The sequence below is a fragment of the Nomascus leucogenys genome, chromosome 7b (genome assembly GCF_006542625.1).
Source record: "Nomascus leucogenys isolate Asia chromosome 7b, Asia_NLE_v1, whole genome shotgun sequence".
Taxonomy (NCBI): Eukaryota; Metazoa; Chordata; class Mammalia; order Primates; family Hylobatidae; genus Nomascus; species Nomascus leucogenys.
The window spans coordinates 103,669,087-103,740,646 of NC_044387.1; the positions used below are offsets into that span (position 1 = coordinate 103,669,087).

Here is a 71,560-nt window from a genome sequence, read left to right on the forward strand (position 1 = left end):
TACGAAAATTAGCCAGGCGTGGTGGCGGGTGCCTGTAATCCCAGCTATTTGGGAGGCTGAGGCAGGAGAATCGCTTGAATCCGGGAGGTGGAGGTTGCAGTGAGCTGAGACGGTGCCATTGCACTCTAGCCTGCCATTGCATGCTAGCTGGGCAACAAAAATGAAACTTTGTCTTAAAAAAAAAAAACAAAATTCAATGAGAGAAATATATGTTTAAACATTGGAAAGAAGGTAAAATCATTGTTATTTAGATATAATTATATACTAGAATTCCCACCCCTAATCAATTTAAAAATCTAAATAAATAAATAAGTGAATTCGGTCAAGTACTTGGGTATGAAATTAATGCCAAATACCAGTACAAATCTGGTGCTTTAGAATATAAAAATAACCAACCAGAAGATATAATAGAGAAAACGTTATTTACAATAGCAACAGAAAATAAAATATTTAGTGATAAAGAGGCATTTAAAACCTACATGCAGAAAACCTTTAAATATTAAGGGACAAGAAGGAATTTTTCAACAAACAGGAAAACACATAAAGCTCTTAGATACAAAAATTAACTTCATAAGTGTAACAGTTATGTTTGTTTATCTATATTTTAACATGATCCCAAGAGAAAAATACCAAGAGGATTTTTATACTAGATAAGCTGATTCAAAAGTTTGTAGGAAAAAAATATAAGTAGTCAGGAAAAAAAAAGAATAATGAAGAGGTATTACCCCTACCTGATATTAAAACATAGTTTAATCCTATAAATAAAAACATATTTTAACCCTTGGAGTCATAAAAGTTAAAATTGTACAGTAGTGGAGCATAACAAGATAGGGGATAAATGGGAGAAAACAGAAAGTTAAGAAATAACCCAAATTTTCTAGGGAATATAAAATATGATAAAAGCAGCATTTTGACTAGTGGGAGAAAGATAGCTTAATCAATAACTAAATTAAGTAACAAATTGGAAATGAAATTAAGATCCATCTCTGCTTTTCGGATCACGAGGTCAGGAGATTGAGACCATGGTGAAACCCCGTCTCTACTAAAAATACAAAAAATTAGCTGGGCGTGGTGGCGGGCGCCTGTAGTCCCAGCTACTCGGAGAGGCTGAGGCAGGAGAATGGCGTGAACCCGGGAGGCGGAGCTTGCAGTGAGCCGAGATTGCGCCACTGCACTCCAGCCTGGGCGACAGAGCGAGACTCCATCTCAAAAAAAAAAAAAAGATCCATCTCTGCTTTCCAACTTACACCAAGATAAATTCAAAGACTTAAATATAAAGTGTAAAACTATGAAAGTACTAACATGAGCAAATTAATCTTGAAGTATGGTGTGGGGCAGGGGGTGGTGCTTTCTAACTTTGACACAAAATTCAGAAGCCATTGAAAGAAAATACCAATTAATATGCTGATATGTTTTGGTTGTGTCCCTACCCAGATCTCAATGTGAATTGTATCTCCCAGAATTCCCACATGTGAGAGGGACCCAGGGGGAGGTAACTGAATCATGCGGGCCCATCTTTCCCTTGCTATTCTTGTGATAGTGAATAAGTCTCATGAGATCTGGTGGGTTTATCAGGGGTTTCCGCTTTTGCTTCTTCCTCATTTTCTCTTGGCGCTGCCATGTAACAAGTGACTTTCACCTCCCCCCCATGATTCTGAGGCCTCCCCAGCCCACATGGAACTGTAAGTCCAATTAAACCTCTTTTTCTTCCCAGTCTGATATGTCTTTATCAGCAGTATGAAAACAGACTAATACAGTAAACTGGTACCATTAGAGTGGGGTGTTGCTGAAAAGATACCTGAAAATGTGGAAGCGACTTTGGAACTGGGTAACAGGCAGAGGTTGGAACAGTTTGGAGGGCTCACAAGAAGACAGGAAAATGTGGGAAAGTTTGGAACCTCCTAGAGACTTGTTGAATGGCTTTTCCCGAAATGCTGATAGTGATATGGACAATAAAATCCAGGCTGAGGTGGTCTCAGATGGAGATGAGGAACTTGTTGGGAACTGGAGCAAAGGTGACTCTTGTTATGTTTTAGCAAAGAGACTGACAGCATTTTGCCGCTGCCCTAGAGATTTGTGGAACTTTGAACTTGAGAAAGATGATTTAGGGTATCTGGAAGAAATTTCCAAGCAGCAAAGTATTCAAGAGGTGATTTGGGTACTGCTACAGGTATTCAGTTTTGTAAGGGAAGCAGAGCATAAAAGTTCAGAAAATTTGCAGCCTGACTATGCAATAGAAAAAAAATATTTTCTCGGGAGAAATTCAAGGCAGCTGCAGAAATTTGTGTAAGTAGCAAGGAGCCTAATATTAATCCTCAAGACCATGGGGAAAATGTCTCCAGGCCATGTCAGAGACCTTCATGGCAGCCCCTCCCATCACAGGTCCAGAGACCCTGGAGGAAAAAGTGGTTTTGTGGGCCAGAGCCAGGGTCCCTGTGCTGTGTGAAGCCTAGGGACTCAGTGCTGTGTGTCCCAGCCCCTCCAGCTGTGGCTGAAAGGGGCCAACATACAGCTCGGGCTGTGGCTTCAGAGGGTGGAAGCCCCAAGCCTTGGCAACTTCCACGTGGTGTTGAGCCTGCAAGTGCACAGAAGTCAAGAATTGTTTGGCAACCTCTGCCTAGATTTAAGAAGATATATGGAAATGCCCAGATGCCCAAGCAAAAGTTTGCTGCAGTGGTGGGGCCCTCGTGGAGAACCTCTGCTAGAGCAGTGCAGAAGGGCAATGTGAGGTCAGAGCCTCCACACAGACTCCCTACTGGGACACTGCCTAGCGAAGCTGTGAAAAGAGGGCCACTGTCCTCCAGAGCCCAGAATGGTAGATCCACTGACAACTTGCGCTGTGCACCTGGAAAAGCCACAGACACTCAATGCCAGCCCATGAAAGCAGCTGGGAGGGAGGATGTACCCTGCAAAGCCACAGGGGTGGAGCTGTCCAAGACCATGGGAATCCACCTCTTGCATCAGCGTGACCTGGATGCGAGACTTGGAGTCATAGGAGATCATTTTGGAGCTTCAAAATTAGACTGCCCTGCTGGATTACGGACTTGCATGGGCCCAGGAACCCCTTTGTTTTGACCCATCACTCCCATTTGGAATGACTCTATTTATCTGATACCTATACCCTCATTGTATCTAGAAAGTAACTAGCTTGCTTTTGATTTTACAGGCTCATAGGTGGAAGAGACTTGCCTTGTCTCAGATGAGACTTTGGACTGTGGACTTTTGGGTTAATGCTGAAATGAGTTAAGACTTTGGGGGGTTGTTGGGAGGGCATGATTGGTTTTGAAATGTAAGGACAGAAATTTGGAGGGGCCAGGGGCAGAATGATATGGTTTGGCTGTGTCCCCACCCAAATCTCAACTTGAATTGTATCTCCCAGAATTCCCACGTTGTGGGAGGGACCCAAGGGAAGGTAACTGAATCATGGGGGCTGGGGTTTCCCATGCTATTTTCATGATAGTGAATAAGTCTCATGAGATCTGATGGGTTTATCAGGGGTTTCTGCTTTTGCTTCTTCCTCATCTTCTCTTGCCGCCGCCATGTAAGAAGTGCCTTTTGCCTCCTGCCATAATTCTGAGGCCTCCCCAGCCATGTGGAACTGTAAGTCCAATTAAGCCACTTTTTCTTCCCAGTCTTGGGTATGTTTTTTCAGCAGTGTGAAAACAGACTAATACATCTGTTTACATAGAAAAAATTTGCAAGGCAAAATCCTTTGACAGAGTATCTGTCTTTGTGGAAAGAAAATTGTAGCATTTTAAAGGATCAAGTTTAGAATACACAAGTACACTAAGCGTTAAGTGTCTGTGAACAGGGATGATCTGCTTTTGCACATCACCAAACCTTATGTTCCAGTGTGGGGGGTGGACAATAAATGTTTGAAGTCTCTATGGGACAGAGGAGCTCCAGAATGCATGTGCCAAAGTAGGCTGAGACATCACCCTCTCCATACCAAATCACCTCAGTCCCCCAATCTCCTCTCGGATGTCATGACTGACAGCAGTAAATAAGCTCTCCTGGTTGGAATACTGGAGTGAAAGTTTCATTCTAAAAGAAGAATTTTAATGCACTGTGACTCAGCTGCCTATTCCTGTTGTTTTGCTGCTGTAAACATTGCAACACATGGATTGTGCAGGGTAGAAGTGCACTGTATTATTACTTTTTAACTTTTGCTTGCCATTCTTTTGTCTAATATTTACTATGCCCTCTGTTCATATTTGTTGGTGTTTTTTAGAGTCCGATGGTTAAATGTAGCAGTTTTTAAGGAAAATACACTAAATGGAAGAGCAGTATTCATAGGCTTATACCTGTGAATAATTCTGATTAAAGCTAATTACAACCTTCTGAGTCATTTCATGATTCAGCATTAATATGATTAAGGATGCACCAAAAAGTAACAGTCAAAGTTATTTGTCGATGAGTTTTAGGTGGTCTGGTAATTCAAGTTGTTGGCCTAGTCTGTTATATGTTGAGTATCATTTACAAATACAGCAGTGGCTCCAAAAAACTGGAAAAGAACCTACCCAGAAATCACAGCCATTTCATAGTAAAAGTGCTGATTTTTTTTTAAATGGCTATTGGAAATTCCAAACAGGGAAAGCTCTTGCAAGAAAAAGAAAGAAAGAAAGAATGAAAAGAAAAGATAATCACATTCAGTGGAAAGGCTTACAGCAATTTATTTACCAGCTGGACTAATTGCTCAAAAAAGGAAAAGTCACACCATTGGTGAGAATCTCATTAGGCCAGCATGTAAAATTACAGTGAGTAAAACGAGAAGATAAGATGCAGTATAAGAAGTTGACAACAGGCTGGGCGCGGTGGCTCACGCTTGTAATCCCAGCCCTTTGGGAGGCCGAGGCGGGTGGATCATGAGGTCAGGAGATCGAGACCACAGTGAAACCCTGTCTCTACTAAAAATACAAAAAATTAGCTGGGCGTGGTGGCGGGCGCCTGTAGTCCCAGCTACTCGGAGAGGCTGAGGCAGGAGAATGGCGTGAACCCGGGAGGCAGAGCTTGCAGTGAGCCAAGATTGCGCCACTGCACTCCAGCCTGGGTGACAGAGTGAGACTCCGTCTCAAAAAAAAAAAAAAAAAAAGAAGTTGACAAGGTTCCACTTTCGACAATATAGATCAACATAGTGATGACATGTCACATGATGTGGAAGAGGATTGGAATATGCTACCCCAAAATGTGCCACTTTGGCATTTGAATTATTTTGAGCCAAAGGCATTTGAGAATTAGCAGATGCAGAGAGAACCTTCCTGGGGCTTTCCCTATCTGACTAAAAGCAGAAATGCCTGAGAAATGAGAACTGCCATAAATCTCCTCTCCCAGGGACATTTTATGACCATGAAGAAAACAGATAGTTGGCACCAAGATGGACCTGCACAAACCAACCTTACTAAATTAACCCTTATCTTCCATTACTTTCCCCATATATCTATGATCCCAAAGAGTGCAGTCCCTAGAAGCTTAAAACCCTTTTCCTGCTGGTGTGGTGGCTATACCTGTAGTCACAGCTACTCAGGACTGAGGTGGGAGGACTGCTTGAGGCTAGGAGTTCCGGGCCAACCTGGGCAACATAGCAAGACCCCATCTCTCTTAAAAAAATGTCCTTTGTCTTGTCACTTTTCCACAATTTATTGCTCTTTGTTGAAGATGGTATATAAGCTCTCAGATCTATCTGCTTCTTAGGCTCTTCACTTCTTTTCCAGGAAGGCCCTTATATATAAAGATTAAGATCAAATAAAATTTGTATGTCTTTTCTCCTGTTAATCTGTCTTTCATCAGTCTAACCTTCAGGGCCCCAGACAATGAACCTAAAGGAGTAGAGGAAAAAGTTTATTTGTCTTTCCTGTGATGCTGAAGAATTTTGCGTAATGAACTGGAAAACAATAGCTTCCTTATTCAGGTTGATGAGTCAACAAACGTTACCAATAAATATCACTGGGTAGCACTGGGAAGATTTGTAAGTAATGATGATCTCAAGAAAGCTTCCTGCTGTAAAAATTCACCTCAAGGCCAAGATACATTTAATGTTCTGTCTTCCTACCTGGAAACAAAAGCTCTGTCTTGGAGGAACCATGCTCACAATCTGGACCATAGGGTCCCACGCATGGATGGTTCCATAAGAATTTTCACCTCTTGGCTGGATGTGGTGGCTCACATCTATAATCCTAGCACTTTGGGAGGCCAAGGCGGGCAGATCACCCGAAGTCAGGAGCTTGAAACCAGCCTGACCAACATGGTGAAACCCTGTCTTTACTAAAAATACAAAAATTAGCTGGGCCTGGCGGCGGGCGCCTGTAATCTCAGCAACTCTGGAGGCTGAGGAAGGAGAATCACTTGAACCTGGGAGGCAGAGGTTGCAGTGAGATGAGATTGCGCCACTGCACTCCAGCCTGGGCGACAGAGTGAGTGAGACTCCATCTCAAAAAAAAAAAAAAAGAATTTTCACCTCTTGTAAAGAAAGAACATTCTGAAAAAGTCACAACACACTACTTTCTTTATAGAAAGGTATTGAAGTAAAAAACTCTTGGAGGTGAAGTGACCAAAGTTCTGAGTGATTCTCAAACATGATAAATTACATTTTAAAAAGCCCAGTTCACTTGAGTATGCTTTAAAAACTAAGAAAACCTGGACAAAGGTACATGAAACTCCCAGTACAGAGAAACCAGGTGGCTTAACAAAGGAAGAGTTCTCAGAGTTTGAGCTGAAAGGTGACTTGCAGGAGGACTTTCAAGAAAATGGAAAGCCAGGTTTTTCTTAGTGCTTTGAAGATAAAGAATGTCAGCAGAAACTAGCCTACTTAGCAAATACTTTATCACATAAACTAGTTGAGCAAGTATCTTCCAGGCCCCAGGAGAAAATGTTTTGACTCCAAGTAATGAGATTCTTGGATTTAAAAGGAAACTGAATTTTTGAAAAAATCATGCTGAAAGAATCTTAAAATGCTTCCAATGTCGTTTGGCCCTATGAGCAAGGAAAGACATCAGTAAGTCTCACATCTTATTGAAAACCTCCTGGAAGAACTTCAGGACAAAATGAAAGGGGGTTTTCTCTCTGTTTCAACACCAATGACCGGCCGAGGGACCTTTTCTTTAAACCTACTCAGCTTGAGAACTTGACTTTGAGAGGAGAGAAAGAACTTTGTAAACTGCAATCTGATAGTACATTCAAGATGAGATTCACTGATCTCTCCCTAGGCAAGTTCTGGATTTCTGTGAAAGAAGAGTATCCTGCTATTCACATGCATAAAATGAAAATTTTGTTACAATGTTCAATTTCTTACTTATATAAGCAAACTTTTTCCAGTATAACAAGCATGAAGAACACAGACAGAAATTCTCATTTCAATTGAAAAGGAATTCTGTGGGTGCTTAGTCCAAATTCATGCCAGGATTCAGTATTTGTGCTACCAAAAATAAGCACAGGTATACACTTAAAGAGGCAAATTTTATTCTTTATTGTTAATTTCAAAAGTAATATTTTATGCCTAAACAGGCCTATAAAAAAGATCAAGAAAAAATAATTTTGTAATGGTTGGGCTTATATGTGGGTCTGATAATGTCACTCAATAGAAAATGTTTTTCAGGCTTGGCGCGGTGGCTCACGCCTGTAATCCCAGCACTTTGGGAGGCCAAGGCAGGCAGATCACGAGGTCAGGAAATCAAGACCATCCTGGCTAACACGGTGAAACCCCGTCTCTACTAAAAATACAAAAAATTAGCCAGGCGTGGTGGTGGGCGCCTGTAGTCCCAGCTACTTGGGAGGCTGAGACAGGAGACTGGCATGAACCTGGGAAGCGGAGCTTGCAGTGAGCCAAGATAGCACCACAAGATAGCACTCCAGCCTGGGTGATGACAGAACAAGACTCCATTTCAAAAAAAAAACAACAAAAAAAAAAGTTTTTCAAAGTAATATAAAATTGTGTTTTAGAATTGATTTTTATTAATATTGCTTTGACTTATGGTTTTAGTAGCTTTACTATTCAACATTGCCAATAAAAGTAATTTAAGTCAATTTACAACCTTAATTTATTTCCATCTACTGAGACTACCCTTAAAAAATTAAATCCTGGCTGGGCACGGTGGCTCATGCCTGTAATCCTAGCACTTTGGGAGGCCGAAGCGGGCGGATCACAAGGTCAGGAGATCGAGACCATCCTGGCTAATATGGTGAAACCCCATCTGTACTAAAAATACAAAAAAAAAAAAAAAAAAAATAGCTTGGTGTGGTGGCAGGCGCCTGTAGTCCCAGCTACTCAGGAGGCTGAGGCAGGAGAATGGTGTGAACCTGGGAGGCAGAGCTTGCAGTAAGCCGAGATCCCACCACCGCACTGCAGCCTGGGTGACAGAGCAAGAGTCCGTCTCAAAAAAATAAATAAATCCTGGCCGGGCGCGGTGGCTCACACCTGTAATCCCAGCACTTTGGGAGGCCAAGGTGGGTGGATCATGAGGTCAGGAGTTCAAGACTAGCCTGACCAACATGGTGAAACCCTGTCTGTGCTAAAAATACAAAATTAGCCGGGCATAGTGGCACATGCCTGTAATCCTAGCTGCTCGGGAGGCTGAGGCAGGAGAATTGCTTGAACCCAGGAGGCGGAGGTTGCAGTGAGCCGAGATTGTGCCACTGCACTCCAGCCTGGGAAACGAGCGAAACTCCGTCTCTAAATAAATAAATAAATAAATAAATAAAATAAAATAAAATAAAAAATTAAATCCCAATTTTGGCTTAAGCCAGTTACTTATTTTGTTTTAAAATTTTATGGAAAGGAAAGATTCATCTCAAGAAAGGAAAGCTAAATATAGCGGTTTTGTAAGTTTGGCTAAAAGGGAATTGTTTGTTTTAAATGGAAGGAGGAACTACTCTCGCACATGTCCATGTAACCCTTTTATTCGTAGGGATTTTTATTAAGACTTTCAGGCCCACTTGGATAAAGTTTTAAAAAATCAAATATAAAATTTAAAAGAAAGAAAAAACGTATTTCTCTTATCTATACCACTGATACTCTTTAACATCCTTAATATCCTTTGTGAGGAAGGGGAACGACACAGTCAAACAGAGCCACGGTTCCTAGCCCACAGCACTGCCAAGGAGGGTTTAGGCTCCCAATGAACGGATCCTTTAGCCACCAGGGGGCAGCACCAGGGCACTTATTTCTCAGGGAATAAACAAAAAGAAGGAAAAAGCTACCTTATTCAACAAATATGTATTGGATGTCGTATGTGCCAAACGCTTAACGAATTTACATTTACTGGGGCAATGGAATGGTGATAACGGGTATCAAAAGCAAAGTTGCCTACCTCCAATTTTATGAATACCTCATTAGCATTACCTCTTCCAAACACCCATGTTAGCCTTTCAACAAACATTTTTCACTTTTTTCTCATTTCTAGGCCCTCTTCCTTTTATGAATCCCACTTTTGGATGGATAATAGTTCAGGTGAGGCTCTGATCATTTCCTAAGTGGAACAAAAAATTGTCACTACTGGCCACTCCTTTCTCAAAATTATAGACACCATGTCAGACTTTTTTCCTACCAATGTCATGGAAATTTCATTTTTCCTTCTTTTTTTTCTCTTGGCCTGAAAAACCTAAATTATTTATCATCTGGGCCTTTACAGAAAAGGTTTGTCAACCCCTTGGTCTACCCCACCATCTTCTCTTCTTTGCACAAAAAAAGATTCCAGGCTGTGTGTCTGCTTCTTCAACCTCCTGGCCTCTTTTCTCTTCCTCAGTCTTTCTCTTCCTCAGGACTTTCATACTTGCTGCATCCTTTATCTGGAATGCCTTTAGAGGCTCATTCCCATCCCTTAAATCTCATCTCCAACACCACTATCTAGAGTAAATATCCCCCTCTCTAGTTACTATGTCATGAAATAGCCCCTTTATTTCCTTCATAATTATCTCACTTATTGTCTATTTCCTTCACCAGAATGGAAGCTCCATGAGCTCAGGCACCTCGCTGTCTTTTTCAACACTGACTAGCACATAACAGGTGCTCATTATTTTTGTAATTGTGGTAAAATATACATAACAAAAGTTACCATTTTAAGTATATAATTCAGCGGCGTTATGTACATTCAAATTGTTGTGCAACCATCGCCGCCATCCGTCTCCCGAACTTTTCATCTTCCCAAGCTAAGGCTCTTGGCCCATTAAACAATAACTTCTAATTGCATCCTTCCCTATCCACCCTGGCGACCATCATTCTGCACTCTATGAATTTGGCTACTTTATGTCCCTCAAATAAGTGAAATCATACAACAGGTGTCCTTTTGTGACTGGCTTATTTTCCTTAGCATAATATCTTCAAGGTTTATCCGTGTTATAGCATGTAACTGACTTTCTTTCCTCTTTTATTTACTTATTTTTTTTGAGATGGATCCTGGCTCTGTCGCCCAGGCTGGAGTGCAGTGGTGCGATCTCGGCTCACTGCAACCTCCACCTCCCCGGTTTAAGCGATTCTCCTGCCTGAGCCTCCCGAGTAACTGGGATTATAGGCGCCTGCCACCATGCCCACCTAATTTTTGTATTTTTAGTAGACACACGGTTTCACCATGTTGGCCAGGTTGGTCTTGAACACCTGACCTCAGCTGATCCACCTGCCTCGGCCTCCCAAAGTGCCTTCCTCTTTAAGACTGATTAATATTCCTTTTTATGTACATACCACATTTTGTTTATCCACTCATCTGTTGATGGACACTGTAAGATTTTCTTAGTATACACCTATAATCCCAGCTACTTGGGAGGCTGAGGCAGGAAAATCGCTTGAACCCGGAAGGCAGAGGTTGCAGTGAGCCGAGATCACACCACTGCACTCCAGCCCAGGCGACAGAGCAAGACTCCATCTCAAAAAATAATAATGATAAGAATAAGAATAATCTCAGGGCAGGATGCGGTGGCTCACGCCTGTAATCCCAGCACTTTGGGAGGCCAAGGTGGGTGGATCATTTGAGGTCAGGAGTTCAAGACCAGCCTGGCCAACATGGTGAAACTCTGTCTCTACTAAAAATGCAAAAATTAGCTGGGCATAGTGGCGCATGCCTGTAATCCCAGCTACTTGGGAAGCTGAGGCAGGATAATCACTTGAACCCGAAAGGTGGAGGTTGCAGTGAGCTGAGATCACACCACTGCACTCCAGCCTAGGCAATAGAGCGTGACTCTTGTCTCAAAAAAAAAAAAAAAAATCGTGGCCAGGTGCAGTGGCTCACACCTGTAATCTCACTTTGGGATTAGCACTTTGGGAGGCTGACCTAGGAGGCTTGTGTGAGCCCAGGAGTTTGAGACTAGCCTGGGCAACACAGTGGGACCCTATCTCTACAAAAAAAACCAAAAGCTTTTTTTAATTAGCTAGTGTTCTACGAGGGTGTACCAACAAGAATAAACAGAAAGTAAAGAATACATAAAATAAACAAATAAATAAATAAATAAATTAGCTGGGTGCAGTGGCACGTACCTGTGGTCTCAACTACTCGGAAGACTGAGGAGGGAGGATTGCCTGAGCCCAAGAGATGGAGGCTACAGTGAACCATGATGACACCACTGCACTCTGGCCTGGGCGAAGGAGTAAGACCCTGTTTCAAAATAATAATAACAACAAATATCTTATCAATTGTAAACATTCCCTGGGGCTTTTTAATGCCATTTGGCTTAACTGAGCTTTACAATTACAATCAATGTTCAGTTAGTATGTGCTTAATTTTCTATCCAAAATACCTACTAACTAGCAAAACAAAGGGAGTAAAAACAAATACCAGGTACATTACATATCTTAATGAGAGAGTCTTTAAAAGCATTTGGGTGGACAGCTTGTTTTTTTTAACTTTTAAATTATGGAGTATATCAAATATACATATATAATATAATACATCAAACCCCCATATAATCATCACCCAGCTTAACAACCGTCGGCTCATTGTGAAGCAAATCACATCATGTTGTCCGTATTTCAAATGTCTTCCTGACAGATTAGTAAATGGTTTGAATGTCTTAGCATTTTATGAAGATTTTTTCAGCTGAATTTGGTATCAGATTCATATCTGCAAATCTGTCATATAATATGGTAGAAAGCATTTCATTAATACAAATTTTAAATTGAGTATTTTAGAAGGATTTTTACATGTGTGATTATTTCAAGAATGCAAATTTTGAAGGAAAATATTTGTCAACAATTAGTCACTAACAAAGATAAAAATTGTTGGACTACAAGGTGACTATACTTCTTTCAGTAACTGGTGGGGGCTCAGAGACTACGTCCATGGTTCTCCACTTGGTGAAAGAGTCACAGGGAACTCAGTTTGCTTGTTTGTTTTTGAGACAGTGTCTCCTTCTGTCACCCAGGCTGGAGTGCAGCGGCTTTCTGGGCTCAAACGATTCTCCCACCTCAGCCTCCTGAGTAACTGGCACTACAGGTGCACACCACACATGGCTAATTTTTGGATTTCTTTTTGTAGAGACGGGGTTTCACCATGTTGCCTGGGCTGGTCTCGAACTCCTGGGCTTAAGCAATCTTCCTGCCTCAGCCTCCCAAAGTGCTGGGATTACAGGCATGAGCCACCATCCCAGGCCCGGAAAGAACTTGTTTAAAACGTAGGTTCCGGGGCCTCGTTTTTGGAGATTTCAGGTTAGGTCTGGGCTGATGTCCAGAAATATGCACTTCTAGTAAGTGCTAATGGTGATTCTGATGGAGGTGGTCAGAGACCCCATTAAGGGCAACACTGGCTGAAAACCCTTTTTCTAAGTTTGGCAATAATTTGCTCCCTGGCTTTGGCCATTTAACATTTTGCCTTTTAGTATTCTCTTCAGTGAAGATTTTCATGTACCAACCAGATAAATACACCATAACCCAGCACAGCCTTTCTTTTCATCCTCTGCTTTGAATGATGCACACTCTTCCCGCAGCTTTCATGATGATGTATTGTCTCACTTGTGAATATGATTCGTTTTCATGGTCTTTGTAAATTCTGATTTCTTTGTCGGTTTCCAGGAGCAACGAACGGTATCATTAAAATCAGATGGCTTTGGCCTGAGCAGTTTATAACACAGTGAATATTTCATACTACTGAGGATGAGGAAAAATGTAAGAAAAGATTATCCGTTTCGGTAATAGTCATTTCTTTTGCATCAGCTTGTTTACTGTTGGAACACAAAAACAATTTGCCTGAATCTTCTTAATTTAAAAACAGGTCGGGCACGGTGGCTCTCGCCTGTAATCCCAGCACTTTGGGAAGCCAAGGCAGGCGGATCATGAGGTCAGGAGATGGAGACCACCTGGCTAACACAGTGAAACCCTGTCTCTACTAAAAATACAAAAAATTAGCCGGGTGTGGTAGCCCGCACCTGTAATCCCAGCTGCTTAGGAGGCTGAGGCAGGAGAATCCCTTGAACCTGGGAGGTAGAGGTTGCAGTGAGCTGAGATTGTGCCACTGCACTCCAGCCTGGGTGACAGAGCAAGACTTCATCTCAAAACAAAAACAACAACAAAAAAAACCCAGAACCTAAATCAGCAATGCTTTTTATTAATTAACAGCAACTAATAGCAATCAACAGCAATCTTCTTAGGAAATTATTTTATGCTACCAATTAAAGTTCCAATTTCACAGCGATAGAGCTAAACCTAAAGGGAAAACCTCAAGAATAAGTGGCCTGAACATGAGGAAAATGTAATGGAAGAAAGCAAAGAATAAGAGGAAACTGGATCTGAGTTATTTATCAAAGCACATTAAAGAACAGCGATAGGCCGGACGCCGTGGCTTACACCTGTAGTCCCAACACTTCGAGAGGCCGAGGCAGGTGGATCACCTGAGGTCAGGAGTTCCAGACCTGCCTGGCCAACATGGCGAAATCCCGTCTCTACTAAAAATACAAAAGTTAGCCAGGCATGGTGACACGTGCCTATAGTCCCAGCTACTCAGCAGGCTGAGGCAGAAGAATCGCTTGAACCCAGGAGGCGGAGGTTGCAGTGAGCCGAGATCGTGGCATTGCACTCCAGCCTGGGTGACAAGAGAGAGACTCTGTCTCAAAAAAAAAAGAAAGCCATAAATTTAAGAAGCTCAGAATTGGCACCCCAAAATACGCCACTTTGCAAAAGCATTATTTTAAACTGAAGGCAACTGTGAAATAGCAGGTGCAGGAAATACTCTCTGTCCTCCCCTTTTCTACCTAAAAGCAGGGCACAAGTTTCCCTTTGTGAAAATATCTCCCACTCTTGTACCAGGAAGGGAAAAACAGCCTTTATCTCTGGAGATGGAGGTGTACCGAGATGCGGCTGTGTGAATTAACCTTATCTTCCCATGAGTTTCCCCCATATTTTACCTTCCCAGAATTTGCCACCCTAGAAGCTCCACTCCTCTCTCCTTGGTCTTATCACTTCTCTACGTTTTGTTGCCCTTTTTAAGATGGTATTTAAGTGCCCCGAGTTTAACCACTTCTTTGGGTCTTCACTTCGTATGAACGCTTTTAAGCACATAAAAAATAATTAAAATATTAACATCAAATAGGTTTGTATGCCTTTGTCTTTTGCCAGTTTAATTCACAGGCTCCAGTCACTGAACTTAAGAGAACACAGGAAAGTTTTTCCTCCCCAAAATATTATCTGGGAACTTAATCCACTGGGCATTTGCTCACAGCCTTCCCTTCCTCCCTCCCTTCCGTTCCGTTCCCTCCCTTCCTCCCTCCTTCCTTCCTTACCTCCCTCTTTTCCTTCTTTCCTTCCCTCCTTTCTTTTCCCTCTCGTCTCCTCTCCTCTACTTTTCTCTTCTCTTCTCTTTTCCTTTTCTTTTCTTTCCCAAGATCTTGCTGTGTCACCCAGGCTGCAGTGCAGTTCAATCATAGCTCACTGCAGCTTCAACCTCCCTGGTTTAAGCAATCCTTCTGCCTCAGCCTCCGGAGTAGCTGGGACTACACGTACATGTCACCATGCCTGGCTAATTTTTTTTTAATTTAATTTTTTGTAGAGATAGGGTCCCACTATGTTGCTCAGGCTGGTCTCAAACTCCTGAGCTCGGCTGGGCGCGGTGGCTCACGCTTGTAATCCCAGCACTTTGGGAGGCCGAGGCGGGCGGATCACGAGGTCAGGAGATCGAGACCACGGTGAAACCCCGTCTCTACTAAAAATACAAAAAAAAAATTAGCTGGGCGTAGTGGCGGGCGCCTGTAGTCCCAGCTACTCGGAGAGGCTGAGGCAGGAGAATGGCATGAACCCGGGAGGCGGAGCTTGCAGTGAGCCGAGATTGCGCCACTGCACTCCAGCCTGGGCGACAGAGCGAGACTCCGTCTCAAAAAAAAAAAAAAAAAAAAAAAAAAAACTCCTGAGCTCAAACAATCCTCTGGCCTCAGCCTCTCAAAAGTGCTGGGATTACAGACGTGAGCTATTGCCCCCGACCACAGTTTTCTTTTAACTATGAAGGGATACTGGCGTAGGAGAAAGAACTTTGAAGTTAGAAAAACCTGGATTGAAATCTCCAACCTATTAGTTAATGCAAGTTGTTTAAATCTGTGCCTCAATTTCTGCATCTATAAAACAAAGATGAGACCTATTTAATCTAACAGCTATTGAAGGTTCATTAAAATGAAACATGTAAAACACTTAGCACAAAGTAGAAGATTGGTAACATTTAGTCCCTGAATTCTGATGTGTATCTCTGTGGCTAAGATTGCTAGAAAGAGATGCATTTAGAAAGCTGGATGGATAAAATGTAAGTCTTGCGTTTTTCTCTTTTCCTTTAGGTGGGGCTGCCATAGCTATATCCAGGGGTCCCATCGTGCTAGCTGGCAGGCTTTGCACAAGATTTTGCAGCTGAAAGAGGAATTTGAGAAAAATATGAGATCCCAATGAGTATAAAATAAAAGCACAGAAGGACGCAATTACCATTGTGGATATTGCCAAATGATTCACAGGGCAAAAAGTGGGAAGGGAAGGAGCAGAATCTGCCCAATTCTTAATATGTAGCAAGAGCTTCTACCCAGTAATTCTGCTTTAAGGGGCCTCTGTTAAGGAAATAATCCTAAATACATAAAAACAAGCACATAGGTGGTCATGGGATATTATTTAGCCATTATAAATAATACAACTTAGTATATACATTATCAACTCAATTATGTTTTCTGAAAAGGATACAGATGAACAAAGACTAGAAAGAAATACAAAACAGTACTATAAGTACTTAATTTTTGTATGGTGAATTACGACTGTGGAATTTCAATATTCATTTTAGTTTCTATTTTGAAAATTTCTACCCTTAACAATGTCATTTTTATAATCTCTCTACCCCCAAAAAAACCCACAACAAAAAAATGATCACCATAACACAAAAGTTTTTCAAAAAATAAATGCATGGAAATTATCTCTATTGATTAAGAAGAGATCCGATCACTTCAGGTTTCAGATTTGTAGGTGGCGAGATGAAAATTTCTTTCTTTCTTTTTTTTTTTTTTTGAGGCAGAGTTTCGCTCTTGTCTCCCAGGCTGGAGAGCAGTGGCACGATCTTGGCTCACTGCAACCTCCACCTCCTGGGTTCAAGCAATTCTCCTGCCGCAGCCTCCCCAGTAGCTAGGATTACAGGCATACACCACCACGCCCCGCTAATTTTTGTATTTTTAGTACAGACGGGGTTTCACCATGTTGGCCAGGATGGTCTCGAACTCCTGACCTCAGGTAATCCACTCGCCTCGGCCTCCCAAAGTGCTGGGATTACAGGTGTGAGCTACCGCGCCTGGCCGGAAATTTCTTTATGCAAATTAAAGGGCCTGAAATTTGTGTTTCCTATAGGGTGGAAGGCCTCCATGGCTCCACATGGAATAAGACTGCAGAGGGATTGCAAAAGAGAGTCAACATCTTTTTTTTTTTTTTTTTTTTGAGACAGTCACTCTGTTGCCCAAGCTGGAGTGCAGTGGCATGATCTTGGCTCACTGCAACCTCCATCTCCTGGGTTCAAGTGATTCTCATACCTCAGCCTCCCCAGTAGCTGGGAATACAGGCATGTGCCACCGTGGCTGGCTAATTCTTGTATTTTTAGTACAGATGGGGTTTTCGCCATGTTGGCCAGGCTGATCTTGAACTCCTAGGCTCAAGGGATCCACCTTCCTTGGCCTCCCAAAGTACTGGGATTACCGGCGTGAGCCACCGCACCCAGCCATACTTCCAATAGTAGGTTTACATCTATTGTATTGAGCAAAAAAAGTTCTCAACTACAGCCTCAACATTTTGTACTTGACAGGTGTGGTGGCTCACACCTGTAATCCCAGCACTTTGGGAAGCTGAAGAGGGAGGATGGATTGAGGCCAGGAGTTTGAGACCCACCTGGGCAACATATTGAAGCCACCATCTCGACATAAAATTAAAAAATTATCCAGGTGTGGTGGCCTGTGCCTGTAGTCCTAGCTACTTGGAAGGCTAAGGCAAAAGACTGCTTGAGCCCAGGAGTTGGGGGCTGCAGTGAGCTATGATTGTGCCACTGCATTCCAGCCTGGGCATCAGAGACAGACCCTGTAACAAATAAAAATATAAAAATTCTGTACCTTACAGCATGGTAGAGAAAACCAAGGCTTGGACTTTGAGGACTATTGTTTGTTTTTTGAGACACAGCCTCACTCTGTCACCCAGACTAGAGTGCAGTGGCACACTCATGGCTCACTGTAGCCTCAACCTCCTGGGCTCAAATGATCTTCCCACCTCAACCTCCTGAGCAGGTGGGACTACAGGTGTGAGCTACTGTGTCCGGAATTGGTGGGTTCTTGGTCTCACTGACTTCGAGAATGAAGCTGCAGACCCTCGCAGTGAGTGTTACAGTTCTTAAAGGCGGCATGTCTGGAGTTCGTTCCTTCTGATGTTCAGGTGTGTTTGGAATTTCTTCCTTCTGGTGGGTTCGTGGTCTCGCTGGCTCAGGAGTGAAGCTGCAGACCTTCGCAGTGAGTGTTACAGCTCTTAAGGCGGCGTGTCTGGAGTTGTTCATTCCTCCAGGTGGGCTCGTGGTCTCGCTGGCTTCAGGAGTGAAGCTGCAGACCTTCGTGGTGAGTGTTACAGCTCATAAAAGCAGTGTGGACCTAAAGAGTGAGCAGTAGCAAGATTTACTGCAAAGAGTGAAAGAACAAAGCTCCCACAGTGTGGAAGGGGACCCGAGCGGGTTGCCACTGCTGGCTCGGGCAGCCTGCCTTTATTCTCTTATCTGGCCCCACCCACGTCCTGCTGATTGGTAGAGCCCAGTGGTCTGTTTTGACAGGGCGCTGATTGGTGCGTTTACAATCCCTGAGCTAGACACAAAGGTTCTCTGTGTCCCCACTAGATTGACTAGATACAGAGTGTCGACACAAAGGTTCTCCAAGGCCCCACCAGAGTAGCTAGATACAGAGTGTGGATTGGTGCATTCACAAACCCTGAGCTAGACACAGGGTGCTGATTGGTGTGTTTACAAACCTTGAGCTAGATACAGAGTGTTGATTGGTGTATTTACAATCCCTTAGCTAGACATAAAGGTTCTCCACGTCCCCACCAGACTCAGGAGCCCAGCTGGCTTCACCCAGTGGATACCGCACCGGGGCTGCAGGTGGAGCTGCCTGCCAGTCCCGGTGCCGTGCGCCCGCACTCCTCAGCCCTTGGGTGGTCGATGGGACTGGGCGCCGTGGAGCAGCGGGTGGCACTCGTCGGGGAGGCTTGGGCCGCACAGGAGCCCATGGAGGGGGTAGGAGGCTCAGGCATGGCAGGCTGCAGGTCCCGAGCCCTGCCCGGCAGGAAGGCAGCTAAGGCCCAGTGAGAAATCGAGTGCAGCGCTGGTGGGCTGGCACTGCTGGGGGACCCAGTACACCCTCCGCAGCCGCTGGCCCGGGTGCTAAGCCCTTCATTGCCTGAGGCCAGCAGGGCCAGCCGGCCGGCTCCTCCGAGTGCGGGTCCTGCCAAGCCCACGCCCACCCGGAACTCCAGCTGGCCTGCAAGCGCCATGGGCAGCCCCGGTTCTTGCTTGCGCCTCTCCCTCCACACCTTCCTGCAAGCTGCGGGAGCCGGCTCTGGCCTTGGCCAGCCCAGAAAGGGGCTCCCACAGTGCAGTGGTGGGCTGAAGGGCTCCTCAAGTGCCGCCAAAGTGGGAGCCCAGGCAGAGGAAGCGCCGAGAGTGAGCGAGGGCTGTGAAGACTGCCAGCACGCTGTCACCTCTCACTACCATTCCTGGCTAATTTTATTGTATTTTTTGTGGAAACAGAGTTTCACCATGTTGGTGAAACCAGACTGGTCTCGAACTCCTGGGCTCAAGCAGTGCCTGAGTCAGCCTCCTAAAGTGGTAGATTACAGTCATGAGCCACCACGTCTGGCCCTATTGTTACTAATACTCCACATTACCATAAAAAGACTTTGATATGACTATTAGAGAATGTTTGATTTTTAAACAGGACTATGTTCATATGATTGATCATTAGGGATTTAAATCTGAAAACTAAATAAAATGACTTCTCATTCCTTGGGCCTGGCAGGAGTTTAAAAGTGTTTCTTTCTATGGTAAATGCTTTTGTCCTTCAAAGGCCTCTACTAGGAATCTATGAGTGTATTTCCCATGACTGAGACAATGTATTTTCCTATTGGTGACATTTCCACTTATAGGATTTTTCCATGGCCCACTCCACAGGGACATTTTTCTCGTGGAGTTCCATTGCTCCTCTTGGTCAGGATTTTAAATGGCTCCCGACTCTGGGGCCTTCATGTCTGCAGGAAATACTCAAGCAACATTGTGCCTGACAAACTCAGGAATGTAGGCTGATACCAAAGTATCGACAACCCCTTCTTCATGCCTGCCTTTTCAGGAGCTAGTCATCTCTTCTTTGTCTTTTTTGATTACTAGGTGAGATTCGGTTAATGCACTGTGTCTCTTTAATTACAGGTGAACATATTAGACTTTCTGAGAGGTCCCACTAAGTCCTCCCTCCCAACCTGAGGTTTTTCCCACCCTCTTTCTCTGGAGGACTCCACAGCACAGCCATCTCTATAGTCATCTTCACTATCTATTTACCTTTTAAAATACTTAATGGAGACTAGGGGCTCAAGATGCATGTATTGGCCGGGCGCGGTGGCTCATGCCTGTAATCCCAGCACTTTAGGAGGCCGGAGTAGGCGGATAACTTGAGGTCAGGAGTTCAAGACCAGCCTGGCCAACATGGTGAAACCCCATCTCTACTAAAAATACAAAAAAATAGCGCCCCAGAAGAGCCTCGTCCTGGGCGGCAGTGGCGCGGTGGTCGCTGTGATGGTCACAGGGCTGGGCGGCTGACCGCTAGGCTAGGAGAGGGCCCAGCGCCCCAAATCTTGGTGGCCGCTGCTGGAGCACGGCCTGTGCCATGGCCACCTCCGCCGCCTCCTCGGAGCATTTCAAGAAGCTGCATGAAATATTCCGCGGCCTCCATGAAGACCTACAAGGGGTGCCCGAGTGGCTGCTGGGGACGGCGAAGACTGAAGAGAAGTTGATCAGGGATTTTGATGAAAAGCAACAGGAAGCAAATTAAATGCTGGCAGGGATGGAGGAGGAGCTATGTTATGTCTTTCCATAACCCCATGATGTCTAAGCTTCAAAACTACCGGAAGGACCTTGCCAAACTCCATCCAGAGGTGAGAAGCACGCCTTTGACAGCCACACCAGGAGGGCGAGGAGACGAAATATGGCATATATGCTGTAGAGAATGAGCATATGAATCGGCTACAGTCTCAAAGGGCAATGCTTCTGGAAGGCCCTGAAAGCCTGAACCGGGCCACCCGAAGTATTGAACGTTCTCATCAGATTGCCACGGAGACTGACCAGATTGGCTCAGAAACCACAGAAGAGCTGGGGGAAAAACGAGACCATTTAGAACGCACCAAGAGTAGATGGGTAAACACAACTGAAAACTTGAACAAAAGTTGAAAGATTCTCTGTTCAATATCCAGAAAAGTGACAACAAGCTGCTGCTTTCCATCATCATCTTACTGGAGCTCGCCATCCTGGGAGGCCTGGTTTACTACAGATTCTTTCGCAACCATTGAACTTACTGTAGGGAAAGGTTTGTGGACCAGAACTTTCACCTTATGAATCCATGATATTAGGGATGTGGATGTGTGTCCGGAATTTTTGGTCTCACTGACTTCAAGAATGAAGCCGTGGACCCTTGTGGTGAGTGTTATAGCTCTTAAGGTGGCGCGTCTGGAGTTTGTTCCTTCTGATGTTCGGAGTTTCTTACTTCTGGTGGGTTCGTGGTCTTGCTGGCTCAGGAGTGAAGCTGCGGACCTTCGCGGTGAGTGTTACAGCTCTTAAGGCGGCGAGTCTGGAGTTGTTCGTTCCTCCCAGTGGGTTCGTGGTCTTGCTGGCTTCATGAGTGAAATTGCAGTCCTTCACGGTGAGTGTTACAGCTCATAAAGGCAGTGTGGACCCAAAGAGTGAGCAGCAGCAAAATTTATTGCAAAAACCAAAAGAACAAAGCTTCCAAAGTGTGGAAGGGGACCAGAGCGAGTTGCCACTGCTGGCTAGGGCAGCCTGCTTTTATTCTCTTATCTGGCCCCACCCACATCCTGCTGATTGGTCCATTTTACAGAGAGCCGAGTGGTCTGTTTTGACAGGACGCTGATTGGTGCATTTACAATCCCTGAGCTAGACACAAAGGTTCTCCACATCCCCATCAGATTAGCTAGATACAGAGTGTCGATTGGTGCATTCACAAACCCTGAGCTAGACACAGGGTGCTGATTGGTGTGTTTACAAACCTTGAGCTAGATACAGAGTGTTGATTGGTGTATTTACAATCCCTTAGCTATACATAAAGGTTCTCCATGTCCCCACCAGACTCAGGAGCCCAGCTGGCTTCACCCAGTGTATACCACACCAGGGGCTGCAGGTGGAGCTGCCTGCCAGTCCTGCGCCGTGCACCCACACTCCTCAGCCCTTGGGTGGTCGATGGGACTGGGCGCTGAGGAGCAGGGGGTGGCGCTCCTGGGGGAGGCTCGGGCGGCACAGGAGCCCACGGAGGGGGAGGGGAGGCTCAGGCATGGCAGGCTGCAGGTCCCGAGCCCTGCCCCGCGGGAAGGCAGCTAAGGCTGGGCGAGAAATTGAGCACAGCAGCTGCTGGCCCAGGTGCTAAGCCCCTCACTGCTCGGAGCAGGTGGGGCTGGCCAGCTGCTCCGAGGGCGGGTCCGCCAAGCCCATGCCCACCCGGAACTCACGCTGGCCCTCAAGCACCACGTGCAGCCCTGGTTCCCGCCCGCGCCTCTCCCTCCACACCTCCCTGCAAGCTGAGGGAGTTGGCCCCGGCCTTGGCCAGCCCAGAAAGGGGCTCCCACAGTGCAGCGGCGGGCTGAAGGGCTCCTCAAGTGCCGCCAAAGTGGGAGCCCAGGCAAAGGAGGTGCCAAGAGCAAGCGAGGGCTGTGAGGACTGCCAGCATGCTGTCACCTCTCAGATGGAATAAGCATATTGCTGCTGTGGGCTAACAGTTCAGGCATGCACTGCGTAACCAGGCTGTGGCAGGAGGCAGGAAAGATGGAAAGCCACTTAAACGTGAAGGAGCAGCAATAAGACCAGTATGATATACCAAGGTAATAAATGCTGTTTATGACTTCTTTAAAAAAAAAAAACTAGCTGGGCAAGGTGGCACAGGCCTGTAAGCCCAACTACTTGGGAGGCTGAGGCAGGAGAATCACTTGAACCCAGGAGGTGGAGGTTGCAGTGAGCTGAGATCGCACCACTGCACTCCAGTCTGGGTGACGGAGCGAGTCTCTGTTTCAAAAAAAAAATTAAAAAAAAGACGCATTTATCTATGCTAAAGTTTTTGCATGATGGTTTATTTGGAATGTAACATATACAGACTCATTGCCTCTACTGAAATTTTGACAGGAAGGATCCCAGTTAGCATCCTATAACATCCATAAATGCCTGTATATGTGTAGCAAATCTCTGGCTTCTTTTGGGAAGAAACTGGCTCTTCCTCTGGGAAGAGAAGCTGCGGGGGCCGAGGTCAGGGGCAGAACTGTACTTATTTTATTGATATCCCTTTTTACTGTTTGCATGTACTATGTGCACGTACTACTTTAAAAAAATTCAAATAAAGAGAAAATATATAAACAAGGAGAAGATAACTTCTGCGTAAATGGATATTAATATCATGCTCTTGGTTGGGACAATTTGTCATTGTAGAATTGTTCAGTCCTCCAAAGTTAATCTATAAATGTGGTGCAATACTAATAAAAATCCTATCAAGATTTTTTGCAAGAATTTGACAAATAAATGCTAAAATATTTGTGAATAAACCAACCTCCACACACTAGCTAATATAATTGAAAAAGAATTATATTATTATATATATATAAGAATTATATAAAGAATTGAAAAAGAAAAGAGGAAAGAATTGCCTATCAATATAAAGTCACAGTATCCAGCCAACAAAATTTTAAATTTCTGTATTTGGGGTAGTGGGCATAGAGAAAGAGCAAGGGAATGGAAGAGAGTCAAGGCACAGAGCCAGGAATGGTAGAGAATGGAGTGTGGGCCAGGAGCGGTGGCTCACGCCTGTAATCCCAACACTTTGGGAGGCCAAGGCAGGAGGATCACTTGAGGTCAGGAGTTTGAGACCAGCCTTGCTAACATGGTGAAACCCTGTCTCTACTAAAAATACAAAAATTAACTGGGCATGGTGGCATGCACCTATAGTCTCAGCTGCTTAGGAAGCTGAGGCATGAAAATTGCTTAAACCTGGGAGGCGGAGATTGCAGTGAGCCGAGATCATGCCACTGCACTCCAGCCTGGGTGGCAGAGCAAGACTCTGAAAAAAAAAAAAAAAAAAAAAAGAACAGAGTATGCACGATAGCTGAATCACCTGGGGGTGGCATGACAAATCCTAGGGGAAATGGTCATTTAGTGAAAATGGAAAAATGGCTTGCTTCATGGAAGAGAAAATAAATTATGTCTCTACTATATACAACATAAAAAATAAACCTTAATTAGGTTAAAAGTGTGAAAGATAAAAACAATATATTTATTTATTATTTATATTTTTTTTGAGAGGGAGTCTTGCTCTGTCACCCAGGCTGGAGTGTGATGGTGCCATCTTGACTCACTGCAACCTCTGCCTCCCAGGCTCAAGCATTCTCATGAATCAGCCTCCTGAGTAGCTAGGATTACAGACACCCACCACCCCGCCCAGCTAATTTTTGTATTTTTAGTAGAGACAGGGTTTCACCATGTTGGCCAGGCTGGTCTCAAACTCCTGACCTCAAGTGATCTGCTAGCGAGGTTGAGAATCTCTTTATGAAAATTCCTACTCATAGCCTTTGACTAATCTTCCTTTAGGGTTTCCTGTTTTATCTTGCTGATTTTCAGAAGTTATTTTTTTTGAGACAGTCTCACTCTGTTGCCCAGGCTGGAGTGCAGTGGCACGATCTCGGTTCACTGCAACCTCTGCCTCCCTGGTTCAAGCGATTCTCGTGCATCAACCTCCTGAGTAGCTGGGATTACAGGTGCCCGCCACCATGCAGGGCTAATTTTTGTATTTTTAGTAGAGACAGGGTTTCACCATGTTGGCCAGGCTGCTCTCAAACTCCTGACCTCAGGTGATCCACCTGCCTCGGCCTCCCAAAGTGTTGGGATTACAGGCGTGAGCCACTGTGCCCGGCCTGCAGAAGTTCTTTGTAGCTATTTATCCCTTTATTGCTTTTATATATTGTATTTCTTTCCAGTCTGTTACCTATGTGTTAACATGGTCTATTCTTTCTTTGAACGAAACTATTTAATTTTGGTGTACTCATATTCATTTGTGAATTGAGGATCTTGTTTAAGAATCTTTTCCACTCTGATGTTTTAAAAATATTTTTCTTTTTTAAAAATTGGTTTTGGCTGGGCATAGTGGCTCACACCTGTAATCCCAAGCACTGTGGGAGGCCAGAGCAGAAGGATCACTTGAGCCCAGGAGTTTGAGACCAGCTTGGGCAACATAGTGAGACTTCATCTTTATTAAAAAAAAAAAAAATTGGCCAGGTGGGGTGGCTCATGTCTGTAATCCCAGCATTTTGGGAAGTCGAGACGGGTGGATCACCTGAGGTCAGGAGTTCAAAACCAGCCTAGCCAACGTGGTGAAACCCCGTCTCTACTAAAAATACAAAAGTTAGCTGGGCGTGGTGGTGGGTGCCTGTAATCTCAGCTACTTGGAAGGATGAGGCGTGAGAATCACCTGAACCTGGGAGGCAGAGGTTGTAGTGAGCCGAGATCATGCCATTGCACTCCAGCCTGGATGACAAGAGTGAAACTCCGTCTCAAAAAAAATAAAAATAAAAATAAAAGATCTTTTTAGGCCACACACAGTGGTTCATGCCTGTAATCCGAGCAATTTGGGAGGCTGAGGCAGGAGGATCACTGGAACCCAGGAGTTTGAGACCAGCCTGGGCAACATAGGGGGACATCATCTGTATCAAAAACAGAGGTTAGTCTAGTGTGGTGGCACACATCTGTGGTCCCAGCTACCCAGGAGGCTGAGGCAGGAAGATAGTTTGAGGCTGGGAGGTCAAGGCTGCAGTGAGCTGTGATCAGAATACTGCACTCCAGCCTGGGTGACAGAGTGAGACCCTGTCTCAGAAAAAAAAAAAAAAGATTCTTTTAATTTGTATAGGATAATGGAAGGACTTTTATTGGAAACCAGAAGACCTGGCTCCACTATTCAGTAGCTATCTGACCTCCATGTTAGAATCTAGCCTCTGTAAGCCTATTTCTTCATCTGTGAAAAGCTGCCTACCTCAGTGTCAGTGTAAAGAACAAACCAAAAATATTCAGTGAAATGTAAAGAGTTATAAACAAAAACCTAAGGATTTATTAAAACTCTTCTTTGATGTGAAATGGCAGCTCTCCTAATCATTTTCTTAAATGGATCTATAAAACTGAATTCACACATAACTTTAAAGGGAAACGTGCTATTTAAGAAAAAAAATCTATTTCTTGGTCAGTTACTTTCGAACCATGTAGGAGGTGGAATGTGTATATTAGAAGACTCTGGGGAATTTAAAGATATTAAGGAATGACAGTTGGCTATGAGCCAGCCTTTATTTGCTCTTTAGAATAAACTCAGTACTTCCCTCAGAGAGAAATGTTCATCATTTCAGGACAAGTGTTATTTATCACATTACAAAAAAACTCAAATATGTAAAATTGTTAATGTATGTTACATTATTTTAACCAGCAAAAAAAATGTATGGAAATCTAACTTTGCACATAAAAATGATTCAATTATCAAAAAACGACATCCTATTTCAAATTCACCATAAACATTTTTGGCTGGGTGCGGTAGCTCATGCCTGTAAACCCAGCACTTTGAGAGGCTGAAGCAAGCGGATCACGAGGTCAGGAGATAGAGACCATCCTGGCTAACGCAGTGAAACCCCGTCTCTAAAAATACAAAAAAATAAATAAATAAACAAAATTAGCCAGGTGTGGTGGTGGGCGCCTGTAGTCCCAGCTACTTGGGAGGCTGAGGCAGGAGAATGGCATGAACCCGGGAGGCGGAGCTTGCAGTGAGCTGAGATCACACCACTGCACTCCAACCTGGATGACAGAGCGAGACTCTATCTCAAAAAAAAAAAAAAAGTCCCTCTTTTTCCTGATAATTCTCTTTGTCTGGAAATCTACATTATGTGATAAATAGCCACTCCAACGTTCTTATGCTTATATTTTGTGCCTATTGTTTTTCATCCATTTACTTTCAACCTATCTGTTTTTATATTTAAATAGCATCATTGACAGACAGCATATAATTGCCCTACTTTTTAATGCATTCTGACAATCCTTGCATTTTAATTGGAGTTTTTAGTTTATTCAAATACAATGTAATTATTGCTATGGCCGAATTTAGCAAAACGGTCTTTGAGTTGCTTTTTTGTGGTTGCCCAAGAGATGACAATAAACAACCTTAACTTTTCATAGTGTTTTTAAAGTTAATATTGTGCCACATCAAGTAAAATACAAGCCCCTTGCACTCTACCTGTACTTTAATTAGTTGTCAAATGCATCACATTTCCATGTTACAAATTTCATTACAGGGTTTGTTACAACTTTTGCTTTGAACAGTCACGTATTTTAAAGAAATTATGAAGAAAAGGAGTCTTTTATATTTACCCACATATTTACCTTTCTGAGCCTCTTCCTTCCTTCCTGAACATTCAGGTTTCCATCTGGTATTATTTCCCTTCTGTCTAAAGAACTTCATTTAGCATTTCTTGTAGCACAGGTCTGCTAGTGACAGATTCTAAGTTTTAGGTAAAAATGTATTTAATTTGCCCTCATTATTGCATGATATTTTCATTTCATCTGTAAGATTATTTCCAGATAAAGGGTTGATGCTTTCCTTTTTTTCAGAACTTTAAATATGTCATTTCACTTGATTCTGATGAGAAGTCAATGGCATTTCAAATCTTTGTTCCCCTCATAAAATGTCATTTTCCTTTGGTTACTCTAAAGATATTCTTTTTATTTTTCCCTTTCAGTGGTTTGGCTGTGTTTTGTTTTTTGTTTTTGTTTCTGAGATGAAGTCTTGCTATGTTGTCCAGGCTGGTCTCAAACTTCTGGGCCCAAGTGATCCTCCCACCTCAGCTTCCTGAGTAGCTGGGACTACAGGTGCATGCCACTGTACCCAGCCTCATTTTTGAAATTTAAATACAAAAAGTGAGCACTGGCTTTTTAAAAACATGCACACAGGCCGGTCATGGTGGCTCACACCTGTAATCCCAGCACTTTGGGAGGCAGAGGTGGGTGCATCACCTGAGGCCAGGAGTTTGAAGCCAGCCTGGCCAACATGGCGAAACCCCATCTCTACTAAAAATACAAAAAATTAGCTGGGCATGGTGGTGGGTGCCTGTAATCCCAGTTACTTGGGAGTCTGAGGCAGGAGAACTGCTTGAACCTGGGAGATGGAGGTTGCAGTGAGCCGAGATCACACCACTGTACTCCAGCCTGGGCGAGAGAGACTCTTATCTCAAAAAACAAACAAATAAAACATACGTACAAGTCTAACAGCCAAAATGCACAGAGGAAATGATCTCCTACTCTGTCCTCCAAGGTTCCCATTCTGTGATTGAATTTGCTGCTGGCCTTCCTCCTTTACAACATACATAGAAATCCACAGCATCCACTTTATACTACAGCTGTAATGCATTTTGTCTGCTTCATGCCATGTGCATATCCTTCCTCATTCTGACTGATGGTCAAGGATACATCCCTCCACTAGCATCAGTTCCTGCCCTACAATGGGATAGTGAGAAGATCAGTTAGGAAAAATCTAGTAAAAGGGGTAGGGTGGCTGGAGATGGAGTAACCCTCTGCACTGATGTACTGTGGTATCTGAGTGAGGAGAGAAAAAATAGGGCAGAAAAGCATGGAGGACACAGTTGCAACTTGGGAGTCTCTCTGTGAAACGCTGTGAGGAGGATTCTCCTGACCTGATTTAGATAGATCAATGTGCCAAAGTAAAGAAAAAAATCCAAATCATCAGCAGTCTAGAGACTTGAATTTCAAACTTCTCCCACCAAGATGGCTCATATATGGCAGTAACAATCTAGATCTCTCCAGGAGTGAAGGGAGAGCCTGTGGTAGGCCCCGTGGTAGGCCCTAGAAAGTATCCACTGCTGCTTCTAGTTGCTGCTATTGTTCCACTTGTGACTTAGTCTCAAAGACAACAGAAGAGCCAGGAGCATAAAGAAAGTGGTTGCAATCCACAAGGCTGTTCTGGAAAATCTGTATGTCTTTTGAGCCATGAAGAGGGAGAGATCAGAAATGGATCCAGCTACAGACCAGAGCTCTTTGGGAGCATCTCCATTTGACGCCATTGTCATGATGGGACTCATTTAGCTCCTGTGGCTCCTATTCCACCCCCTCCTCAGTCTCCTCTATGTTGCCTTTTGGGCACAATTTGGGGACGGGGTACCCCCATGCCATGGCAGCAGCAAATAATGGGCATGCATTTTCTCTTTCCTTTCTGGAACCCTATACATGTTAGATCTTTTTGTATTGTCCTGTCTCTTAGGCACCGTTCCTTATTTTATTTTCCTTTCTGATCTTCAGATTGAATAATTTCTATTGCTTTACCTTCAAATTCACAGATACTTTCTTCTGATCTTTTTTTTTTTTTTTTTTTTTTTTTGAGACAGAGTTCCGCTCTTGTTGCCCAGGCTGGAGTGCAATGGTGTGATCTCTGCTCACTGCAACCTCCACCTCCTGGGCTCAAGCGATTCTCCTGCCTCAGCCTCCTGAGTGGCTGGGATTATAGGCATGCACCACCACACCCAGCTAATTTTGTATTTTTAGTAGAGATGGGGTTTCTCCATGTTGGTAAGGCTTGTCTCAAACTCCCAACCTCAGGTGATCCACCTGCCTCCGCCTCCCAAAGTGCTGGGATTACAGATGTGAGCCACCACACCTGGCCTCTATTCTGATCTTAAGGCTATCCAGCAAAAATTTCATTTTAAATATTATATTTTCAATGTTAGCATTAACCTTTGGTTCTTTTTTATGGTTTCTTTTTCTCTTCTGTGATTTCCTATCTTTTCATTCATTATGAGTATATTTTCCTCTAAATCCTTGGGCATAGTTTTGACAGCTGCTCTAAAATTTTTGTCTCTAATTCCAACATCTGGTTCATCCTGGGATAACTGATTGAGTCACATTTTCTTATTTTTTCGGATGCCTGGTAATTTTAGATTCTTTCCTGGACACTTGGATGAACTCAAACTTCTCAGTTCAGTTATTTAAGCCTTATATGGTCTGCTTGGAGTCTGCTGTGTACCTGTGTAGTTTAGGTTTGGCAAGAAATTTGGGCAGTTTCTATATAGTCTTTAAGGCTCCTCCTTTGTGAATCTCTCTTTTCTGTGATTTCTCCTCTACTTCCCATTGCTGTGTGTTTGCATCCCTCCTCCTCACCTCTTTGGTGAGGGAGGGATTTCTACTATAAGGTTATGGGAATAGGCTAAACACAACACTAGGCACTACACAGATGAGACTGACAGCAGTGTACTAGTCACATAAACTCACAGCCTAGCAGAGGAGAACACCCACTCCACACAGGGCCAGGTGGGGCCTGCACCTGGAAATAGAGAACAACCACGGGTACAGGGTTTGTACTATCAAGAGGATGAGGTCGCTCCTCGTTCCCGAGGGAGGATGTGACTGGTGTGGATGAATAATTCCATAAGCTGTCAGGGAACTAAAACCTGTGACTCAGGAATAAGCAGGAAATGTGCCTGATCCTTGAGCTAAGGAGCGGAGTGTGGACAGGAACTTGTAGTTAGGCCATTCAAGGGCCTCCTGATTTTACCAGATATCAAGGCAATACATGGTATTAACTTTAGACCATACACCACCCTGTGGTTGTCCTGGACTCCAGCCTCTGGCTCTTCAAGCCAGTAAGTCTGCAAGTTTGAAAGTTATAGTCATTCTACATGATACTGATGAGGACCTGCCCCAAGGCTAAATGACATTCTTACATAATGAAACTCATGAACTGCTGTTTCCTTCTTCCAAGTGTGGACTCCTGTCCAGAATTTGCCGTCTTTTTCTTGCTCTCCACTGCCTTTTGGTAGATTTTAAAATTCTGTTCAGAATGTATAGCTGTTATTTGCTGGAACACTGATCTGACAGGAGCTATCTGGCCATTACAGGAAGCAGAACCTTCAAAGTTCCTTCTTAATCCGGGCTGCTTAGAGTCTGCCCTGCACATGTGTAGTTCAGGTAAACTGCTTTGGACACAAGCAGCTTAACCACACAACTGAAGGAATTATCAGGTGTGACTAATTATAATAGGAATTGGCATGGAGTCTCTGGGATAATAACACATGAGAACATTATCCCACAGCTGAAATCCGTAAAAAATTTTTGCATAAAACACTTAAATTTTGATTTAGTACAAATTTAGATTCCATACAAATAATTCATCAAACTTGAGTTGAGCTTGGAATATATCAGATAAAACCCAAGAAAAAAGTTTTTTTGTTTTACAGTTTTTACATACTGCTAAAGTACATATGGGGGAAAATTATGGCTATCATTTGATAATGCAGTCCTATATCTCTTCTTAAATACCTACCATCTTTCATTAGCCTTGCTTGACTTTTACCAATTTTAATCTCTCTTTAATTCTGCCATCATTGCCAATTTGCTTTTATTTATACTTACGCTCATAAGCATTTCCCTAACATGTGTCATGTCTCTATAAAGACTATAAATGTCTCATGGACAAAGACCAAAGCCTTGATTTCATTTAAACCTCGACACTGCAGATACTCACATATGTTGATTATTCTTTTTCAGTGAATCCTGTCAAGACTCAGACGGACAAATTGGGCTTTAAAAAGAATCTCTTCAGTACTAGGTATATGGTTGTTTCCTTTGGTGATCCCAGAAGGCCTCACAAGACTCAATAGCAGGTTATATATTAATATGTGGCTAGGATTAATGACAGCAAAGGATACAGAGCAAAAGCAACAGGAAAAGATACATCAGTGGAGTCCAGAGAGGTCCAACATAGGATTCTGTTGTCCTTTGCCTGCAGCTACACAGGAATTCTCTCTCTCTCTCTCTCAGCAAACTACAGACACGTGTGGAATGTCTCTGCCCACAGAATCCCACTTGAGTCTCAGGGTCTAAGGCTTTTGTGGGAGGCTGTTCATGTACGCATACTCTGCTGTGGAATTGGCTGTGGCGACCAAAACTCAGGGGCCCAATAATAAAACCAGGTGCCTATTTATCAATCTTGGGGTTTGTGCAATGCAACTTGGTGAGCCAGTATGGAATGGTCCAATGCTCCAGGTGTATACAACAAAATCATCATCACTAACATAAAGAACACTCCAAGGATTGCAATCCAGGGGTTGGCCAAGGTCAGAGATGGTTCCCCTGGAGACATGCAAGGCGTAAGCAACCAGAACTGCTACAATGACTCTTTTCCTCACAAGGCCCTGCGCATCCTTGCTTATCACCTAGTACTAATTCCTGGCTTACTAATAGGAATAATACAAAGCTAATTAAGTCTGGGCATGTGAGAAGATATTTAAACCTATTTTATTGCTAAATCATTCCCTCTAGTCTCTCTACCCTACCCAACATATTCTAGCCTCCAATTTCTATCCCGGTAGATAACATTACATTTGCATTTTGTTATTCCAGAAGGTGCATAAAGTTCTTTGTTTTTTTCTTCTCTTTTTTTTGAGATGGAGTCTCGCTCTGTCACCAGGCTGGAGGGAAATGGTGTGATCTCGGCTCACTGCAACCTCCACCTCCCGAGTTCAAGCGACTCCCCTACCTCAGCCTTTATGAACAGGCAACATGTAGGCAGCAGTAGTTTATGCTGCTTAGAAGAGGAGGCCTAAGAAAGATAGAGCTCAAAGTTGTAAAATCTACAGGGTTCATATCCTTGTATGATTTACATTTGTATCATTTCCCCCACACGCCTGCGTTACCTCCTGGATTTTCTATTTCATACAGCCTTAACAAGATCTACCTGCGGCCCAAGCCAAAACCCTAGATGATACCTCTTCTCTCCCATCCTCTAAATACAGTCACTAAACCCAGTTGATATTAGCTCCTAAAGATGCCCTGATCTATTTCCTTCTTTCCATATGACCTCATTTTCCTCTTAACTGCTCCTTTCTCTTGCTTCTCTTCCCCTCTCCCCCAGGCCATTATTCATTTCAGCAGGGTTCTCCCTCCCATTCTTTCCTAGAAAGCCAGTGCACCACACACTGAAGTATAATTTTCTGAAAAAGATGTCTTACATAATGAGGTATTATTACCACTTATCTCTATTTTCGATTGTTTCCTGTATGTTATAAATCTACTAATATCTGTTTTACTGGAAAACAAATTAATTCTATCTCAAATTGAAAAAATATGTCCTTAGGATAGAATCAATTGCTTGGAGTTCTCTGAGCCAAAGTGCAACAGAAATAATAAGAGCTGCTTCCTGTGCCTCATCCTCTCTTTGCTTTATGACATCTGGAGTCTTCTCCCAACCTTTCTCCTTTCTCAACTGCTATGTTCACATTCCTCTTCATTAAATATTTCTGCCAAATTTCATTCCTACAGAAAAGACCACAGTCAGAAAAGGATTCCTTGGCTAGTTAATATTTCATAGGTCCCTTCTGAGGGTGTAGGCAGATGTTATAGATGGTGTTAACATTTAACATCAATCTAAATTTGAATTTTAAAACATCTGATTTATAAAAGTGATAAGAATTGTTCCATCTGAACCTAAAATACTCAAGTGAGATCCTGCAAAAATTGTTAAAGCTCTTAGCAGCACATTGAGGGCTATACTGAATGAGAAAAGGGTTACCTAGAACCTCTCTTAAACTGCTAAAAATTTTTCACAAAAAATGTGTTTCTAAGCCAAAACTGCCTAGATTAATTCCTAAAGTGAGAAGTCTTCAGAAGCTTCAAATTTACCAGTTGTGGTACTTCTTCACTTTAATTTGTGTAATAATTTATGTGTTATTAGAATGCTGGTATACTAAGACCAGACATGACTAATAAGTAAAAAAAATTATCATAAAAGTGAACTAAATCCAACTATTTGGTGTATCTACTTATCTACTCTTTTCCTGGTAGATAATATTATATTTGCATTTTGTTATTCCAGAAAGTGCATAAAGTTCTTTGTTTCTTTTCTTTTTTTTCTGAGACGGAGTCTCGCTCTGTCGCCAGGCTGGAGTGCAATGGCGTGGTCTCGGCTCACTGCAACCTCTGCCTCCTGGGTTCAAGCGATTCCCCTGCCTCAGCCTTCCAAATAGCTGGGACTACAGGCATGCGCATATCATGCAATTTTTTGTATTTTTTTTAGTAGAGATGGGGTTTCACCATGTTGGCCAGGATGGTCTCGATCTCCTGACCTCGTGATCCACCCGCCTTGGCCTCTCAAAGTGCTGGGATTACAGGCATGAGCCACTGCACCCACCCAGTTTTTTGTTTCTTTTATATTTTAGATGAAGCATAAATTTTTGTTAAAATAATACATATACCAAAAAAAGAAAAACAAATGTGCAAGAGGATAAATGAAGCCTCTAGATATTGCCAGACTATTTTTCCAGAGATATTTAATCTGAATACAAAGTTAACATTGTTTAGGATATCCTAAATGTAATATCATATAAGGAAGTCACTTGGCTTTTTGAAATTATTTTTTAATCAACATGCCAATTATCAAGTCAAAGACTAGGTTAGATATGCTATTGCTCTAACCCTGTATTACAACTATCCACACACACACACACACACACACACACACAAACACACACACAATTTTTTTTTTTTTTTTTTGAGACAGAGTCTCACTCTGTCGCCCAGGCTGAAATGCAGTGGCGCGATCTCAGCTCACTGCAAGCTCTGCCTCGTGGGCTCAAGCAATTCTCCTGCCTTAGCCTCCTGAGTAGCTGGGATTATAGATGCCTGCCACTGCACCCAGCTAATTTTTGTATTTTAGTAGAGGTGAGGTTTCGTCATGTTGGCCAGGCTGGTCTCGAACTCCTGACCTCAAGTGATCTGCTTGCCTTGGCCTCCCAAAGTGCTGGGATTACAGGCGTGAGCCACCGCACCTGGCCAGCAACTATTTTTGTTATTGGAAAAAAAGTATCACAAATAGTCTCTATAAATAAAATTTGTATATCTCAGTCCCTAAATTTTAATATTCTACCATCATCAGTAAGGGCTCAAATAATCATTTCTTTCTCTGATTCTTCTATTTCCCCTTAACATATAGCTTTTTAGCTTCTAATACTTCCCATATAATTTTCCCTCGTATCTTTTATATCTTTGTTTTTAATCAATTTTAGTACTTACTTTAGCCAGATACCAGAAGAAAATATGTGTTCTGTCACTTCAGGCACTTTTTTGAAGTCTTTTCCCTGAAGATATCATTTCTGTGATGAAAAGATGTTGTACTAAAATATCTGCAATGTACAGTATAGTTAGAACAAGAAAATGAAAGTACATCTAGACTGCAGTTAATGAACACTACCTATGTTTCCTCAAGGTAACAACAGAGAAAAAGAAATAAAATAAGATAAATTATTTGTATTAAATGAATATTTTCATTTTCAAAATTTCGGTCTCATTTTATAGAACTGGCACATTTAAAATTACCCGATTTAGCAAAATAAGATTTAAATACAATTTTCCAGAAACATATGTATTGTGTAAAGTGAGATATACTGGTTTCATGTATAAAACAGTCAGAGAATGTCAATTTATGGAAATAAATAATTTTTAAATATCTGTTACCCTTACCGGGCATGGTGGCTCATGCCTATAATCCCAGCACTTTGGGAGGCCGAGGTGGGCAGATCACGAGGTCAAGAGATCGAGACCATCCTGCTCAACATGGTGAAAACCTGTCTCTACTAAAAAATGCAAGAATTATCTGGGTGTGGTGGCGTGTGCCTGTAGTCCCAGCTACTTGGGAGGCTGAGGCAGGAGTATCGCTTCAACGCAGGAGGCAGAGGTTGCAGTGAGCTGAGATCACACCACTGCACCCCAGCCTGGTGACACAGCAAGATTCGTCTCAAAAAACAAAACAAAACAAAACAATCTGTTACTCATGAAAGATAATCAATACTTACTAAATATTGGATTAAATTAACCATGCTAAGAGCAATTAATGTAACAATAGCTCTAATAAGACCTCATTAAATAATCAAGTACTTCAAATAAACAATAGATTTAGCAAAAAGCACCTAGCCGATAGCATTAGTTTCATTTTTAAAAGACTATTCTTTAGCTAGTGCTGAAGGCATAAGGCATTGATCCTTTATACACAGTTTCTAGTACTTTTGACTGGGTGGTTACTTAAAACATTATTCTTCAGGAAATTCTGATTTTCCTTCAGAGGAGATGTTGTTAAATTTGCTGCAAGACTTCACAGAAAAATATTTTATGATATCCAAGTTCTTAATTTTTTCCCATGGGCCCGCTTCTCCCTTCAATAATTGTCAGCCGAAAAAAACATAATTATTTGTTTAACTCTTAAACTTTTAGGTATATACTTATTTTATGGATTGTTATATGACACTGGGCAAGCTAAGTTATCTGGGTCCCAATACTATCACCTGTAAAAAAGCTGGTCTGTAGGTGATCTGTAATAGTGATCTCCATCCTCTTCCCCATCCTTACATAGATGATGGTTAGGATAAACTACCATCAGCAGCACTGGCTCCTCCAGCTACCCAGTTGGGCTGCCTGTTGCCTGCTCTTTCTTCCTTTGGAGAAATCGTTGATCTAAGATAACTTCAGCATTAAAAAATTACGAGTCTAGAGTGATCATGAGATTGAAAACAACTATCTGGAATCATGCAACCTTGAGATGCATTTTCTTTTTGAGACAGGGTCTCACTCTGTTGCCCAGGCTGGAGTGCAGTGGTACGATCCTAGCTCACTGCAGCCTCAAACTCCATGGGCTCAAGGGATCCTCCTGCCTCAGCCTCCCAAGTAGCTGATACTATAGGTGCACACCACTGCACCCGGCTAATTTTTTAATTTTTTGCAGAGACAGGATCTCTCTGCTACTCAAGCTGTTCTCACGTTCCTGCTCTCAAGTGATCCTCCTACCTTGGCCTCCCAAAGTCTGGGGTTATAGGTGAGCCACAAGGCCAGGCCTTTTTTTTTTTTTAAATAAAAACATCTTTTTTGTAAGGTTGTTAGTAAAAATAATTATAATAATAATAATACATATAAAGGAAGGGTGAAGGCTGTGCCACCACAACTTTCAATACATTCCCTTCCTGCCACTCACTTCCATTTGATGAAATCGATAGGAAAATTGCTGTACAACAAAGAGTAGCATCTGACAGGCACTGTGCCAACCTTTACCTCACACTTTCAAAGACCGGAAGAGTTAAGGCTTTAGTTTACACATGGTTTGGCTACTCTCAGACGCTAGGCAATTGTTGGGTTTCCTGATTACCTGCAAAAACATTTTCGGGTAGCAGTTCATTGAGAAAAAAGGATATCTACAAAGACAGAATATGTCATTTTTATGGATCTAGCTATTATGTTATTTGTATAGGTTGAATAATTTATATGTAGTATATCAACTATTAAATTTTGGACAAATTTTTAGGTTTTGCCAGCAAAACTAGACCAAAATTTCAATTTTGAACAGAATATAAATCTCTCTTCTCTAAATTAAAAACCCTTTCCTCTGCTTTTAGAAAACATAATTGCATAATTCAAACTCCTTCAATACTGTGACCTAGTTCCCCCTCTTGATGTTATAAAGGGCTCATGTAACTATGGTAACTAGCCAGGGAAAATTGAATGTTTTTCTGGTCAGCAATATGCAAAGTATACCATATGTGCTATTTTTTCTCTTTGGGATAGCTAAGGGGATATTATGTTTGCCTTTTTTCTTGGTTATGAAAATATGAGATCTTATTATACTGAATTTCCTCTTCACTACAATCCCAGTCATTCACACAGTCCCTTCGTTAAAACGTTTTAGGATCATGTTTTGCTTTTAGTAGTCATCCTAATGCTGAATAGTACTATAATCTAAAGCAGTAGGATGGACTGTATACACCAGTTAAATCTGTGCAGTCTATCACATAAACTCCACGTACAGGGGGATATTGCTCAGATTTCTAATATTCCTTCTACAGAATCTGGTATTTTCTTAACTTTGTCTTTTTTTTTTTTCTAATGAGACAAGAGTTTTGCTCGTGCTGCCCAGGCTGGAGTGCAATGGCGCCATCTTGGCTCACTGCAATCTCCGCCTCCCGGGTTCAGGCGATTCTCCTGTCTTACAGGCGCATGCCACCACGCCCGGCTAATTTTTGTATTTTTAGTAGAGATGGGGTTTCATCATTATTGGTCAGGCTGGTCTCGAACTCCTGGCCTCAGGTGATCTGCCCACCTCGTGGCAATGTGCTGGGATTACAGGCATGAGCCACCACACCTGGCCTAACTTTGTCCTTCAATCCTAGCCAAAGTGTTTTCTTAAAGCAAAAGAACTGCTAAAATGGAATTACATCTTGGAACATATTTAGATATTGACAAGAGTTATCTCCAGTTTGTAATGACTTTTATATATCTTTTTATTTCTATTTAAATTTTTTCTACAATAGTATTACTTATGTAATAAAGTAATAAAAAATGCTTTGAAACTGAGTTCAGTGGAGCTGCAAACTATTAGGTTTTTTTGTTTTTTTGTTTTTTGTTTTTTTGAGACGGAATCTCCTTCTGTCACCCAGGCTGGAGTGCAGTGGCATGATCTCAGCTCACTGCAACCTCCGCCTCCCGGGTTCATGCCATTCTCCTGCCTCAGCTTCCCCAGTAGCTGGGACTACAGGCACCCGCCACTACGCCCAGCTAATTTTTTGCATTTTTAGTAGAGATGGGGTTTCACCGTGTTAGCCAGGATGGTCTCGATCTCCTGATCTCGTGATCTGCCCGCCTCAGCCTCCCAAAGTGCTGGGATTACAGGACTATTAGGTTTTTCTTTAGTTGCTTTTTGTACTAATGAATTGATTTAAAGTTTTAGGGTTTTTCACTATAATTTAAGATGCTTCACTGGACCTTCTAGAACAAATTACACTCTAACACAGCCTCCTAGATTATTAAAGATTTATTTATCTGCATCAGGTACAATTACATTTCTTACAACACGCTATCAATTGGTGACTTTTTCATATGAGGATTTCTTCTTGAATTTCTCCATATTTAAGGGCAGTGATTTTAAACTACTTAAATATCTTCCTCAGAAAAACATTGCTCTCTGCTTCACTGAATTAAACAGGGAATAAACTGCCTCTTACTGGTTTGGAAAAGACCTCATTAACCAAATAAAATGCATGGGATTTGCTGGATACTGTTAAACCATATGTGAAAGATTTAATGAGACAATAGGAAAATTTGAATTGTGTAGTTATTAAATGATAGTAAGAAAATCTGGAGAGGCAGAATACATGGTATTATGGATATGTTTAAAAAACTGTTATCTTGGCCAGGCACGGTGGCTCACGCCTGTAATCCCAGCATTTTGGGAGGCCAAGGTAGGCGGATCACTGGTCAGGAGTTCGACACCAGCTTTAACCAACATGGTGAAACCCCATCTCTACTAAAAATACAAAAATTAGCTGGGCATGGTGGCACATGCCTGTAATCTCAGCTACTTGGGAGGCTGAAGCAGGAGAATCGCTTGAACCTGGGACGTGGAGGTTGCAAAGAGCCAAGATCGCCCCATTGCACTCCAGCCTGGGCGACAAAAGCAAGTCTCCGTCTCAAAAACAAACAAACAAAAAACAACAGTTATATTTTACCTATTCATATTAAATATTATTCATATTTAAAGTATTTACAGATAAAATGATAAAAATCCAGCAAGAGTGAGGGAGTGTGAAGGGCTATAGATTAAATAATCTTCGCCATATGTTGCTAAATGTTGAAGCTGGGTAAACGGTATGTAAGGATTTATTGTAGTATTACTTTTGCCTTTGTCTGAAAATTTCCATAAAAGTTTAAAAATATTAAAAAGTAGAAAAAAGAAAAGGATTTCATTTATTTGGTCTGACTCACAGAAGCTGAATTTTCTCAGCAGGCATCTTTAGGAATCTTTTTCACAATTACTTGCCAGTTTGTTTTCAACCAGTTTGAAGTTGTTGCTCTCCCCAAGAGACAGGTATGGAGGCATACACATTTCCTGCCAGGGACCTCTTAAAGTCACTGACTTAGAAATGCAAGGTAATCCCAGACTAATTTGGGGAGATCAGTTACTTATCTTTTTTTAGGTTGCTTTATGGTAGATAATACACTGTATTATTATTAGAGCAAATAAAATGCCCTTTTGCTTTATTCACAGGATTAAACACCATAAATTAATTTCTAGTTGCTGAGAACGGGAGATTTTAAATTTTGCATTTAGAAGACAAGAAATTCAATCTGAAGAGGCCCCATATTTCCAGTTAAGTGACCACTCAGAAGGGAAGGACAGCGCTCAATAACCGAGGTCAAGAGTTGAGTTTAGGGTTTGTGGCGATTTTTTTTTTCGGGGTGGCAAGAATAAGTCTTAGATTAACCTTTTAAAATAAATATAGCAAGAAACGCATGTCTAAAATAATTCATACATATACATATATTATCATATTACAGTGTTTTATAGTTTTAGATCAGTACCAGCTAAAATATTCTTTGGATTTTTTTTTTTGTTTTTCCAGCCTGTTCAACAGAATTATAAAAGGTGAAAATAATGCTATCAATGTCTCCTATCCCATGCTCATCCCTCCTCTCATCTTGCTCTGTTTCTGGAGTACTCTAGGTATTCTGCATCTTTGCCTTTTTCCCCTTCTAGTTTCTAAACACATTTCTTATCTACTTGCAGATCACTTATCAGACTGAATAAAATCCACAGGTACATTCGGTGTCTGACCTGTAACAAGGCACCCCACATTATTTTGGGCCTTTGATAAAGACCAGTTTATTCAAACTTGTGAGAAAACAAAAATAGCAAGGTTCAAGTAAAAACCAGTAAAATTCAGTTCTTCGCAGTGGCGGTTTTTTGACGAGACTCGGCCGAAAGATTTCAAGAACAGTAAAATCCCCGAATGTTCTCAGAAATACTATCCACTGTACTGTCTGGGTTGACTTAATACTGGCCCAAACCTCCGTGTCCTAGGATAATAACCCAAGACAATTTCCCAGTCCTTTGAAATAGTTGACGTCCCAAGACGTCAAATTGCCTGGAGTGCTTTATTTTGGTTTGAAATTTAAAATTTCCTCTAGATAAAGATCTAGATTTCTCTTTGCAAGTCAAAGGCTAGTTACTACTAACAGCTGTTTCAAAAGTGCTCTAAATAGGTCACCATTCAGGTGTACCAACGCTGCAAACTGGATCTAAGAAGATCCAAATTTGTCACCACTCACTCACATTTTCTTTTTAACTCAAAGGTAGTACTCGCAATTGGGCTTGTTTACATAGGCATCCATTAAAATTCTCCATGCATTCATTCTACTTGCACCCATTTCTTTCAAAAATGTCCATCTGTAATTAAAATCAGCTCCTCCGCTTGGCATCTCGTTTACACTACACCGAAATTAAACCCCACTAGATCACGTAGATTATAGGGCCGAGGGCCTGCCCGCTGACTAGGTTTTTACTCGCGTCTCCTCCATGCCCCAGGTCCCCTCCGATTGTAGTCCTGGGGCAGGACTGAGCAAAAAGTCCCGTAAAGCTGGCGTGTGCCCTACTCTGCCAGGAAGCCTCGCCGACGTCCTGTGCTTAAATGTTCTGACACTCCCCAAAACAGTTGTTTTTAAAGGCTGTCTGTGGGACCAATGCGTTGGCAGGCAGATGCCGTCCCGCATCCCCTCCCCCTAAATGACACAGAAGATTCCAGCGCAGGGCAAGGGCCACGAAACCCGCAGCGCACACGACGCCGGGGGCCGGAGGGAGCACCGCCTACCTCCCCGATCAAGCCCCGCGGTGGCGGGCGAGCCTGAGGGCCCGGCAGGAGGCGGGCGGCAGCCCCAGGCGAGCTCGGAGGCGGCGGGAACGCAGCCGCCGCGCATGCCGGGAGCCGCCCGCCGCCCGCCGCCCGCCGGGGCGCGCAGTCCTGCAGGCCTCGCTCCAGGTCGTCCCAAAAGGAACCGCCTGCTGCTCCTTTGCAGGCTCGCGAGGAGCCGCACTCGGACCGCCTGATGGGGAAAAAGCCGGTGTGGCCGGGCGGAGCGAGCCGAGAGGAGCTGCCCCTCCCCGCGGGGAGGACGGCAGGAAGGACCGAGCCGCCTCCCCTCCCGGATCCCATTCAGATGCGGGGCGCAGAGACTGGCTCCCCGGGCTTCCCCTTTAAGGGGGGCGGGGCGCGGCCTGCCGTTTGGCCGCCCCCCACGCCCTCCCCCACTAGCCCGGAGCCGGCAGACCAATCGCCCGGGCGGCGGAGCGAAGGCGGGAGAATGCGAACCCTCCGGTAGGCGGTAGGGGCGGGCCCAGGCCTTATTCGGAGCGAGCACTGCGCAGGCGCAGAGGCGGCCGCGGGCGGAGGGGCGGGGGCAGGCCAGCCGGAGGCTTTCCGTCAGGCACGGAGGGTGACTGGGGACAGGCGGGCGGCGACGGGCTTGTCATGGGGATCCGGGCTGCGAGACGGCACTCGTAGCATCTGGGGACTCCGACGGGGACAGGAAGTGTCAGCGCCTGGGACCCCGGCGCCGGCCCCACCGAGGGGATCCCCTCTGCTCCGGTCCTGGAGCGGGAGGGGAGAAAGGAGGGAGCCCCGGTTTCGCCCCGCCCCTGGGCTGGTGCTGCGGGGGCGGGGAGTGAGGGCTGCTCTAGGGGGAGTGGAGATCGGGGAGCGCGGCCGTGCCCTCTCGAGCGGCTGCGGGGTTCCCGCGGCGCCGGGCTGCTGAGCTGAGGGCCCGCGGCGGCCGCGGCCGGTGCACGTGCAGCTGCTGGATGCGGAGGCGGCGGCGACGGCGCGGATCGGCAGGATGTTAGGGCAGCAGCAGCAGCAACTGTACTCGTCGGCCGCGCTCCTGACCGGGGAGCGGAGCCGGCTGCTCACCTGCTACGTGCAGGACTACCTTGAGTGCGTAGAGTCGCTGCCCCACGACATGCAGAGGAACGTGTCTGTGCTTCGAGAGCTGGACAACAAATATCAAGGTAGGGACCGCGGGGCTGCCGGCCTCGGGAGCCGGTGGCGGGGAGCCTGTCCGGGGGAGTGCCACCTTCCCTTTCTCCCGTGACAGTCTCCCCGAGCGCACCGAGGGTCTGCCGAGCGGGACGGGGAGGACTGGAGACCGGGTTCGCGGCCCTCCCTTGCCCCGCGGTGGGCGAGTACTTCTCTGGGGTCCCCGGAGTGGGGGTGGGGGCCGCTCGTCAGCCCCCGCTGCAGACCCAGCGGCTGCAGCTGCCGCTGAGGGGAATCAGCCATTTTAAGCAGCTAGCATTTGTTCAGGCGCTCGCCCGCCCCGTGCCGCAGACCCTGCCGCCCCGGCCCGGGACTGCAGCCGGGCAAGGGCCGGAGGGAGTGAGCGGCCGGGCTCCCGCTGGTCTGCGGGGCGCGCTTCCCCACCTCACTCGCCCCCACCCCGGAGTGCGGGTGCTTTGGAACGTGCTGGGGGAGGGGGCGAGAGGCCGCGGAGGCGGACTGAGGGGGCCTTCCTCCGCGCTCCTGCCCCGGCCCGGAGGAGAGCAGTCCGTTCCGCTCTCTCGCCCCGGGAAAGTTCGCGGCCGCCCCGCGTCGCAGCCTTAGCCCAGCTCTTTCGGCAAAATGGTTAAGAGGGGAGGGGTCCCCCGCAGGAGAGGAAGAGAGGGGCGTGTGTGGCGGGGAGGGCCCCCGCGCTGGGGGTGGGGCCTGCGGGCGTGACGTGGGGCGTGGGAGGGGCGCGGCGCGCGTTCCCGCGGGCCTGGAAAATGGCTGGTCGCGAGAGGGGCGGCGGCGAGCCGGATGCTGGGGAGAGAGTCGGGGCTGTGCGGGGGCGTTGGTTCGGCCCCAGCGGAATCCGAGTTGGGCTTTGCAGCATGTTTTGCGGTGATGTTTCCAGTCTCTTTCCCAACCAATGGATCAGGACGGCGATCAGCACCTCGGACCGTCGCGGATCCTGGCTCCGCGTAGGTTCCGGGACATGTGTCACTTCCGGGCTTCAGGAGGAAGTGGGTTGGTTGACTGGGCAACCGCCTGGCGTCCCCGAGCCCCTCCTTCTCCGACTTTAAGTGTTGAGGCGAAACCACCGTTTGCGGGCCGACCCGTGAAGCCGGGACAGAATCGACCTTCCTTACAGTGTTATCACCTTCTATCGGTGGTGCTACTAGGAGGGCAGTTTAAAAGGGGAAATGTGTTGCGCTTAATAACCTTGAATCGAGGAACAGACCTTGAACATAGTATGGAAACAGCCATACGGACTTTAAAGATAATTTCCTCGACCCATTCTCTGTTTTTGTAGACACGCCAGTAATCCTATAGTTTAAAAGTCTGTAAGGAATCCACTTCTTGGGTGACATAAGAGTCTCTGATTTTTTTGTTTATAAATTTGTTTCTGTTTTCTGAATCCATAGGATTCATAGGACTGATCCGTGTTTGGGGAGGTGGGGGAGGGAATTAAAACTGATGCGCTGGGTCCAGACCATTATATAAATATTTCTTTTACAGATTACAGGGGTTTAAGTAACTCGTCCAGTTAATTAGATGTAGGATATTTGGCTCCAGAGCCTGCTACTTTAGATGCATATCCTTGTTTTCAAACAATTTAAATTTTAATTAAAACTGTCCAAGGGGATTTCTTCAGATATGGAGAACAAACATGAATGGTAACCTAAAAATGATATGTGCTTAATAATTGTATATGGAACCTTTCTAGTTTTTCAGATAACACCAAAGTTTGTAAAGCTTGCAGTTTGTATTGTTGTTGTTGTTTTAGACAGAGTCTTGCTCTGTCCCCTAGGCTGGAGTGCAGTGGCTCTATCTTGGCTCACTGCAACCTCTGCCTCCCGGGTTGAAGCGATTCTCCTGCCTCAGCCTCCCGAGTAGCTGGGATTACAGGCACCTGCCATCACGCCCGGCTAAGTTTTGTATTTTTAGTAGAGACGGAGTTTCACCATGTTGGCCAGGATGGTCTTGAACTCCTGACCTCAGGTGATCTGCCCGCCTCCGCCTCCGAAAGTGCTGGGATTACAGGCGTGAGCCACCGGGCCCAGCAAGCTTGCAGGTTTTTACATTTCTTTGAAGGCACAATTTGAAGTTGGTGAGGGATACTATAATTTGTTGACAGGGAAATCTGCTTTGGGATCATCTATAATTGTCAGGTATTAATAGCTCTGGTGACATTAGTAATATAGTAGGCCTTACAAGATTGAGAGATTATAAAAATTCTTAGCTCTATGAAGTTTGTGATTAGTGATTAAAAACTCACCAGTTTTCACTCTGCACGTGGTTACTGAGCTCAACTTTCACAGTTTTATGTTTATGTATATTTTGGGTTCAGATTTCATGTTTTTTATATCTTCACTAGTGCTTAAGTATTTTCTGGTTTTGGATCTAATATTTCTAGCAATTTTTAGTGATATAAATTATATAGACAGTCAAATTTCTCTCTCACCTACTTGAGACACTTTCAGAACTGCTGAAAAACTTATAAAATGAGAAATAAAGAAGAAAACAATTTAACAATTGGAAGTACTTATGGGATAGGGTTATTAGAGAACCTTTATTTTTATTCTAGTGTTCTCACTCATAATTTCTTAGATAAATAACAACCTTCAAACTAAACTTTGATACTTAATTTCAAGTGCCTTTCATATAGTTTATAGAAAGTGCTTAACTGCGAGGTCAGACATACAGATCTGGCACAGTTCAAAGTCTGGGGTTCTTATCTCTGGAGTTGCAGTTTTTTTCACAAGCAGAAGTGATGGCTTCCTCATGGGGTTGCTATGGGGATTCACTGAGAAAATCTTTACCACATAGAAGGGGCTGAGTAAATGTTAATTTCTTGTCTTCTTTCACTATATAATAAGGTATCTTAATTTTTTTATCTCATCTATCAATGTGCTGGTATGATATATACTGTACTTAGCCTCTAACACTTGATTATTAGGTACAAAATATTTGAAAAGAGGTTTGCCTCTTTTTTTTTTTTTAATCCTTAATTTTTTATGTGTCTGAGGGAACCAGTTTCCTTATTTTTCCTGTAGGGAAATTAGGTTCTTAAGAAATCTGCTTAGATGCCAAGCTAAGCAAACGGAATAGACATGAACTTTGTTCAAAAATATGCTATGCAGGTATAAGTACTCTTAACTGTGCGGTGGCACTTTGTTAAATATTCCAAGTTAGGCAGTTGTACATCAAGTATGAGTACCTGCGATTTCCAGGGAGAAGCTAATTAATGAGTTCTGTTGAATATTTGCTGTTGTGTGCCTTACTTGCAGACAGCCCCAATGTATATATCTGCTTGTCTAACATTTCTGTTTTTAATAATTATAATATTGGAATATAAAACTAGTATGCCATGTGGTATGAAAAATACCATGTGGACAGAACTCTTTGAGATAGCATTACATCTTGTAAGAATAAGAAATAAAACAGATTTGAACAAAACTAATCTTAAGTAAATTTTTGGTGACATCTGAAATTATATTTTCAGATTTTTGGATACCTTCTAGTGACTCAGCTATTTTTATTTGATTTAAGTAAATGTATTCCACGTGCCATACAACTAAATCAGCAGTTCAGAAAGCTTAGAACTACTGATTTATCTACAAAGGCAGAATGATCGAGTGCTGACTTTATTGTAATTTTGTTAGTGGTTTGGTCAGTTGATGCCAGAACCAGAACCTACTCTGGAAATAGTTTTACTCTGGAAATAGTTTCATTTTCAGAATTTCCCATGTGAGGCTAAAGTAGAGCCATTAAAAGTGAGATGATGGGAAGCTAAGAGTTGCTTATGCCTTCTTTGTTAAGAATGTATGATGTGAAAGTGAAGCTGTGGTATCTCCGGAGTCATGTCACAAGTCATGGATTGGACTGTAAATCCTGTAAACACAGTTGGGCAGTAATCTGTAGCCTAGTCCTATAACCTTTTCAAGTTTTAGAGCTGGACCCCAGCCTGCAAATTTTATATATAGGGTTGTTTTGAAGGTGTTACAGCACTTAGTAGACTAAAGTGGCATTCAGTGTTCCTGCCCATGAGAAATACTTTTGATCATTAATTAGCCAAACATCTCTTACCCTTTTTTTTTTTTTTTTTTTTTGAGACGGAGTTTTGCTCTGTCGCCCAGGCCGGGGTGCAGTGGTGCGATCTCGGCTCACTGCAACCTCCGCCTTCTGGGTTCAAGCAGTTCTCTGCCTCAGCCTCCCAAGTAGCTGAAATGATGAGGGGCGCCTGCCACCATGCCCAGCTAATTTTTGCATTTTTATTAGAGACAGGGTTTCAACATCTTGGCCAGGTTGGTCTTGAACTCCTGACCTCAGGTGATCCACCTGCCTCGGCCTCCCAAAATGCTGGGATTACAGGCGTGAGCCACCGCACCCAGCCTCTTTTTAATATAGATTAATGAATATTAGTTTTGTGTCCTTTCTTTTCATTACTTTATTTCTAACTATACTTTCATATTAGATAATGTGGTCTTTGTATGAAATAGTTTTTAATGTATATGTACCAAAGAGGAGTATGGTTTTATGGTTTGAGTTCTAACTTCAATTCTATAAAAAATAACTAACTTGGAAATGTTGTGTCTGCTAACACATGATAACGTTCTCATTTTCTTTTCCTTTTTTAGAAACGTTAAAGGAAATTGATGATGTCTATGAAAAATATAAGAAAGAAGATGATTTAAACCAGAAGAAACGTCTACAGCAGCTTCTCCAGAGAGCACTAATTAATAGTCAAGAATTGGGAGATGAAAAAATACAGATTGTTACACAAATGCTCGAATTGGTGGAAAATCGGGCAAGACAAATGGAGTTACATTCACAGTGTTTCCAAGATCCTGCTGAAAGTGAACGAGCCCCAGATAAAGCAAAGATGGATTCCAGCCAACCAGAAAGATCTTCAAGAAGACCCCGCAGACAGCGGACCAGTGAAAGCCGTGATTTATGTCACATGGCAAATGGGATTGAAGACTGTGATGATCAGCCACCTAAAGAAAAGAAATCCAAGTCAGCAAAGAAAAAGAAACGCTCCAAGGCCAAGCAGGAAAGGGAAGCTTCACCTGTTGAGTTTGCAATAGATCCTAATGAACCTACATACTGTTTATGCAACCAAGTGTCTTACGGGGAGATGATAGGATGTGACAATGAACAGTGTCCAATTGAATGGTTTCACTTTTCATGTGTTTCACTTACCTATAAACCAAAGGGGAAATGGTATTGCCCAAAGTGCAGGGGAGATAATGAGAAAACAATGGACAAAAGTACTGAAAAGACAAAAAAGGATAGAAGATCGAGGTAGTAAAGGCCATCCACATTTTAAAGGGTTATTTGTCTTTTATATAATTCGTTTACTTTCAGAAAATGTTTTAGGGTAAATGCATAAGACTATGCAATAATTTTTAATCATTAGTATTAATGGTGTATTAAAAGTTGTTGTACTTTGTCTGTGACCTTAATTTTCTGCACTGAATTACCAAATATTTCCAACCAGGTAGTCTTCAGATCACCTGATGAAAGGAGCAGGGAACAGGAAGAGGGTGGTGTAAACATTATAAAAATTTCACAAACCATGCCTATTTCATTTTCACTTAAAACTGCAATGCTATTTTTTGGGTAAACACAAAACTTTCACTAGCATTTTAGTTATACATGCTTAAAAAAATGTTAGATATAGTGGGATTTCTCTTAAGCATCAAATGATCTTGGGTACTTTAAAATACAGACACTATGCCATTTGAGCTTCTTTTTCCCTAGCCCTATTTATACATTGGCTTGTTCATCTCTAGTCTTCCAGGAGTTTAAGGAACTGGAGATAAGAGTAATTTGGGATTCCATGTGGAATAATGTGCTCTTATGAGAGTACGTGCTGCTGTCTTTTGCTTAGTAGCAGTTTGATCCACTGTCAGTAGCCCATTTGTCAATGCCTTGCTGCTGCTTCGTAGATGTACTTGATCTAGTGCTTAATAAGGGAGTTGTTTTGTGTTTTGTTTTAATTGGGACAGGTTAGAGTAGTTAGGATACTAAAAATATACATTGGCTTACATTGGCAAACTTTGGGTTATGTAGTATCACGGCTCAAGGTTGAACAATTTAAAAATTCATCTTAATTAATAGTATTTTCCATGTGACCCGCTGCCAGGATGCCTAGCCACAGGCCTATCAGTGGAAAAGGGCATATAGTAGTCTTTACATATTGCCTTTATGTCAGAGAGTTGTTTTAAATGGTTTTGCTAGTTGTTATTGTTCATTTCTGCCCCAATCAGTGATTATTTTAAATAATAGTGTATTTACCTTCTTAACTTCTAGTATTGGTGCTGTTTGATGTTTTCACATTTAATTAACTTACTTCATCATAATAATACAATTAATGTATTTGTAAATTGAATTTTCCAAGATTCTGATATTTGAAGGGTAAGCATCTTGATGGATATATGTCCATATGTTTAGAGAAGGTTTTGGTTTTGGGGGCAGCAGATTGACTAGTTCTTTAAATCTATGTGTAACATATGTTTTATTCCTCATTTCTTCCTAATCTGATGATCTTGATTCTTTTTGATTAACATGAAAAATCCTGTCTGCTTGTTTTGGGAAAAAAAAAAAATGTTTTTTTCTCTTCTAGCTCTCCTGTGTGACTTTTAGGCATGTCATTTCACCTCGTCTGGGTGTCAGGTCATTCACCTGTAAAATGAGTTGGCTTAAATATCTCCAAGATTCCTTGGAAATTTCTAGTATTTGCACTATAGTGAGGATTTTAATAATGACATGACTTCTCCTTTCATTAATTTTGTCCTTCATTCTGAGGTATAAAGATAGTTTAAAGGTGAGTTTGGAGATGGGTAAATGTGCAATATTTGTTAGCTTCTGTCCTAAGAATATTTGGATTCATGACTGGAGCTAGTTGATTCTATTACCTTTTGAGTGAGAAACGTTAGCATGATTAAGAATTTAGGAAATCCTTTCTCATCATCATAACTTAGTTGAGTTGTAAGGAAATCCTTTTGAGAATATGGCATTTTGTTTTAGTGATTACAACCTTGTCACCAGAATGGAGCTTTTTACTTGACACCGTTAAAAATACCAGTATTAGCCGGGCGCGGTGGGTCACGCCTGTAATCCCAGCACTTTGGGAGGCCGAGGCGGGCGGATCACGAGGTCAGGAGATCGAGACCACGGTGAAACCCCGTCTCTACTAAAAATACAAAAAAATTAGCCGGGCGTGGTGGCGGGCGCCTGTAGTCCCAGCTACTCAGAGAGGCTGAGGCAGGAGAATGGCGTGAACCCGGGAGGCGGAGCTTGCAGTGAGCCAAGATTGCGCCACTGCACTCCAGCCTGGGCGACAGAGCGAGACTCCGTCTCAAAAAAAAAAAAAAAAAAATCAGTATTGACAAAACCCCCAAAGCCTTCAGATGCGACTTACATAGCAGTCACCACTTTTTCATACGTAAATCTGCCTTGGCAGATGGGAGAAAAGAATCAACTTCCTAATAGAAATGCCCAAGTTTGGATTAGACTTGACGGGAAAACGAACCTGGAAAATCCTGGAAGGTGTGCTCTCTTTAAGCCCTAATATCTGAAACAGTTTTATGAATTTTTTGTTTTCTTTTTTTTTTGTTGTTTGAGACGGAGTCTTGCTCTGTCCCCCAGGCTGGAGTGCAGTGGCGCGATCTCGGCTCACTGCAAGCTCTGCCTCCCAGGTTCATGCCATTCTCCTGCCTCAGCCTCCCGAGTAGCTGGGACTACAGGCGCCCGCCAACACGCCCGGCTAATTTTTTGTATTTTTAGTAGAGACGGGGTTTCACCATGTTAGCCAGGATGGTCTCGATCTCCTGACCTCGTGATCTGCCCGCCTCGGCCTCCCAAAGTGCTGGGATTACAGGCTTGAGCCACCGCGCCCGGCCTTTTTGTTTTCTACGCATCTTGGAAATAGAAGTCTTAAGCATCCATAGCACTAGGACTGGAATTTCTTTTGTTGAGTATTCTGGATCTCATATCATGGTTACCAACTCATACTGTGTATACCAGTGGTTCCCAAACTTAACGTTGGAATTACCTGGGAGTTCAACAAATACTGATATCTGTGCCCCACCCTCAGCAATTGTGATCTAAATTTATTTGGAATGTAGCTTAAGCATTAGAATTTTTAAAAGATCCCCATTCTAATATATAGAAATGTTTTGGAACTACTGCCACATTTCACAGTTTTCAACTTATTGAATGCTGCTGTGGATTATCTACATCCAGATTTATGCAAATCTGAAGCATATACAGATGCTTATACACACATGAGAGTATCTCCTGCCCCCAGTGGCTCCACCACCAGTGCTTGAATACTCAACATCTGAGTGCTTCTTAATGTGCCAGACACCGTTTTAAGCAGTTGTGGCGTAAAAAGGAAATATCCCTGCTTGTGGATGATCCATTCTAGTGGAGGAGTCAGATACGTAAAATGTCAGGTAAATTGCTAAAGTGAAAGGAAAACGGAGTAAAGGGCTGGAAATGAATGGAAGGGGGGGTGGTGAGTCTTTTATTTATGGTAATTTAAAAAGGTGTCTCTAAGGAAGTAATCCTTAGAGCTAAGAGCAGAAATAAGGCAGGCAAATATTTGAGGGAGGGAGGAGGGAACAAGCTTGGCAGTTTGACTAAAGCAGGGCATTAGAGCACAGTGTACAAGGCGCTAGGAACTGGGGACTCCTGGAAGCCATGGTAGGAAACTTGGGAAGCCATTGAGGGGTTTGAGCCATGGTCTGACATATTTTAAAGGTCACTCTGGATACTGTGTATACAATATTATAGGGAACCTGGGTGAAAATAGGGAGATTTAGGAGAAGCAACTCAGAAGATTTAATAGCAACTCAGAAGTCTTCTCATCGAGTGTTGGTGGCTTAGCCTAGGGTGGTAGCAGCAGCAGTAGTGGCTAGTAGTAGTGGTAGGACTCTGTGTACTAAAGGTACAGCCAACAGAACTTTGGCCCAGGGATTGGAAGGCAAAGAGATGACAAGGGTGACTTGGGTTTTTGGCCTGAAGGGGGAAAAAGAATAAAAATTTATGGTTTGCGCTTAGGATTGAGATGCCTAATAGATTTCTCATAGAATCCAGCATGGAGCCCCGCATATGACCGTTAGGGTAATAGGAGGTAAACATTTTGGAGAGTCATCTCTATGGCGTTTGAAGCCATGTGACTGAAATTACTCAGGAAATTAGAGCTTCTCAAATGTTAATAAGCATGTTTGGTTAAGACACAGATTCTGCTTCAGGAGATCTGATGTGGGGCCTGAGGGTCTGCGTTTCTAGCAAGCTTCTCAGTGATGCTGATGCCGCTGGGCCAGGGCCCACATTTTGAGTAGCAACCAAGTAGATGGGGAGGAGAGAGGGTGAGCCCTGTGTCACTCCAACATCTAAAATGGGGAGGAGCCAGCAAAGGAACCTGAGAGCTCTCCGTGACGTGAAATAAAGTGTTTCAAGAAGGTAGTCGTCGGCCCATTCAGGTGCTGAAGGAAGATGAACACAGAACTAACTGTTAGACTGGGGGGATTGTCGTTAACAAGCTGCAAGTTTGGAGTCTGGATTGTGAGCAAAAGGGGACTGAAATAGAGATGGCAACTGCAGACAAGCCTTGCAAAGGGGGACAGAGATGGGTTATAACTGAGGCGGAGGTGAGCTAAGGGAGGACTTGAACTATTCGGGAAATAGTATGGCATGATTGACTATATGCTGGTGGGATTCCATTAGGAGGGGCAAGTGAATGCTGTTGATGGGGAAACTGAATAGGCAAGACGGAGTGGGATGCAGGACTCAGGAGAGGCTGGTCTCAGTAGGCAGAAGGGGCAGTGCCTTGTCCATGTCCACAGGGAGGGCAGCACTTTTATTCACTTACTCAAATATTTATTGTGCACCTATTTGCAAGGCATCGTTTGTACCGGGGATAAAGCAGTGACCAAAGTGAGACAATCTGTAACCTCGTGGAGCTTAGATTCTGGAGTGAATGGGGCGTATATGCAGGTAGGTTGCTGACTTTGTTATTGGGAAAATGATAGCTTCCACTTTCCCAGCTGAGGAAGTGATGGGGAAGGGAGTTGGAAGTCTGTAGGAATGAGAGGTGTGGAGCATCACCTGGGAGGGTAGGAGAGTGAATGGCCCTGGAATGCCAGGACTGTGGCCAAGCTGCAGGTTTGCGTCAAAACTTCACATGAGCAGACTACTCATTTTGTTGCCTGGATGCAGGCATGAAAAAATAAACACACAAAAAAACAGAAATTTTCAAAATCTCTACAGTACACCAGAAAAATTGCATCTCCCCAATCCTTTTCATATACCTATTAGGTGGCTTCCTCTGGAGTTCTGTCCTCATTCCCCCTCCTGAAATGGAAGGAGCAAATTTTCAAGGATCAGTTAATAAGCTAGACGGCTAGACGGCTCTTCGGCGCTTTCTGAATCAAGTACTTGGTAGTTTTATGTTGTTCAAAATATATTTTAAGTGAAGTTAGTTATTTTGGGACTTCCTTTACTATATTGCCTAAACTGTACATCAATTAGAGAAGTGACAGCTCCTTCATCGTCTCCTATTTCAATGCGAGGGAAGTGGTCTGGACCAAGATTCCAGAGACGTGGACTCAACCTGTGATCTTGGACAGGTCACTCGTCCTCTTTGGCCTGTAGTTTGTTCAGCTGGCAAATGACTGATTTAATATATGGTTAAAGTGTGGCTGTTATTCATGTCTTAACATTAGTCTGAGGAAAGAGGTCGCCTGGTCACAAACTTACTAATTGGGTAGTTTATAAAAGAACAGCTTTAATTCACGTGCGAGGTAAGTAGACTTTAAAGCAGGGCTTTCTAAACTTCAGACACCACAGACAGATCTTGATGGATTTTGCCATTTCTGCACACCATTCTAATTTTATATTTAAAACTACTATGTGCTTAGTACTTTTAAAGTCAACTCACTGTTTGATGGAAATTTATTTTAAAAAGGAAGCATATCACTTTGGCAAATGGAAAATTAGTATCACTTTCTGTGACTAGAAGACTACCTTAAAATGTAATAAAAACAGTGTTATTAAACTCTAGCTATGCAGTATGGCCAGTGAAGAGAGCCCAAAGTCTATCCTTTTTTTAATTAAAAGGTGTGATTAGTAAGTAACGTTAGGTAAGGGTGAAAGACACGTAAACACGAAATTGAGTCTTTCTGCATGATGTGATCAAATGGATTTTGAGACTTTTTTCTTGAGTACTTACCTTACCATCCTACTCTGGAAAACACTTTAACAAAAGGTTAACCACTGCAGTTCCTTGACTATCAGTATAAAACAAATATTAACATTTCTTAGTTTAACAGAACTTGTCTAGCTGCATGCAGATGGATGTTGCCTCTTAATTAAGGTTTCTGTAAACCTCATAAGGTATTTGCCAACATTGTCTATGTCAGTACTAGAGTGACATCCTGACCCCAAAGGAGTTTCTAGTCTTACCTCTTTTTTCATCTGAGGATTAAAAATGGCACCTCCTCAGTGCATCTCTCTTTTCTTTTCACACGGAGTCTTGCTGTGTCTCCTGGGCTGGAGTGCAGTTGTGTGATCTTGGCTCATGGCAACCTCCGCCTCCCAGGTTCAAGCAATTCTCCTGCCTCAGCCTCCCAAGTAGCTGGGATCACAGGCGTGTACCACCACGCCTGGCTAATTTGTATATTTTTTGTACAGACAGGATTTCACCATGTTGACCAGGCTGGTCTCGAACTCCTGGCCTCAAGTGATCCGCCCCCCCTTGGCCTCCCAAAGTGCTGGGATTACAGGCCTGAGCCGGGCCTTAGTGCATCTCTTTGGGAGCTGAGAGAGGTTTCCCGGGCCAGCCTTGCAATACCATCACTCTTGGGCCCAGCATTCCAGACCTGAAAAATCCTTAGAATTACCCAGATAATTTCCTCAGTTATCCACTAGCTAGTGGGTTCTTGATTTAGCAGTCTCTATTATAAAAACAAAAATTCCAATTTCCTTACAAATTGGATAAAAGCAACATGTCCGTGTCATAAACACGGGAGGAATGAGATTTTTACTGCAGCAGGGTATTTTGGTATTTTGGATAGCTGTGTACCTGTAAGAGCTAAAAGTAGTCTTTCAGATTTTAATTGTATTGGATAAAAATTTTCCTGCCTTCTTAAATATGTCCTTAAATTCTTCTTGGCATATAGTAGGACAAACAAACATTTAATGTATTCATCCTTTGACTCAAAACCATGTGATTATACAGTGATATTCTTAAATCTTGCTCCAGTATGGAGGACCATTTGCCTCTGTACTTGCTTCCGAGTGGTTTTTAAAATAAATTTGGCTGCTTTTAATGTTTTTCATGCTTCCTTGCTTCTAAAACTGTCTTGTAGTTTGTATCCCTCTTAGTTTGTTGTGTGTTGGAAAAGCATTTGGTTGAATTTGTGTCTAGCTTCAGAATAAATAGATTCTAAGAGAGTATCTAGTGCTTGACTTCAATGTATGATTTTTTTGTTTTTTTGGGTTTTTTTGAGACAGAGTTTCGCTTTTGTTGCCCAGGCTGGAGTGCAATGGTGCAATCTCGGCTCAGTGCAACCTCCGCCTCCTGGGTTCAAGTGATTCTCCTGCCTCAGCCTCCCAAGTAGTTGGGATTACAGGCATGCACCACCACACCTGGCTAATTTTGTATTTTTATTAGAGACGGAGTTTCTCCGTGTTGGTCAGGCTGGTTTCAAACTCCCGACCTCAGGTGATCCACCTGCCTCAGCCTCCCGAAGTGCTGGGATTACAGTCGTGAGCCACCGTGCCCAACCAGTTTTGGTTTTTTTAATATGTGGATTGTTTTTTCTCCCCTGTTCTTGTGTTCAGATAGCAGTGTTTTGCCATATACTTGCTTTGAACAGCAAGATCTAATTGCTTTGTTTGACAAGAGGACTTATTTATACAGTATTCTAATCTTAGAAACTTCCCACATAGAAACAGGTGTTAGGCCAGCTGGCTAGTTTTCTCTCCAGGTGTTCATGTTTTAGATTAGTAATATGGAATCATACCCTTGGTGGGAAGTAATCTTTCTGATTCTAATAGAAGAACTTGGTTTACCAACTATATGAAATGGTAGAACATAGCAATTTCAAGCCTTTTAGACAGATTTCCATTGCTTTTCTGTGCCTTCCTGAGATGTGATAACATCTTCCAAATTTCAGAAATTTTCTTCTGTAATCTTAGAACACATTTTGCTTTTTGGTTACATTCATTTCCCATCAACTTGAAAAAAGTAAATTCTCATAGATTAAGCAATTATAAAGCACCATAGCAAATTCGTGACTGGGAAGTTCAATTTTCACAGCAAAAACTTTGCAGTAGCTTCGGCTTTGAGTTTATAGTGTTTGAGTATTGCGTAGACTATTTTCTTCATCAATGTCATTGTTACTTCAGGATAATTCTGACTAAGGTGCAACTTGGTGGAACTGACAACCCAGCACTTTTCTAATTACCCAGTGAAAAATAAGGACATTTTCCTGTGCCCAGTTAAGAGAAGGAGAAAAGCTAGAGTTATCTAAAGTATTCTCTCTCTCTTTTTTTTTTTTTTTTGAGACAGCCTCACTCTGTTGCCCAGGCAGGCTGGAGTGCAGTGGCACAATCTTGGCTGACTGCAACCTCTGCCTCCCAGGTTCAAGCAATTCTCCTGCCTCAGCCTCCCAAGTAGCTGGGATTACAGGTGTGTGCCACCACGACTGGCTAATTTTTTTTGTTGCTTTTTTTTTTGGACGGAGTTTTGGTCTTGTTGCCTGGGCTGGAGTGCAATGGTGCAATGCCACGATCTCGGCTCACTGCAACCTCTGCCTCCCAGGTTCAAGTGATTCTCCTGCTTCAGCCTCCCGAATAGCTGGGATTACAGGCATGCACCACCAGGCCCAGCTAATTTTGTATTTTTAGTAGAGACGGGGTTTCTCCATGTTGATTAGGCTGGTCTTGAACTCCCGACCTCAGGTGATCTGCCCGCCTCGGGCTCCCAAAGTACAGGGATTACAGGCATGAGCCACTGTGCCTGGCCTTGTATTTTTTTTTTTTTTTTTTAGAGAAATTCTCGCTCTGTCACCCAGGCTGGAGTGCAGTGGCACAATCTCAGCTCACTGCAACCTCCACCTCCGGGTTCCAGCAATTCTCCTGCCTCAGCCTCCTGGGTAGCTGGGATTACAGGCACGCACCATCACACTGGCTAATTTTCGTATTTTTAGTAGAGACAGGGTTTCGCCATGTTGGCCAGGCTGGTCTCCAACTCCTGATGTCAGGTGATCCGCCCCCTTCGGCCTCCCAAAGTGCTGGGATTATAGGCGTGAGCCACCGCACCCGGCCTAAAGTATTCTATTTTAGTCTTCACTGTATTAAATTTATTTTAAATTAGATTTCCCCTCCTAATAGTAGACTAAATGCTTAATTATCTGGAATTGATTTTAAAAATTTATATCGTTTTCATGTCACTTGAAGATCTCAAAACAAGACTTTTATCCATTTAAGCTAACAAGAGTGAGTCTGGGTTCTTTGTAAAGCGCTTTTGTAGAAAAGTACCTTATGTGTGAGAGTTTGCAGTACCTCCCTAAGTATTTCAACAAGTGGCTAGTCCAGTGAGTGGCAAATAGTAGCTAAAAGTAGATTTTTATACTACTTTCATCCAGGATTAAGGTAGAAGCTTTACTATTTTGTTTTGTTTTGTTTTTACTAGATACTTGCATCTTTGTTTTACTTGTTGTGCTCCACTGAGGTCTGTCCTACCAAAGGGACAAGAGAAGCAACTATTATGCCATGAAAGGAATCTTCCCATACATAAGCATTCGTAAATAATCCCCAAGTGTAAACACAATGCCACTTGTTTCCTTAACATTTTCTCAGACCTGCCACATCCTGACTTTCGACATTGATATGACAATTCAAAGATAACTTAAGCAGAATGTGAAAAATAATTTGCAAAAGCATGCCACGTAGAACTTGGAGAGGAATCCTGTAGTAACTAGGCAACGTCCTTAGGCTTGGGGTGAGACTGTGTTCCAAACCAGAGCTTCCCAAAGCGTTCCATGGATCCTAGAATGCTAACCGGCCCAAGAAAGCTGGGATACTTTGCATATAAAATTCTTCCTCTTGGAGATTCAAAAGGCACGTACATATTAGAGGTTCTGAGACATATTGCCACTTTTCCCCCATAATACCTTAATATTCTGAGGAAGTAGGGTCCTTTCAAATGGTTTGAAAATATTGCCCTACACTACACCATGAAAGGATGGATCATACTCAAATCTACTGAGTAATCCTACTGTAGGGGGACTTATACCCCAGGTCCCCACTTTCCCATATCCAGCACTATGGTCTTGGTGCCATTTGTACCATTGTTTAGACAGCAGTCAGGCATAAGGACCGGTATCTTCTTTCTACTAGACAGTACTACTGAACTGGGTGGAGGAAGTGTAAGTGTTTAAAGCCTCCCTAACCAAATCTGGTGCAACAAGTAACAATACTGTTCAAGAATTGTGTGTCAAATACAATTGGGTTTTATAACCCACTAGCTCAACCTTGAAAATAAATTAACTTGTTTGGCTTCTTAATTGGTAGAATTCGTCTACATTCATAGTCACACATGGATAGTAACCTTCATATTTCATCAGAGGAACTCCAGAAAGGACCACTGTTCGTCTTATGTCCCTTTCTGAGAAAGAAAGGACTACAAAAGGCAAGCGATAAGGAGGATCTGAATTCAAGCCACATTCTATTGTTACCATGAGGGTCAAGTAGATGTGAGAAGTGGCCCTAGGCAACAATCTTGTGCTCCCAGTGGGCCCTGAAGCTTATTCGAATTTAATGTCATGATGCGCCTTTGGCTTTATAACCTGTAAAGATCAACTAAACTGTTTTCCTAGGAGAGTCCCATTGTCATTTTAAAGTAATTGTTTCTGTAAAATGCGTTTACAGAAAGTCAGAATTGCTTAACCAGTGCCACCATCAAAAATTTCTATTAAGGGTGGAAAAATACCATCTGTAGATAGAATTAAAACCTGAATTGTGCATGAGGCACAAGCTTTCTAGAGAAAAGGGGTAGTTAATTGCCCAAGAGTAATAATTCCAGCAGAGTCATTGACGGGGCTCCAAATTTGCCATTTCTAGCATGGTTTAGTGAGAGAGTAGGAAATCTGTCTTTCTGTTTATTTCATCTCTTAATTAGTTGGAGTCTTCAGGAAAATCAGTAGCTATGAAGGATAAAATGATTATTCCTGGAGCCAGAAAATTGAGTTACAGCAGTGTTTGATGCTCTATATACTGAGAGGTAACAGGCTCCCTGTTACTCTGTAAATTTGTGTGGTAAAGCTATTTTGAGACTAGTTTACTGTTTATTTTGAAGAGAATAAAATAGGAAGTCCAAGGGAGGAGGATGTGCAAAGGGAGAATTTCCCTTCTCCCTTTTCATAATCATCCTCTCATCTTACCATAAAAATGGGGGCTGGAAGCTCTGACCCTGCAACCATATTGCTGTGATGTGTTACCTGAGTTTCACAAACTGCTGGAGCCATACATTCTAAAACAATGAACACCAACCAGCTTTTCACTCTCGTGGTTTCGTCATGGTTCTGAACACCACACTATACTGGAGAGCACACCATTTAGTGGCTTTAGATTTTAAAAGCTTATGGGCCACCATAGGGAACATTTGAAATACACTGGGAAACCTTTTCTCAAAGCACCATAAAGTTTCCCCCCAAATCCTTGTCATGTTTAATACAAATTTATGAATTTTAACAATTCCCAGTGTTCATGTTTCAATCAATTGGGAACTAATAATTGCAATACTAAATTCAGAAAAAGTTTTTAACTTTGAGAATTATATATGCTTTTGTTTGTTGCAAGAAGTATAATAGGGTAATCAAATGACTCGAGAATAAGAATACATCATTAGGATACTATTTTGTGGGGGAAGTGGAATGGAAATAGAATTTTAGGGGAAAAGCAATGTTAAACTCTTATTGTAGCTATTTTAAAAAATATGTGGTATAGCACTGAGATTCCATTGAACTTATTTGAGCCATGTAATATTTAAATGTTTTATTTAAAAATGACAGTATAGGCCGGGTGCAGTGGCTCACATCTGTGATCCCAGCACTTTGGGAGGTTGAGGCAGGTGGATCACTTGAGGTCAGGAGTTTGAGACCAGTCTGGCCAACATGACAAAACCCCATTTCTACTAAAAATACAAAAATTAGCCAGGTCTCGTGATGCATGCCTGTAGTCCCAGCTACTCGGGAGGTTGAGGCAGGAGAATCACTTGAACCTGGGAGGCGGAGGTTGCAGTGAGCTGAGATCACGCCACTGTTCTCCAGCCTGGGTGACAGAGCAAGACTCTGTCAGAATAGAAAAACAAAAAAGACAGTATAGACAATATACCGGAAATTATATTTGTGGTAATCATGGAAGTTTATAGCAAAACATTTTAGAGGTCAACTTATATATGTGAGAGAGTGTGTAGTATTTCAAAAAAATTTTAAGATATGTGAGAGCAAAAACATTAGAAATGGACAGAAACAATCTGTTCGATATTCTGGCCTTGACTCACACCTTAAATCCTGCCTCAGCCATCTGCCTCCTTGGAGTTATCTTAGACTTTGCAAGTACCAAACTCTACCTACCACCAAAAAATACACTCTCAATTTGAAGCATCCCACCCTCACCGCAACCTCCGCCTCTCAGGTTCAAGCAATTCTCCTGCCTTAGCCTCCCAACTAGCTGGGATTACAGGCTCACGCCACCATACCCAGCTGATTTTTGTATGTTTAGTAGAGACGGGGTTTCAGCATGTTGACCAGGCTGGTCTCGAACTCCTGACCTGAGGTGATCTACCTGCCTCGGCCTCCCAAAGTGTTGGGATTACAGGCATGAGCCACCGCACCTGGCCCCCCTACATTTTCTTAGTCAAGTTACTCTTTCACCTCTGAGACCATGATTCTACTTTTTCTTCTTTCTTCAAACCTTCAGTACCCAATATCCCTCTCCCTCTGTCTTCGCAGGGTGATTAACTCAATTTTTATTTTGTTAAAAACAACAAAACAAAGGTCATCGGAGCCCTCCCCATTTCTACCACAACTGCTGGCCCACCTGCCTTCCATCTCTTTACAGTGGGTGATTGTCTGTTCCTAGGGCCAACGCTTCAACCTCTCCCTATGCGCGGGAACTTCACTCCCGCAATTATTCCCTCAATCATCCGTGTTTCTCCTTCCAGTGGACCTTTCTATTGGTATGTAATGTTGTTATAGTGCCAGTCTTAAAAAACGACAATGAATAGCTAACTAATGTCCCATTTTTTGTGTGTTCACCTTTGTGGAGAAACTCCTCAAGAGTTGTCTATTCCATTTTGTTGTTGCTGTTTTTCATACCAACATTTATTAAAACTTATTATTCCATGGTCCTCAATCACAGAACAATTAAGCAACCATATAAAAATTTAACATATCTGAATATGAGATGTTGCTTTTTTTTTTTTTTTGAGACAGGGTCTCGCTCTGTTGCCCAGGCCGGAGTGCATTGGCACAATCTCGGCTCACTGCAGCTTCAACCTCCCGGGCTCAAGTGATCCTCCCACTTCAGCCTCCTGAGTAGCTAAGACAACAGGCATATGCCACCATGCCTGGCTAATTTTTTTATTTTGTAGAAATCGGGGTCTTGCCAATGTTGCCCAGAGTGGTCTTGAACTCCTGGGCTCAAGCAGTCCTCCCACCTCAGCCTCCTAAAGTGCTGGGATTACAGGCACGAGCCACCACGCAGAGCCCAAGAGTTGTCTATTCTTGTCTCTGCTTTCTTTCCTTCTATTCTTTCCAGAATGGCTTTGTCTTGAACACTCCAATACAACTGCCTTAACATTAGTAAATTCAATTGTCAATTCTCCGTCATTATTTTTCCTGTTAGCATTTGACACAAATGATCACTTTTAAAATACTTTTTCTACTTTGCCTTCAGGGTACAAAGTACACTTGCTCTAGAATCTCCTCCAACCTCAGGGACTGTTTCTTTTCTATCTGCTTTGCTGAATCTGCCCCTTCTTGCTGTCCTCCAAATACTGGAGTGTCCTAGGTGAAGGCTTCAGAAGTCCTCTTCATATAACCATTCCCTAGGGGCTGTCATCCTGTGCGCTGGCTTTAAACACCTTTTATACTGTGATGACTCCCAATGTCTGTCACCAATCCAGGACTCCGACCTAGACGGACATACTGAGTTGCCCCCAGCATTTCTGTTGGTAGGTCAGGTGAACATCTCAAACCTCACGGGTTAGTTCCTAGTTTTCAACCTCCCTCCCAGCACGAGCCTACCCTTCTTCCTTTCATGGTAAATGAAAATGAAAATTCCATCTTTTACTTGTTCGGGCCAAAAATCTTGGAGTCATTGTTGACTCCTTTCTTTCTCCCCACCCACTGCCCCCCTCACCGTCTCTCTCTTCTTTTCTTTTCTTTTTTTTTTTTTGAGACAGGGTCTCACTCTGTTGCCCAGGCTGGAGGGCAGTGGCGTGATCACAGCTCACTGCAGCCTCAACTTCCTGGGCTCAAGTGAACCTCCTACCTCAGCCTCCTGAGTAGCTGGGACCACAAGTGTTCACTATGCCCAATTAATTTTTGTATTTTTTGTAGGGATGAGTTTTTGCCATGTTGGCCAGGCTGGTCTTGAACTCCTGGGCTCAAGTGATCTGCCTGTCTCAGGTTCCCAAAGTGCCAGGATTACAGGTGTGAGCCACCGCACCCGGCTCTTTTTTTCTCTTATACTCCAAAATCAATTTGTCTGAAAATTCTGTCAGTTTGGCCTTCAAGATATACTCAGCAGTCTGCCGCTCTGCTGCCCTTGCCTCCCCTAGACCACCGTCGCCTCTACCAGGGCTATTGGCACAGCCTCCTCATCAGTCTTCCTGCTTCCGCCTCTGCCTTTATGTTTACTGTCCGTAAAGCAGATAAAGAGATTCAGCCACATCCATCTCTCCTGTGCCTAAAGTCCTCCAATGGCTTCCCGTCTTACAGTAAAATCCAAAGTCCTATGTTGACCTAAAAGGCCCCATGTAATCTGGCTCTGAGCTCTGACTTTTCCTAGCACTCTCCTTTTGCTTACTCCATTCCAGCCACATGGGCCACCTTGCTCTTCCCTGGACACACCCGACACTGTCCAGCCACGGGCCTTTGCACTTACTCTTCCCTCTGCCTAAATGCCTTGTCTCAGATTTCCATTTCGGTCGCTCCTGTTATCGCGTAGCCACTCCTGCAATGCCTGTTTTATAGTCTAGAATGCTGTTTGTTCCTCTGATCCATCAAAACCCTTCTCCAACATCATTGAAGTTAAAATGAAGACCATAACCTGTGAAACTCTAACTAAAGGAAGGTTTTCTGAACTTAGCCTTTTCAGAGAATTTTAATACTGCTAGTCCAGCTAAAGTGATATTAATCCAAACAAAATCTTGACTTTGTGTAAATTTGAGACAGTATACAAAGACATAATTCAAATAGAAAAGAACCCCTATGAAAAGAGAAAGTGTTCTAATAACATGTTATCAATCCCATCACTTTTTTTTTTTTTGAGACGGAGTTTTGCCCTTGTCGCCCAGGCTGGAGTGCAGTGGCGTGATCTCAGCCCACTGCAATGTCCACCTCCCGGGTTCAGGCAATTCTCCTGCCTCAGCCTCCCGAGTAGCTGGGATTACAGGCATGCTCCACCACACCTGGCTAACTTTACATTTTTAGTAGAGATGGGGTTTCTCCATGTTGGTCAGGCTGGTCTCAGACTTCCAACCTCAGGTGATCCACCCACTTCGGCTTCCCAAAGTGCTGGGATTACAGGCGTGAGCCACCGTGCCCAGTCAGTCCCATCACCTTTTTTTTTTTAAAAAAATTTGTTTTTGAGACAGAGTCTCACTCTTGTCACCCAGGCTGCAGTGCAGTGGTGTGATCTTGGCTCACTGCAACTTCCACCTCCCAGGTTCAAGGGATTCTCCAGCCTCAGCCTCCCAAATAGCTTACAGGCACGCACCACCACGCCCGGCTAATTTTGTATTTTTAGTAGAGATGGAGTTTCACCATTTTGGCCAGGCTGGTCTTGAACTCCTGACCTCAGGTGATCTGCCCGCCTTGGCCTCGCAAAGTGCTGGGATAACAGGCATGAACCACCACTCCTGGCCCACCTTTTATTTTCTTCATAGCACTGGTTATTGGACTGTCTCCTTTCACCAAAATGTAAGCTCCTGGAGAGCAGGAACTGTGTGTGTTTTGTTCACAAATATATTTTCAATGCCTAGAACAGTGCTGACACCCAATATGTTATGTCCTTAATAAATACATTTTGAATGGATGTCATGAAACTTTTGTTGATCCAATCCAGTGTCTTTGGTTTTTAAACCTATCATCCCTTCTCACTAGGCCTGTTTTCTTTCTTTCTTTCTTTTTTTTTTGAGACGGAGTCTCGCTGTGTCGCCCAGGCTGGAGTGCAGTGGCGCAATCTCGGCTCACTGCAAGCTCCGCCTCCCGGGTTCACGCCATTCTCCTGCCTCAGCCTCTCCAAGTAGCTGGGACCACAGGCGCCCGTCACCACACCTGGCTAATTTTTTGTATTTTTTAGTAGAGACGGGGTTTCACCGTGGTCTCGATCTCCTGACCTCGTGACCCACCCGCCTCGGCCTCCCAAAGTGCTGGGATTACAAGCGTGAGCCACCGCGCCCGGCCCCTCTTTCTTTTTTTTCTGAGACGGAGTCTCGCTCTGTCGCCCAGGCTGGAGTGCAGTGGCACCATCTCAGCTCACAGCAAGCTCGGCCTCCCGGGTTAACACCATTCTGCTGCCTCAGCCTCCCGAGTAGCTGGGACTACAGGCACCCACCACCACACCCGGCTAATTTTTTTGTATTTTTTTTAGTAGAGATGGGGTTTTACCATGTTAGCCAGGATGGTCTCGATCTCCTGACCTCATGATCCGCCCACCTCGGTCTCCCAATTTTTTTTTTTTTTTATAATAGAGGCTGGGCATGGTGGCTCATGCCTGTAATCACAGCACTTTGGGAGGCCAAGGCAGGTGATCACTTGAGCCCAAGAGTTCGGATAGAAAGAAAGAAGAAGAAAGAAAGAGAGAGAGAGAGGAAGGAAGGAGGAAAGGAAGGAAGGAAGGAAGGAAGGAAGGAAGGAAGGAAGGAAGGAAGGGAAGGAGAAAGAAAAGGAGGAACAAGGAAAGAAAGAATAAGAGAAGGAAAGAAAGAAAGAAGAAAGAAAAAAGAAAGAGAGAGAGAGAGAGAAAGGGAAAAAGGAAAAAAGAAAAAAAATAGAGATGGGGTCTCACTATGTTGCCCAGATTGGTCTCAAACTACCAGGCTCAAGTGATCCTCCCCTTTCGGCCTCCCAAAGTACTAGGATTACAGATGTGAGCCACTGTGCTTGGCTTCACTAGGCTTGTTTTCTTAGGATAAAGATGTTGAGTGGATTAAGTGCTTGTACATATTACTAAGTAATATTAAATAATTCTGGTAGGAAATCTACTTGTCAGGGCATCATGGGAGCACTTAGTTATTGTATTTTTCCCCCTAAATTTAAAAGCTGATGCATTTTGTCCAAGTGGGGAAAAACCCAAGAATGCTTTTGGTTCCAAAGCAAGAAGCAAGATTTGATATTAAGTAGGGGAAATAAGAAATTAATTTTAATAATGCTTACTTCGTCAAGAAATAGTGCACAGCACAAACCTGTTATAGAAGCATTAAATGGACAGTCAACCATCACAAAATACTAATTTCCTATTGAGGAGCTTGGTCTGAGTAAAGGAAGATGGGGCTCTCTGAAGTTTTACTTGAACTCTACTCTGATCTCAGCAGCAAAATCCATCAGATTCTGTGATGGTCAAGTCACACACACAGGGCTTGCTGCTTGTCCACTGGGAAAGATGAAGAGTTGGCTTGTTACCCTTGCTTTCCTATGTCAAATTGTAGACAACCATCCTCTGTTGTCCAGACACCAAAATTAATCAGGGAGGACCTTTTGCGGGGCTGTCTTGGTCAGTGTACAAAAGCTTCCTTTTCAGAGTGTTGTTCTGCACCTCAAGAAGCTGAAGACAAACAGCAAATGTGCAAGGTCACAGGTACATCAGAAGAAATGTTCAAAATGTGACATCCCAAGATGATACTTGTTGGCCACAGTTTTGTATGGTTCAAGGAAAGGGAGGTGTAGCAACAGCAAATATTTGGCAAGAGTGCTGTCAGTTAGATACCCATGCTGGACATAGCTCATATTTTTCATGGTACTCTTTACTTGCTGAACTTCAATGACCTCCAAAGTTCTTCTCAATGTAGATTTTAGAGAGCCACCATCAATTGATTGGCATTAACACTGAAGAGCAAACCCATTTGTTTTTTTGCAGTTCTGATGGAACTTTCAACACTCTTCACAGGCACGCACTCTGCTTTCTGATTGTCATTCTTTGTTGACAATTTTGCAAAAGATGAAAATCTGTCATTGTTAGTCAACTCATCACCAACTGGGTTAAACAGGATCCACAGAGAATTTGCCTTTTGCTTGCTGGATTCCACATGTGGGTATTTTTTCCCTTCTAAGTATGTAGTGAAGTACTTTGAGATTTTCAGGCTGCATTGAGCTGGGAAAGCAGAGATCAGCACTTCTGGATTAGACCCCATGTTAAGCATGTAACACAGGCTCACCACCAACAGACTGCAACGGGACTGGTATGCATGGCTTACCTCTAGCCATTGTTTTTCCCTTAGGAGTTGGGACTCAAAAAAAAAAAAAAAAAAGAGTTGGGACTTATGCCTATAATCCCAACACTTTAAGAGGCTGAGGTGGGAGGGTGGGAGGATCGCTTGAGGTCTTGAGTTCAAGACCAGCCTGGGCAACAGAGTGAGACCCATCTCTACAAAAAAAAATTTAAAAATTAGCTGGGCGTGGTTGTGCATGCCTGTAGTCCCAGCTATTCAGAAGGCTGAGGCAGGAGATGCGCTTATACCCAGGAGTTCGAGGTTGCAACGAACGGTGATTGTGTCACGCACACCAGCCTGGGTGACAAGATCCTATCTCAAAAAGAAAAAAAGAAAAAGAAAAGTTAGGACTCTTAAGACTTAGTGGTAGTGGTAGTTGAGACATTCTTAGTAGGCTGATGTCTTTTCTGCTTCCTTCTAAAATGCCTCCCATTCTCTTTAACCTTTGTTGTACTCAACAGTTTTGTCATTTTTTAAAACTGTCTGATTGTGCTTCCATTGAAACCATACTCTCTGCACTTGCTTTTTACATCTCTGACCCCTTTGTGTATCTGCATTAGTCCCTCTTCTTGCTCTGGCTCTTTAGCTGGGAGTGCCTCCTGCTGCCCAGCCCTGGCCACTGTTATGTTCCACATGCTCTTCTGAAATCTCAAGCTTGGGTGGGAAAGCAAAGGCATCATTTATTCACTCCCTAAAACTTCCACACTTAGTCAATAATTGGTCCTCAATAAATAGTTGTTGAGTCAATAAAAAAATTAGCCTGGCATGGTGCCTTGTGCCTGTAATCCCAGTTACTTGGGAGGCTGAGGCAGGAGAATCGCTTGAACCCAGGAGGCGGAGGTTGCAGTGAGCCAAGATCATGACACTGCACTCCAGCCTGGGCAACAGGGTGAGACTCTGTCTCCAAAAAAAAAAAAAAGTCAGTGTTTTTGGGGGAAAGGAGGAGGGGAGAGAAGTATTGTGGATTAAAAGAGACATACCCAAATGTAATGCCTGAACCATGATTGGATCCTGTCTTGAACAAAAAAGGCTATAAAATACATTTTTGTAATAAATGGGGAAATTTGACCATGACTTGATAGTAGATGATATTATGAAATTATTGTTAATTTTCTTAGATGTGATACTAGTATTGTGGTTCACAGGAAAATGTCCTTATGCTAGGGAGATGCACGCTGATTTCATGATGTCGGCAACTTATTTCCAAATGGTCCAATAACAATAACAAAGATAAGTAAAATATATAAATATGTACAAATACAGCAATTATTAGATCTGGGTAGAGGATAAGAAGTTATTCATTGTACTATCTTTAAAATTCTTTCATGTATATGAAATTTTTCTAATAAAAAGTTGGAGGAGAAAAGTTGATAAAACCCAAAAAGTACAGTCAGGTAGCTGTGGCAACACTTCAGAAAAATAGCCCTTTCTTTTCCTAGCCTAGTCAAATCTTGCCACACATTTGTGAATCTGTTTTTGCATGAGATCTTATTTATAGTGGACCATAGGAAAGGCTTAGTCCTGCCCAGACACCAAAGATTCTGAGACCCTTATTGTGTAAACACATTCATTCTATGGAGCCAAAGGAGCTCTCCTAATAGAGGCAGGAATAACAAGAAGTAGTGTATGGCTCTGATTTGTGTGTAGCATGCTCTGTTGTTATATTTAAAGTATGATTGCTAAATTCATTATTTGGGAATTGTTACAAGATGTGGTTTCAAACCTTTAGAAAATAGTACGATATTATTACAAAGAATGCTCTCAAACAACCTCCGTTCTGCTTTCCACTCTACTATTGGCATATCTTTGTTTCAGCTTTCTGGCCTGGAAGCCTCTTGGTTTGTGGAGACTCATGGAAGATACTCGAAACTGACAGATACTTGAAATTGGCAGATGATCCCCTCAGCCAGGTCTGGGGCTTACCCTTTCAACTCAGGGTGTGGAATCTGCTTTTGGACACCTGGCATTTTTCTTAGCTGGGCCCAGAGAACTCATTCTGTGTGACTCTTTATGGGTTGCCCAGATGCTGACCCTAAGCCTATCCAGAAACCAGGAATGTTTTACTGTGGTAAAAGAATTCTGGTTAATGAGGAAACCTAGCTGTTACTCAGCTGGAAAAAAACAGACGGCCCAGTCCTGCTAAGAGTTAGCTGCATCACTCTCTCTAACACTTTTCTCTGAGTACATGGAATACATGCGTTAAGGAAACCCCTGCCTTGTGAAACTGCTGTTTGTTTGCTTCAAACAAAAATCTTCAGTGCTGCTTCCAACGTCGGTACTGAAGGAGGGCGGGGAGAGGGGCTGCAGAGGAAAACGTCCTTTCAGAGCTTATTACCTCACAGGGGAGATGGACGCACACACATCTGCAGAGAAGCCATCAGGGACGCCCTCATCTTCAAACTGCCCGTGCCTTTAGTCCCACGCTCTGTCTTCCTTCCTGTCCACCCCTTTCTGAAGCCAACCATTTCCCTTGCGTCCTGACCCCACCCCGGCCTTGTTAAAGACTTGCTTCTTCAGGTGTCCTTCTCTCCTTCCCGCCTCATTTCTCGTTTTGGGGGGGCGGGGGTAGGGGGCTGGGAGAGACGGAGTCTCGCTGTGTCGCCCAGGCTGGAGTGCAGTGGCACGATCTTGGCTCACTGCAACCTCCTCCTCCCGGGTTCAAGCGATTCTCCTGCCTCAGCCTCCCGAGTAGCTGGGATTACAGGCGCACGCCGCTACGCCCGGCTAATTTCTTTTGTATTTTAGTAGAGACGGGGTTTCACCGTGTTGCCCAGTCTGGTCTCGAACTCCTGAGCTTAGGCAATGTGCCCACCTCGGCCTCCCAAAGTGCTGGGATTACAGGCGTGAGCAACCGCACCCGGCCCCTGCCTCATCTCTTACCTCTGCGGCACCATACTTCTCAGTAGCCACCGGGTCTAACGGCATCTCATCTTTAAAAATAACAGGCCGGGTGCGGCGGCTCACGCCTGTAATCCCAACACGTGCCTGCAGTCTCAGCTACTCCAAGGCTGAGGCAGGGGGAGGGCTGTGGGGGTTGTGGGGGAAGAACGGCTTGAGCCCGGGAGTTCAAGGCTGCAATGAGCTGTGATTGCGCCACTGCACTCCAGTCTGGGCAACGGAGTGCGACCCTGTCTCTAAAAAACAAACAAAAAAAGATAAAGAAAAAAATAATTGCACGCCTCACCCCCCAAATTCAGCCATCTTCTTTCCCTTCCAGCCACGGTCGCGTTCTCTGCTGCTCTTCCAGCAAAGCGTCTGTCATCATCTAATTGCCGAGCAGCTTCCATGCCCCCCCCTCCTCCGAGGCTGCTGTTGTCCATGTTTCCAGGGACCTTGAAGTTGTTGGTTTCCACGGGAGCGTCTTTGTATTTCTCACGCTTGGCAGGATTCAGTCAGTTCCCCACTCTCCTCCTTCTTGAAACAATTTCTTCTCATGTTGCCTGACAGCAGGCTCTTCTGCTTTCCTCTCCACCTTAAGAGATGCTGCCTCCCACTCTCCTTTGTTCTTCCTTCTCCATTTGACTTCTAGATGTCAGGGGTCCCATCTGATGTCTGTCTACATACTCTCCTGGCTGACCTCATCCAATCCCATAGCTTTAAATACCTCCTATCCTGATGAGTTCCAATCAGCATCTCCAGCCCTGACATCTCCCTGGAATTCCAGATTTATAGAACCAGCCACCTACTTGATTAATCAACTGATAGATTTATTTAATTAAAACATTTATTATTTTTTGAGACAGGGTCTCACTCTCTTGCCCAGGCTGGAGTGCAGTGGCATGATCACGGCTCACTGCAGCCTCAACTTCCCAGGCTCAAGGGATCCTCCCACCTCAGCCTCCTGAGTAGCTGCGCCACCATGCCTGGCTAGTTTTTTGTATTTTTTGTAGAGACAGGGTTTCGCCATGTTGCCCAGATTGGTCTCAAACACCTGGGCTCAAGTGATCCTCCTTCCTCGGCCTCCCAAAGTGCTGGGATTACAGGCAAGAGCCGCCGCAGCTGGTTGATAGATTTATTAATTCCATGAATATTTATCGATTACCTATAAATGCCAGATACTATTCTAGGTTTGGAGGATACTTACATCAGTTAAAGACAGACAGCAATCACTACCCTGGAAATAATGAACATCATAAATAAATCAGACACTATGTTAGAGGCTGGAAGTACATAGAGAAAAATTAAGCAGGGGAGACAGATAGTGAGTGCCAGGAGGAGAGGGTGTTACAGTTTTAAAGAGGATGGAGACAGAATGTCCTACTGAGAAGGTGACACTTCAGCAAAGACTTGGAGAAGGTGAAGGAGTGGCCTGTGTGGCTCGTTTAAGGAAATAACAGTGGAGGCAGAAGGTACAGTAAGTTTCAAGTCACTGTGGCAGGTATGGCTTTGTGTGTTCAAGAAACAGCAAGGAGGTGAGTAGAGTGAGGGAAGAGTCGCAGGACAGAGGATCAGAGAAGAAATGGAGGGTACGGGTGCGGATCCCATGGAGCGTGGTCAGCCATAGGAAGGACTTTGGTTTTTATACCAACTGAGATGGAGATCTGTCAACAGTTTAAAGCAGAGGAGTGACATAATTTGTCTAACTTTGTAAAAGCTCTCTTTGCCTGCTTTGTTGAGAATAGACTCTAAGGGACAAAGGAAGAAGAGCTGGGAGGCTATTTTAGCCGTTTCAATGATGATAGTGTCTTGGCCCCAAGTGGTAGCAGTGAAGATGATATAATAAAAAGCTTCAGATCGTGGATATGTTTTGAAGGTAGAGCCAATAAGATTTGCTGACAGAATGGATATGGGATGTGAAAAAAAGAGTGAAGGAGGTCACAAGTATCTCTGGCCTGAGCTATTGGAAGGATGAAGTTGCTACCAATTAAGACAAAGAAGTCAGTGGCTTGAAGAAGGTTTTGAGTAAGGTTGCTGGGTTTAACAACAACAGCAAAAAATCAGGAAGTCCAGTTAAATTTGAATTTCAGCAAAACAACAGACACTTTAGTATAAGTACATCCCATGCACTATTGCTTATACTTATTATGTGCTGTTATTCTAAATTTACTGGGCATCCTTTATTTTATCTCCAATCCTAACTTGAGAGGAAAGTTTGAGTTGTGTGTTAGAGATGTTGAGAAGGCAGTTGGATATATAGGACTGGATAGCAAGGTATAAGTCTGGCCTGGAGATTAAAATTTGGGAGAGAACAATAATATTTAGGTAGCCTATAAAGCTATGAGATTAGAAGAAATCCCCAAAGGAGT

At 43.4% G+C, this 71,560-nt stretch overlaps 2 protein-coding genes and 1 pseudogene across 3 annotated transcripts; 2 read left to right on the forward strand and 1 right to left on the reverse strand.

Annotated features, from left to right (window-relative positions):
• The first annotated feature begins 20,319 nt into the window (after positions 1-20,319).
• On the forward strand, positions 20,320-20,998 carry LOC100583409 (annotated as a pseudogene).
• Positions 20,999-32,005: 11,007 nt separating this feature from the next.
• LOC105740079 (translation initiation factor IF-2-like) lies at positions 32,006-42,069 on the reverse strand. Its single transcript, XM_030815187.1, has 4 exons — positions 42,028-42,069; positions 41,411-41,939; positions 34,800-34,909; positions 32,006-32,331 (listed from the first exon to the last, which is right to left on the reverse strand). The coding sequence occupies exons 1-3, from the start codon at positions 42,067-42,069 to the stop codon at positions 34,839-34,841; spliced, it is 642 nt and encodes a 213-aa protein (XP_030671047.1). The 3' UTR covers positions 32,006-32,331; positions 34,800-34,838.
• Positions 42,070-42,283: 214 nt separating this feature from the next.
• ING2 (inhibitor of growth family member 2) lies at positions 42,284-48,036 on the forward strand. Of its 2 annotated transcripts, none has more exons than XM_030816357.1 (2): positions 42,284-42,603; positions 47,215-48,036. In XM_030816357.1, exons 1-2 carry the CDS (start codon positions 42,432-42,434, stop codon positions 47,883-47,885), a joined length of 843 nt encoding a protein of 280 aa, XP_030672217.1. In that variant the 5' UTR covers positions 42,284-42,431; the 3' UTR covers positions 47,886-48,036. The 2 variants fall into 2 exon arrangements, with proteins under 2 accessions (XP_030672217.1, XP_003271516.1); XM_003271468.4 differs by lacking the exon at positions 42,284-42,603 and adding an exon at positions 43,318-43,554.
• The last annotated feature ends 23,524 nt before the right edge of the window (positions 48,037-71,560 follow it).

Coding starts and splice junctions, on each gene's coding strand:
- LOC105740079 (XM_030815187.1), bottom strand. CDS start 42,069: ATGACAAGCCCGTCGCCGCCCGCCTGTCCCCAGTCACCCTCC. Junction 41,940..42,027: donor CCTGTCCCCAGTCACCCTCC/GTGCCTGACGGA, acceptor GCTCCGAATAAG/GCCTGGGCCCGCCCCTACCG. Junction 34,910..41,410: donor CGCGGGGCTTGATCGGGGAG/GTAGGCGGTGCT, acceptor TGTACATTGCAG/ATATTTTAGTACAACATCTT.
- ING2 (XM_030816357.1), top strand. CDS start 42,432: ATGTTAGGGCAGCAGCAGCAGCAACTGTACTCGTCGGCCGCGCTCCTG. Junction 42,604..47,214: donor GCTGGACAACAAATATCAAG/GTAGGGACCGCG, acceptor TTCCTTTTTTAG/AAACGTTAAAGGAAATTGAT.